Here is a 72,089-nt window from a genome sequence, read left to right as displayed (position 1 = left end):
GATATGACGCGGATGCCAGGTAATGTTCACTTAGATTATAGCGTGGTACAGGATCACAAAGCAATGCGATGCATTGTGATTCTGTGCCCCTTGTTTATTCAGTACTACAGTAGGGATTGTGACTTTTCGATAGCTGAATACATTCGTGTGTGTTCACAGATTACTACTACAAGTGGGATAGAATTGAATGTTCACCTTTGTTACTTACAACGTGGTCACACGAACCATTTATCCGATATGGTCACGCGTAATGGTATGACAGTTTACGACATTGTAACATGTAAATGTAACCATGATGTTTTAAACGTGTCGCTGTCAGGTGGTAACAATTGTACTATTGTGTATGGCCATAGTCTTTGTTACGAGTTGTTACAGTTTCGAGGGGATCGGATGACGTAATCAAGTTATTCCAATCCCAGGTAGTTATTCATGCAGTTTTTGTATTTATTTGATGCAACCCATCAATGAGAAAAATATGGAGATACACAAGACGACATGTAATCGATAATTTCACATTTTCCAGTACACTTTCAGACTGTTGATAGTTTTAAAAGCCTTTGAACAGCCTCTCTGAACATTCATCTCTTCATTCTGATATTGGGAGAACATGAACTATAGTGATTTATAGTTGATTACAATGTGTTAATTTGAATAGAAATGCACATATGTATATGTATAAATTATGTATATGTATGTATGTATGTATGTATGTATGTATGTATGTATGTATGTATGTATGTATGCATGCATGCATGCATGCATGTATGTATGTATGTATGTATGTATGTATGTATGTATGTATGTATGTATGTATGCATGTATGTAATGCATGCATGCATGTATGTATGTATGTATGTATGAATGTATGTATGTGTGTGTGTGTGTATGTATGTATGTATGTATGTATGTATGTATGTATGTATGTCATCAACAGAAAAGTTATAATGAAAAAATGTTTCAAAATTGTATTTCTGAAAAAGGGTATAACCAACTAATACATTGTGCCTTCTAAGCCAATTTGATGTGCCACTGACACACACCATTTGACCCATCCACCAAAATTTTGTGTTCCCCTGCATGCATCTTTTACTATCATGTTGTGACTCACAAGAAAACACAGTTTTCATCATTTTGACCCATGAAATGTTATTCTCATAACCCATAATTAAGCATTTTACCTCATGCTAGAGGGTCAAAATAGAAGAAGATTGACTTATTCTCAGTACCTGTAATAGCATTTTACCTCATGCTAGAGGGTCAAAATAGAACAAGAAGGTTGACTTATTCTCAGTACCTGTAATAGCATTTTACCTCATGCTAGAGGGTCAAAATAGAACAAGAAGGTTGACTTATTCTCAGTACCTGTAATAGCATTTTACCTCATGCTAGAGAGTCAAAATAGAACAAGAAGGTTGACTTATTCTCATTAACCATAATTAAGCATTTTGCCTCATGTTATAGGGTCGAAATTGATAAAGAAGGTTGACTTTTCTCATGCACATGTACCTGTGGTACAGTAATACATTATGTGTAACATGGAGCAGAAGCCATGATATCGAGGAAGAAATCAAACGACTGTTATTTTCATGATGCACCTGGGTGAGAAAATTCTGCTTTGTTTATGTTGATACTTTAGGTTACAAAGCTGGTACAAGTGTAATTGCTGGTATAAAACGTAAAGCTGACTCAGATGAACCAGTTGTAGAAATCCCTCAAGAATTGATGGAACCACTCAACTGTAAACTCTGTGATATTATGCTGAATTCACCACCTCAAGCCCAAGCTCATTACCAAGGCAAGAATCACCAGAAGAAAATCCGACAATATATAGCACAGAGGAGTTTATCGGCCAAGATGCCAACATTGTCCCAGCCTCCTACAACTACACAGGTAAATATAGGATTATTGATGGTATTAGTAACTTTATTTCTTTTTGAGATAATTTAGCCTGAAATACAAAATCTTCCAATTATTTGGAAGTCAAAATATGCAAGCATACCAAAGGCTAGCACAAAGCACAACCCACAAAACAAAGAAAGAAAATATACCACACAATTGTGAAAGGGAACATTTGCATACAAATATATACAGTTGTAGTTTAGTGTAGTGTAGTGTAGTGTAGTGTAGTGTAGTGTAGTGTAGTGCAGTGCAGTGCAGTGCAGTGTAGTGTAGTGTAGTGCAGTGTAGTGTAGTGTAGTGTAGTGTAGTGTAGTGTACAGTTATATTCACTGCCCTCTTTATACTTTATCATGTATTTATTTATAAATTTTATGTACAGTGTCTAAGGAGACAGACTTGATTAGCAAGTAGCTATTTTTCTGGTCTCCTTTTACCTACCTCAAAACATGTATTATTTTATTTTGTCTACAAATGTAAAATTTAATAAGAAAGTAATAAAGAAGATATATACTATATACTATACTATAAGTGTTTCCAGTAATGAGCATACTGTATGCTGTTTCACATTTACTAGCACTGCACCAGTTACGTACATCAAATGGTGAGGAGTTCCATAGCATTGGGTCTACACATTCAAATGAATTCTTGTATAACTGTGTGAGTGTGCTCGGTATATACAGTTCGTTATTTGTGGCTACTGTAGTGTTTCTGCTGTGAGTGGCCAGATTTTCTTCAAGAAGTTTCTTACCTTTTACTATCCATTCTTTCAGGCTTCAGAAACGACTGATACCAATGCCGGCGGCACAGAATCAAATTCCTACGAGTACTGCCAACTGTGTAACATATCCTTTACGTCAGTGGTGCATGCGAAATCGCATTACGAGGGTAAAAACCACGCAAAACGGTTACGAAACCAAGCGCCAGTTTATTCCAAAAACGCCTACTACTGTTGTTTGTGCAATTTGTCTCTGAACTCTGAGAGTCAGTATGACCAACACATTTCTAGTAAGAAACATGCTACTGCACTCAAGAAGAAGGAATTTGGTACGGATATTCCAACACCGGAAGAAGCTGATTCACAGAACGGCCAGAATACACTGATAGTAGATGCTAGCAAAGATCAAGAGGAAAAAGTAGTTTCCCTTGATTCTGTCGTTTCTCCGACAGAGTAACATTTTATGCCGAGTCATTTTGTGTATGTTGAATGTTGTGCAAGTATGGTATGAACATAATTTAAAAGATAACTGAAAAGTATATTCACTCTCCAACAACGTAGATGAAGTTTTAGTCTAGCGCTATCTATGTCATTGACTTGCAAGATCTCTATTTACGTCTAGCACAATGAGGTCCTGAGATGAAATTTCAAATTCAACTGAAGCCATCCAAGCAGTCATTAACGTCATGTCCTTGTTAATCAATCTTTAATTCAGTCCAATAATAAGTTGGTGTTTGTTGGGGGCAGTTATGTAATGTCCAAATATAGTACATTTGTCAGCTCAGGATGCTACACTTTTTGCATCATTGTAGCAGTCTGGGCATTTACTCATTTGCATGAACTACTTTTGATTCATGATTTCTCATTGATTAAACAAAAGTTACACAGATTTTGTCCAGATTATGTCCATGTCCCTTCAGTAACGTAATTTTGACATTAATCCAATATTCATCTTTGTTGTTAGAGGGCGCTATATACGCACTGCTGTATTTTGTATGGCATACTTTAAAGTAGTTGAAATTTCCAAAACTTTATCTTTAACTTTGTCTTTTATTTAACATTGTGTGCTAAAAGTTTTGTGAGTGACAGTTGGAAAATTGCATCTTGTAGACTCTTTGAATGTATTTAAAATGCTAAAATCATTTTGAACTTTGAAAATATGAGAGGAATTTCAAATTTTAAGCATCTTGTTTAAGGAACTTATTTTATGTCATTTTTTCCATACTGCTAAACCTGCACTGACTGCAACTGGGACATTTTTTTTTCATCAAGCAACTAAAGATAATATTTGCTAAATATTGTTGTTATTTATATAAAAAAAACCTCCACTGTACCTTTTAATTAATGGTTGATTTTATACGTAGGTTAAATTAGTGAATATTGAACAAAAATTGGTTTTGAATCTGATGCCATGTTAGTTTGATTTGCTTCAACACCTAATATGGTAGTGCTCATTAGTTATTCATTATCATAGCACAAGGTAGGTCATGCACTGTTACTGACAGAGATCGCCTCTATTATTTCACTTTCATGAATGGTTATGTTTTATGTACATGTTCAACTTGTTCTGGTCGGTGGAGACATTGATTTTAGGATCGGTACTGTAAAATACAAATTCATGACACACAAGTTGACCTGTTTTACCTGTTTACCCTTGGTATAAAATATTGAGAAGTAAGTCATTATATATAACAAAATAGTTTCCAAACATGGTCCAATTGCAGCTAGTGCGGTATAACAGTGCATTGTACAACCTGACATACACATGTAACTACTACTAACCTGTTGATATCATTAACATCATTTTGTTCTGTGTCCAAACTTATGTGGTATGTTTTTCATGATTTGATGAAGGTTGATGCAAAGTCTCCAGAAAGACATACAATTTAGATGAAACTAAGTTATAGTTAGGACTATAAAATTCATCATTGTTGGCTCTCCTATCATCTCTTACTAAACTGGTACACATGCATATTGAGTAACTAAGGAAATGCTCACAATGTCAGATCTTTCATTTATTTGCAGTTCTGAAATTTTAATTTCTTATAATCACAGCTATTAACAGTTTACCAAAAGTGATTTAAATCCAATATACTGGCCAGTCATTTGTTCTGTAATTGCCGTTTGTATTATGGGTTCGCAGTTCAGTCTTGGTCACTGCCTCTATTATCTGACCATTCTCATTACAGCTGAGTAATGATCAAACATAGATGTTGGATGTCTCTCTCCATCGTATATGGCTCAAAAGAGACTGTTGTAGTTGCTCTATTGAACCAATGAATATACATCTTACTGCAGTTCATGTCTCAAATGCTCTATTGAACCAATGAATGTCCATCTTAGTGTTGTTCATTGGTTGTAATTGGCTATATATCATTGTACATGTAACTAATCATACCCGTATCAGTAATGAGAACGGGTAAGATGTTAGGGTGGTGATAAAAGAGGAAAACTTGAACATACCAAGCAAAACATCAGTGCAAGCAAAATCAAAGGTTATACATCACACAGAACAACTAATAATAGATGATAAAAATATTTGAAGTCTATATACATTGATGAGTATCTGACAATGCTAACATTATCATATTATATAACGTAAAACACAGAAAAGTCTTGTTTTATTATCTCTTCTTAACTTTTGTAGATTTTTAAAGATGTTGTCGTTAGGTGCTTTGCTGTGAATATAAAATGGTGCTTATTTGTTAACATGTAGATGATGGCAGTACATGTAAATAACCACAGTAGAAAAAAAACACTGAAGTTCTTTGAAACAGAAAAATAAACAAATTTAATTGAATCGGGGACAGCTGTGATTGAATTTTAGTAAAGATGTTGATTTAAAACTTTTAGATAGATAATATAAGTATATTGATTTGAATCAGGACAAGATAATGTTATTTCTTTTTTTTATTTTTATAAATGTTTTGTTTTTACGTAGATGTAGATATTTCAAACAAGTAGCTTCCTCTGTTGCATTGCTGTGTCTTAGGTTATTTATTAGTAATTGATCAATGTCATGGCATATATATGAAATACAATTTACTGTTTCATTTTTTTCACATTTTTACTTACAGTATGTAGTAGTTAGTGTTGAGCACAATTCTAGCTGTGTAGTCATTTTAATATATAGAAAAGAAAACACTAGAGGGCGCAATCTTCTGGAAAGGTCTGTTTAACAAACACTGCATGTACAACACCAGATGGTACAATCTTCTTGAAAGGTCTGTTTAACAAACACTGATTGTACAACACTAGAGGGCGCAATCTTCAAGGAAAGGTCTGTTTAAAAAAAAACATTCTTCATATAAAATGCTAGAGGGTTCAGTTTTCAATGAAAAAGTCTGCTTGACAAAAATTCTGCTTGTATAACACTAGAGGGCGCAATCTTCCAGAAAGGGCCTGTTTTCAGAAAGGTGTGTAAACAAAAAGTCTAACAGTAGATAGTATGCCATCTTACATAAAAGATTGTAAACAGTGTTGAGCGAGAGTGATGTTTCGGAAGAAGCATAATTTTATTTGTATAAGAAAAATTCAGTTTTTCATCTTAAGCAGTTCAATGAAGTTTGATGTGGTATGTCTAAGATGAGGTAGTAAATGGTGAGAGTGATGTTTTATAAGAGAGTTTGGTATGTCTTGAATATTTTTTTTTTATGAAACGAGTAACTTATTGTGACATTTTGTGTAATATTTGACTGAAATATCTCAACACTAGGATAAGTCTTGATAAAAGTACAGCTTGTATATAAAACCAGCAATTTCAATAGTTTGTAGGTATTATAATTATACCCTGTGTAAGCCAAGTTGTGTGTGTTCAAACAGAAAATACAGGAGTTGTATCCTGGTTGGTATTTGTATTGACAGAGTACATTTATGTTGTTGTTGTTGTTGTTGTTGTTGTTGTTGTTGCAGTTCCCCAGAATATGAATTAAAATTTTCAAAAATCATCAATTTTTTCCTCAGTTCTTCATACATTAATCTTGTGCAGGTATACCAGTATTATTCTTCAATATTTTTTTGTAGTACAGCCAGAAAATACTCATGACACAATAATACAAAAGTTATGTTATTGTTGTTCTATGGAATGTCAAGCCTAAGTGCTTATTAGTTCAGTTAAAACATCTCTCATGAATATTCATTGTTCCTCCATGAATAATTTGCGCTGACTACCATGAGGCATTGTGGCCCACAGCATGCAAAAATGCCCTATAAAAGCACAAGATCAACTTGATGTTTTCTGAAATAGCAAGTAATTATAGGTGATGTAAAATCATGAAATCACTATCCTTAACACATAGTTTATGAAAAAATATTTTAATGCCTCTATTTTCTGGAACTCTGTTCCCCTTTAAGTTTTATTTGACAAGTCATTTTTCATCAAAAGGCCAGTAAACGTTTATGTTATGCTCTGATCAAGAATAACTTTGCCTGGAAAATCAAACAAGTAGCCATATCAACAGAAGGGTGGAAGAACGAACAGAATTGGAATACAATGATGTAAGTTCTGTTTGATGAAAGAATCCTTAACTAGGATAGCATGAAGTCTTGAAGATTACAAATTTTGTGATGTAAACATTTGTATATTTGTTTCATGTATCAACTTTGTGTTGTAAAACTGCCTTGTTTTCATTTAACCATTACATCTACATTTTGAAATAGTAAAATTTTAATACAGTTTATTATGTAGTCATAATTAGGCAAAATGAAATAAAAAAGAATTTGTTTCCGATAACATGACTTCAGAAAAATAGGGTTGGTATGTTGGAATTTTATTTAATTTTACTTTGTATTTTTTTTAAAATACTTCAAACCCCCCCCCCCCCCCCAAGCTAAGATACTCGTCAGTCATACCTCCGAGAGAGTTTGATGAGGTGTAAAAGAAGTAAATGAAGACAATGATAACTTAAGTAGATGAACACGTTATGCAGTATGTACTGTTATAGTCTAATAAGACAATGTTTCTCTCTGGAATATGATTTTTTTTAAAGGTTACCACAGATGAGGCAAAGGCATGAAGGGTACCTGGAAACAGAAGTAAATTGTTACCATTTTACCTTTTTGCATGCCAAAGAAATGTTTAATGCCAGGGGCTTAAACTATAATAGGTCTGGTTATTGGAAACACTATTTTTTTATTTGGGTTTATCTACTTGTATGTACATATGATGTATATGATAGGTTACATGCTTGGTACAATATTATGTACTTGAATCAGTTTTTGTGAAAGTATCTACGGAATGATAAAGTCAGATATATGTCTTTGCCTTGTCTAGTTTCTTCTACACATTACAATCACTGTGATCCTCTCCACCATAAAATGTGACAGTTTGACATGGAGAGGATAGTGATTGTAGAAAATGTTGAAAGGTAAAAGGACTAGACTACTCATTGTCAGCAATGTTACAACTAAAACAGGCAGCATTTGCCAAAAGACTGTACATGACATATACATGTAATGATCGAGCCAATCATGATTTAGCGGGTTGTTTTTTTACTAACTCATTTACATACTGATCTGTGGCCTTGTTTGCAGAGACGTATACGTCCCTGGTTAGAGACAGCGAAGCAAATACACAGATCACGGTGCAAGCAATTGTTTCACTTGCGAGATAGAGTAATTTTACTGCTGATCTCAATAGTGTCGGATTGTTGTTGAAGAGAGTTTTGTTTACGTTCATTCATAGCCTGTTTACATCCTGATCCGTGACTTTGCTTCACAAGCTTGAGAGAGCGAAGCAAACACAGATCATGATGCAAACAGGCTATTGCTTTACTTGCGAGATAAAGAATAATTTTTATTGCTGAGTTCAACAGTGTTGGATTGTTATTAAAGAGTTGTTTATGTTCATTCAGTTTTTTAGACTCCTCTCAATAACAGTCATCATGGGTTAATCAGTAAACGTGATGTCATCTATCAACTCAAGTAAAACAACCTAAATATGAAGAAAAAAAAGATTATCAGCGTTGATCATCTACGCATATGTGAATTATAGTGTTCTGGCAAACACTCCTTGTTTTAGGTGTAATCAAAGTTACAGTGTCAAACCTTTGATAATTAAACTACATTTAATTTGCTTGATACGGTTTTCTACCGAGATTGTGATTGTGATTGTTATCTGCTACATATGCCCAAATATAGTATTTCAAATCTACTGCAAATTGTCCATTGTGATCACTACTTGTCATTCATACCCAAATAAAAGTTAAATAAAATTGTTTGATTTCCCTTGGCTGTTCACTTTCATCCCCGAATAGGGTAAAGAGATGTGTTGTAGGCAGTCTCTTATAGCCATAAACACATTGTCTTATACCACTCACTGATCATTATACCATGCACGAACCAAGTTGAACAACAAATGTGGAATATATACTCTGGTCGTTCTACGCACAGACAAGTTTCTTACTTGTCTGTGTTCTACGTCACGACAATGCGTCTCTGGTTCTGCTGTTTTCTAAATATGAGTAAAAAAATTGCCATTATTTTCCCAATTTTTCCTTGATACTACTGGCACGTTTCTATATGGTGTAAACCACGACAACCATATAGTGGTCACCACTACAGTCGATGCAATGTAAAAAAACATGATGTAATGTAAAAAACATGATGGTAAACAGGACGTTCTAACCTTGTGAACCTGTTTACTGAGACATACACCAAATATCATGACTACCGAAAACCCAGCAATGTATATGTATCTCACATTAGAAGTAAATTTTATCAACTTTCACATCCCAGTAATAAATGCAGAAGCTGTTAACATTGAAGGCGTGGTAGATAGACATACAGACACAGGGAGAAAGACAGGAGTGATACAGACACATACACAGACACCAGATAGATAGATAGATAGATAGATAGATAGATAGATAGATAGATAGATAGATAGATAGATAGATAGATAGATAGATAGATAGATAGATAGATAGACAGACAGACAGAGGGACAGGCAGATAGATATGCAGACAGGCAGGCATACCTACCTACCTACCTATCACAATTTACATACATACATACATACATACATACATACATGCATACGTACACACACATGCATGCATACATACATACATACATACATACATACATACATACATACATACATACATACATACATAAAGAGAGCCAGAATAATTTTCAAATACTCTGGATCTTTCTCTATAAGGGTTACTTTATTCTCGCAAACCAGAGCTGTTATTTCTTCCACGACACTGCGAAATAACGAGACAGCGCATTTTGGACGGTGCCGTAAAAGAGGCCTTGGTTTGCGACGATGGGGTTACTGAGGATGTGACTTCAAGAACAATGTAGCCTCTGTTGTAAGTTACCAAGCTAATACACAAACAAGTTTTTGCAACAAATGTACGTCTGCTTGACAACAATTTATTATTGTGAATGGGGATGTAGAATGTCAAGCGTTGTTCGTACCATCAGCATATATACCAGATAAATAATCAGAAAACACATTATAAAGTTAGAATAAACTTTAATCACTGATAAGGAATGGCGTTTACAATTACAGGTAACTTGTCTCAACATGAATAACACGAGTACTACTACAGATAAAGAATATGAGTTTGTGTTTAAATCATGGCGTAAAAGCCACCATGACTAAAACCGTTGTAATACTAACAATTGTAAAGTAATCATATCGAACCTTTCTCACATATTTATGAGTTCACAAGAGAATAGTTTTTGAATAGTGGATAGCTATCCGGTATGACATAGCTGTTTGCCTAATATTCTGCAGTGCCAGATAGCCAAGTGTCTGTGTTAAGTGGATTTAGATATATAACATGTCAAATTAATTTGCTCTCAACTCCTTATAGTAATCAATTGCACGACAGAATAGTCGTTATTCCATCTAAAAGGTGCATACGATTTCTTGTATGATTATCAGATAATATTCTACAGTAGGAAAATTTGCATTCTTACATGTCTGTGTTTCAATCAGTCACTCTACTACGGGCATTAATCACACAATGATTTAATTACTCAACGTTAATGTCAATTTCCATATATTCTCCATAATCTATAATGTTTGGTTTACATGAAAATTTGCATTACTTTTACGGAATCTATAGCATTTGGCTTTTTTTTTATTGCATATTGCATTATCTGGGATATTGTTTTTACAATCTCCACTGTCATAGATATATTAGCTAGTAGTACAACTTCAAGTACAAAAGAAAATAAATTCTGAAAATAACTAATATATAGATGCAACTTTTGGAATGCGTGTGTTAGTGTGCGAAATGTTTTTGTTTAAATCGAAACTTAGAGGTTCACTTCGGATAGTAGGATATTTAGTATGTATTTGAACTTCACTACAAACATTAATGGTGTATAACAATATATAAACACTCTAGATCTGAACACCTGAACTATTTTGGGTTTTTGTTTTCTTACACTTTTGACATTCTGCTGATACAAAATTCAACATTTCAAAAACCTTGGATAACAATTATTGTTTTTGCAGTATTTTCACTTGTAAAATATAAGTTTTGAAAGACATAACCAAAAGTCGAAGTTATTAATGTAATATGTATCACATTTGCTAAGAAAGTAAAACCAAAAATACCAGGGGGTGCCACACTGATATTTGAAACGGAGCTTGTTGACATCGATTAGAGAAATATATGCATGTAACTCTTTTGAACTCACTCCTATAACATTTTTTTTGGAATAGTTGAGGTATTTCTGAATAAATGCGGGATAACATCTTCCACTTTAAAATCGCGACAGCAGGATGAACATCTTCGTACAACAGTTACTTGTAGTACGATATAATGGAGTTCTCTCAGAACTAACACGGCCTTGTGTTCCAGATTTATGTAAAAGAAACCACAATAAACGACACAGAAAGACTAGATTAAACTAAAGTCTAAGAAATTACATGACTTAAAAGCAAACGCTATATAATAATAATCTTTATTTATACTGGATAGTTCTTTAAGCATAATATAAACACTTGTCTTTCACATACACATATCAATCTTAATCAGTACACACGTCACATGCATTCCCGAGTTCACCTAATCCACGACGTAAAGCCCCAAAACTATGTAAGTATTTATCATTGGCATCGAATATTATTACTGACGCGACACCTGTCACTATGACATTTATTACCCTTGTTGTCTACTTTGATGCCATTAGTGAACACTGGTAAAATGTTTTGTTGCTTTGGGGAAATTAGTCATTCAGATCACAGGGGCCGGGGGCAAATGCGGCCATATATTCTAAATAATTGTTATCTCTACCTCTACGTGGATCATATTCTAAAGCATTCCTCCCATATAAAGCAGCACCCATAATCTCGTTCATCCTAGAACCCCATCTCCTGAAATTATATACTAACCCCTTGGACTTGTCAATGACTTCCACTTCCAATGGTGAGCCTTGAATTGGTTTGTCATTCACATAAACATCCATCCTGTAACCCCCCTCCTCATCCCCTCTGCCAACCAATGAAATACTTCCATCTAGATTGTCCATTATGTCCACTTTCCTTGTTTCAGAGCGAGGTGTTAACATTTCACCTTTGACACAGTTTTTGTCAGTTTCACTCTTGTATCTTTACTTGTCAGGGTTACTCGTATCTCTTCGCCAATCCTCACAAACTTTGAAACTGGTATTTCATATGACGATAAGTCTAGCCGTCCTAATTTTTCAGCTTGGCAGTAATTCTGATATTTATGGAATTCCACACAATCACTCTCCAATGGTGTCTGATCTGTGTTTGCCGTCATTAGTTCTTGTATTTGTGATGTCATTCTATTTTTATCCGACATCAACTGTGCATCACTTCTATATCTTAGTATTTTCTCGGCATCTTCACAAGCACTCGTCAAACTTTGTTCAATGTTGTTAACGTCTTTGAGCTGTGACTGCAGCTTGCTTTTTCTATCGTCCCATTCTCGCCTCAGCTCCTTCAACAGGTTATGGCCCTCATCCCGTATTTCTTGGGTCAAATCTTCAATCGTCTTGTTCATGTGGTCGTTGATTATTTCTTCATTTGTCTGGAAGTTCCGATCAAGTGAGTTCTCCATCTCCTGTACCATATCCTTACTGTTGTATGCTTCTCTTTGTTTCACTTTCATCTTTTTGACCATCTCTGTCAGGTATTTCCTGTAATCTTCTGCTGCTAATTTCAGGGGTCTGTATGTGTGTTCATAATGTGTGTTATGACGTGCAGCGCATTCATTACAGATACCTTCGTTACAAGGATCACAGTAGTATTTGACCTGGTTGTCTTGGTGACTGGTACAGTAGATGGGAGGTTGTACAGCTGCTGGGTTCTCGACCTTTGTCTTCTCATACTGTGTGATTGACATCAGGCGATGAGTACGTGTCAATGGAATGTTACTGTGTGCATCTGTACAAGCTTGGCAAAGACTCATTGCACAGTCGATACACCTGTGTGAAGCTGAACTTTTCCTACAACCACCACATTTGCTCGCCTCAAGTAGTTCACCATCTCGTCTGCTGTCAGTTTCCCCCAAAAATTTCGACTCTGAAGTTGCCATGATGTGATATCGCTATTGTTTGTCACCGAGTAAAAGGCTCCGCAAACTCGGGAGCGATTGAGTGATAGAATTCAATCTACGTGGTCTTCTATGAATGTTGACTAGTTGAAAAAGAAAGAAAGCAAAATAAATACTTATTAATAAAAAAGCAAGATTTATGACTTATTAAATGTTTTCATTCAGTTGTCAGATACATTTATTAAAGCTTGTCAACTGCACGAATTGCATAAGTCTGGTGAACATTTGAAATATAGACGATATTTTACCTTCAAGTTGTAGGAAACCGTGCATGAACAGGTAGTGGGTGTCCGTCCTCAGATGACCGATGATGCCATGATCATGACAGAATGTATACATGCGCAATTACGTGCGCTATTGTCTCTTTGTATAAACTATTGGCAGGCTGCCAAATGTCTAGAACTGTTTTATCAGTTTTTAAAAACCTTATACTACTTATTACATGAATTATTGTGCTCGATCGATTATGTATTATAACAATGGTCGATATAAAGACAGGAACTTCTAGTATATGACCTTGGTCCGTTACGTTTCGGAATGCTTTTGAATTCTTTTATCATCGAGTCGCTTGATTCTTCATCAAATAATTGCCTTTTTGTGTTATTAGATTAATATCATACTCTACGGCTCAGTCCATAAGCTCACGCCAGTTAGAATTCGGAATTCGAATGTAGCATTACAATTTGTGTAAACATTAACTTAAATATATATTACACTCCTTACCAGAGGCGACTGGTCTTGCTACCATCGCCTTCAGGTTTGCATTTTGACCATCATTTTACACGTATGGTACACGCACATTGCATCTCCACAGGTGTTCATAGTCATAATTATAGTAGAATCGTGATTATGGGTCAGTAATCATTCAAACTTTATAAAGGAATGGTTGAAAACATAAACTAGCTCATCGTGGTTACGTTTTCCTTCCTAAAGGAAAAGCTGTAATGATCGCATCAAGCATATGGCAAAATCTCATTCGGGTGCGTTCGATTTGCACAATCATAATCATGATTCATCGATTACGACGACTAATCGTGATCCATTAATTGCGCTGGTGCTCGCTATTAATTGCATTAACTTTCTATATATCTAAATAAAAATGACAATAGAAAAATTAAAATTATATATGTAGTGCAGACTAAAAATCAAAAAGGAGCCTAGAAATCATTCCACGACAGTTAAGAAATAATTTGTCTCCACTGTCTATTTTCACATTGAGGTGTTTTAATTACTTGTGTACTGATTTTCCTGTAAACTGGGGTTCTGATCTGTATAAAGGTGATTGAGATGTTACTTCCAGAACAATGTACTCCCTGTTGTAAGTTACCGACATGAAACAGACTTGTACTGGTTGCTTGGCCTGGTCCCTTTGATAAATAGAATGTTATGGGTCTGTACATCCATCAGAGATGTTACACTGGTGTTTACACTAGACGCATTTATAACAGAAATACACACAAAGCACTCCTCACCATGTTTACACTCTAAAGAACCTTTAATTGCTGATAATTGATGATTACAAGTACATGTACACAGGTAACTTGTCACAATTTGGAATACTTAATTATTAAACCGCAACCGGGATATTTTTTCGAGTAAATAAAGATAAACTCACTAAAAATTGATAAGATTACTTATTGTATAAAGACATTGTATCTGTTAATAATAGTGGTCAATATTATCTGTAGGTAGTGCAGTAGACTGTCGACAGTCGCTCGCGCCTTTTTTTTTTGCTACTTTTAAAGTCGTCACATACTGCCTTCGCTATCAGTATGTAATTATAGTATTGCTCCGGATCGAAGCGAGGCGACGACTTTAGTTTTGGGTAAAACGTAGCAAAAAAGGCGCCAGCGACCGTCGACAGTCTAGTAGTTCAGTGACAAGCTTATTTTTTTGAGCGAAAGCTTGGCTTGGAATCTTTCACCGTGTTACAACTGCACTATTTGTTACTGTGTTATTTGTTTCGATCAGACAACCACAATATATTTACTGAAAAGTGTTAAAACAGAAATAATTAGACAGTGTACATGCTAATCAGTGGTCGCTCTTATCATATCCACAAGCATTGCAACACTGAGTAACAAATTGAAATTGTGATAGCCATTGAGGGCGCTGATTTTCGGGTTCAAAATATACGATCACTCAAAGGTGATTGGATAATGTCCACGGTGTAAGATATTACTGGTATGTTACTGTACCTAACAAGAAACCAACAACGCAATGTTCACCTACAGCTCGTGCAGTGATACACATTAACATTATCAAAATGTTACTATTTGATATAAAATACATGCCAAATTACTTCAATTCGCGCCAACTATCTATATAATTTGTTCATTACAATATATTCATAATGTTTGGCTTACATGAAAGAAACAATTACTGTCAAATAATGCATGGAAGAGGTAGTTCAAAAAATTACCATTACATGTAAAGATTGATTCTTTGAATGGTCACTACCATAGCATTGTCCTGGTGTACATAGCAAGAGTAGCTAGTGTTGAAACTGTCGCATAAACTTACAATCAAATCTAAAACAACCACATATAAAAAACTTTTGGAATGACATGTATAGTACGAGTTCACAAAATACTAAATTGGCGACATATTTAAGTTTGTATAATAGGATTAGAGAAATAATACTTGAGTATACTGATGGTATATAATAGCAACACGATTTTGAGATATGCTGGTAACTTCTTCTGGCGTTGGTTTTGACAGAATGACTGGCTGTATACCTACATAAAAACGCCTATGTGTAAAGTCTATTACGGCTAAACGATAACGCATTTTATAACATAACAGTGTGCAAAAACCTTGTACGGAATACATGTATTTAAATCAAATGGAACAAATCTGAATGGCTAGATTGACGTTAATAACTAATTTTAGAGGATCACTGTAACTGCCTATGTATCAGCACAATATTAATCTGATTAAAATCTGATGTAGTGAACTTGGTGCAATTTCTTTATTTACATCTGTTTCTTATGTGAACTTTCTTTTTGTTCCTTGAGTGAGCGTTCCAAGGCACTCACTCACGTAACAAAAAAAACAACAAACAACAAGAAATTAAACATAGGAAACAATGCATTTAAATAAAGAAATTGCGCCAAGTTCACTCACTATATCAGACTTAAATCAGATTGGTATCAGCGTAACTCTAAAATGTATAAATCCCCTGTGCATGACAAATCATGCTGGACTTAAGAAATTACACAACTTAAATCACGTTTTCATTTTGCCAAAGACCCTTTCAATACTGACATCTCTGTAAGATCATGAAGATAGGTCGTGTCACTCTCCTCTCACTGGCTGTGAAATGGGTTGACCGATGTGTGAGGGTGTATGTCCCGTCACGACGTACCGTACACTTATAGACGAACATTTCTAGAGAACGATATGTTTCCATGACTCTCCATAACACCCGACGATACAATTGAGATTAAGCTCATGAATCTAACTTTAATTTGTTCACACATCAAAACTGTATTTTAATCATTAAAACGTTTCTCGTGTGTGGAATAATGTCATAGGTTTTGTTTAAGTGTACTGACAGGATCATGTTCATTGACTATAAGTTTCTACAAACGCATCCCTACGCAACAAATAAATCTTCTTCATTCATTATAAAGACTTCGATGCAGTGGTTGTAACTATCTGCCACTACTATTTTACATGCCTCATCATCAGTCACACACATTCCATATTCGCCACCCACATTCATGGCATTTTCTATGCAATTAAGAAAACCGCCAGTTTTAGCGTCATACTTGTTTATACTTCGCGTATAAACGTCGCACACATACACATTTCCATTCTTATCAGTAGTCACAGCAGATATTTCCCGATCTGGGGTCATATTTCCATAATCTACGAAACTCCTGTCTACCCCACAACAATGCAAGTACTTGCCTATTGCATTAAACACTTTGACTGCTACACTATCCGATACTATGATATTGCCATTACTCCCCACTGTGACATATCCTGGGGATATCAGCCAATCCTTGCCGAATGAATTCAAATACTTACCATCTTGTGTATAAACTATCACACAGCCTCTTTCCCTATCAGCCACATACACTCTGCCATTCAAGGGACTGATTGCAATGCCGTCCAACCTCTTGCACTCATTCTCTCCAAAGCATCTAATCAACTTCCCATTCTCATCACACACAAAAACTTGATTTCTATTATCTTCGGCTGTGAGAAAGATATGACCCTTCTCTGACACTGCTACAAACAAAGGCACAAAAGGGGTAGGGAAATCAGTGAAGTAGATCACTCTCAAATGCTGGCCATGTAATGTGAATAATTGTAATCTGCCATTATCACTATCACTAACTAACACATTCTCTTTATACAAACTAACATCAATAGGGTAACGTACCCGACCAACCCCAACACCAAAATCACTGATTTCACACAGCAAACCCATGGATTCTGGTGAAATGACTTCGACTTTTAGTGGTGACCACTCAACTGGTTTTTCATTAACAGATACATCAAAGTCATAATACCCTTCTTCTCTGCCTGTAGTTACAAATGACACGCTACCATCTTCGTTGTCTGTCATCTTAATTTCGTTAGGTTCGTCGTCAGGTGAGGAAACATCACACTTGACCATTTCCTTCGTCAGTTTCACTCTGCTATCCTTGCTTGCCAGTGTTACTTTAATCTCTTCTCCAACCTTTGGAAACTTTGAATAACTAGTTATCATACAAGGTGATAAGTAAAGTTCTCCTAAAGTTTCAGTATAAAGGTAATCCGGGTATGGACGGAAGTCTACACAATCACTCTCCAATGGTGTCTGATCTGTGTTTGCCGCCATCAGTTCTTGTATTTGTGACGTCATTCCGTTCTTGGCCAACAGTAATTGTGCATCATTCCCACAATGCACCAGGTTCTCTGCAACGTCACCAGCACTTGACAAAACGTCTTCAGTGTTGTTGAGCTCTTTAATCTGTGCCTGTAGCTTGCTTTTCCTATCATCATATTCATCTTTCAGCTTCTGCAACAGGCCATCACCCTCTTTCTGTATACTTCGAGTAATTTCTTCAATCACCCCTTTCATGTGTTCCTTGATTATTTCCTCATTTTTCTGGAAGTTGTGGTCAACTGAGTTCACCATCTCTTGTACCATATTCTTACTGTTGTGTGCTTCTCTTTGTTTCACTTTCATCTTTTCAACCATCTCTGTCAGGTATTTCGTGTACTCTTCTGCCGCTGATTTCAAGTATCTGTATGTGTGTTCAGGTCGTGGGTGATCAAGAACAGTGCATTCATGACAGATGCCAACATCACAAGTATCACAGTAGAATTTGACCTGGTTGTCTTGGTGACTGGTACAGTAGATGGGAGGTTGTACCGCTGCTGGGTTCTCGGCCTTTGTCTTCTCATACTGTGTGATTGACATCAGGTGATGTCTACGTGCCAACGGAATGTTACTGTGAACATCTGTACAAGTTTGGCAAAGACTCATTGCACAGTCGATACACCTATGTGAAGCTGAACTCTTCCTACAACCACCACATTTCCTCGCCTCAAGTACTTCCTCATCCCGTCTGTTGAACTGGTCCACCAACTGATTCATGAAAAAGTTATCTGCTATCGCAGGAACACCACCATCAGTCATCGTTTGAGAACGTCTACACACCGGGCAAAGAAGTTCACCAGTTTTCTTAACCAACGTCTCCAGACAGTGCCCACAATAAGTATGTAAACACGACAAAAGCTTTGCACTTTTGTACCGCTCCATGCAGATCGTACAGATGAGGAATTTGTCGTCAATCTCCTCTATAAATTTCGACTCTGAAGTTGCCATGATGAGATATCGCTAGTGCTTGGTCTGGGTTCGCTATACTTACGAGCTTCCTGGAAATTTGAATGCAACCTAATTGTGTTGTGTGGACGAGGTCTTCTACGAATGTTGACAAGTTGAAAAAGAAAGAAAGCAAAATAAATACTTAAAATAAGATTTACATTGCAAATTGTGTACTCCAGTTACCGCATACACGTATTAATGCAAATGATTGCATGCATTACAGTCAGTTTGTTGAAAAATTCAAATATAGACATAGTTTTACCTGGTAGGATTCCTATAAGGAAGTAGTCTGTAGCTAGGTATAGAATCTGTCCTCATATGACCTGTCACACGATCACCAGTCTGAGAATGTACGCATGCGCAGCTATCTCTGTTATTAACATGGTATAAGTGTTGGCATGCTGCCCGAGAGTCTTTCCACACCCTTTGTAGTTAGGCCAACAACAACAAAAAGAATTGTTTCTGGTCAGGACAGTTTGTCTAAAGTGGTGCGACGACTCGATTTTTTTTTAAATTCTCAACAAACCTGTCACTCAATCTACTATTTGTGGTAGTTATTGTTCTTTTTATTTAGTACTTTAGAGCAAGTGTGTATGTGGGGCAGATGTCATTTGCTTGTTCATGATTGGCTCTTAGTAGAGAGGGTTATTTTTTGTGTTTCCCCGTATATTGATACGAGTAACACCTCTGGTAACTACTCGGACAGAACCGTTGAACTCGTTTAATTCATGAATTCCACGTGTTTGTTTAAAACTGAATGGCTGCTACTAGGAGCCTTTTTTTTTAAATCACTGGCTATACCGCTGGAGAATAGACAAATCATTTAAGTTCTTTTTCAAGGCGTTCACTTTTGGTTTTCGTCGTATTTCCAATTTAGATTATGAATTTTATAATATACTGCACAGTTATCTATCTTCATATTATTAGTAGGATAGATTAATTTAATTCGTAGTTGCAGAAACTATGAATTACACCAAAAGATGTGATGAAGAGGGACATTTCTTCAGATAAAAGTGGACAAGTTTAGAATGACGACCTTCATCAGCTTGAGTTGAAAATGTTCCCTTAGTTTAGGATTTAATAGTGAAAGTAAGTCAGATCAACTCCTCACCTTTACAGTTTCGATAAATTTTGAAAACATTATGTAGTTAGTCATCATTGATTATTGCACGACCGGGCATGGCATTTATTTGAATCGCTGTAGGTAATTATAATGCACTTTAACGTAAGGCCAGTCGTTAAATCTGTATCATGGAAGTTAGGTTTCTCTTTTCTAATAGGGATAATGGATATTTCTTACTAGTAGTTTCTTAGTAGTGTTGTTAGTTATCGATACAAGCAAAACAAATTACATTTTTTTTCAAATGTTATACGGCTGATTCACACCAATTTATTTTGAGTAGGGATGTAGAATGTTAAGGATCTATATAATTTATACCAGACGTCCTACTGTTGTTATCACTATAAACACATATAATACATCATAGAAATAATCAGATAACACATTATATAAAGTCAGAATAAACTTTAATCACTGATAATGATTGGTAAGTAATGGTAAGTAATGGCTTTTACGAGTACAGATAACTTGTCTCAACATGAATGAAAGAATATATTAAGTTTGTCATTAAATCAACAGGGAGTGTGTACAAAAATGACATGAAACTTTGCGATTAAATCATGACTCAAAAGCCAATACTAAAACTGTTCGATACTAACAACTTTAAAAGTAACTAAGTTCAACTTTTCTCACATAATATTAATAAGTTCACAAGAGAATCATTTCCAAATTGAGGATTATAACCAGAGACTTTAAGTTAGCCTGGGGACTTGGCTATCCAGCTTCACAATGTCGTTGGCCAGAAATCCAGTATGTTAAGTCAGATAGCCAAGTCTCTGCGCTAAGTGGATTTAGATAAATTAAGATTTATATCAAGTTCATGACAGATTTCTCTGTCAAGTGGCATTATTTTTAAATGTACACAGGAATATTAAATAGTATTTCAATTAAACTTACTCATAAATAATTTCAATAATTCTAATCTGAATATGTACATGCCAAATTACTCTGAAATTCTTATAGTTTTATGGAAGTACATGAGAGATTTCTCTTTCTAGAAAGAATCGTTCTTTTATTACAGCTACGTTCTATGTTTGGTTTGTGTGAAAAATTGTATTATAGAAATATATAGTTTTTTTTGACAGAATGCAAGGCATTCCATAGTCATTCTGGTATTGTTTTTGAAGTTTTCAATATAGTTACACGGATATATTAACTAGTGTTAAAATTAAACTTGGCCAAAGAAAAATTTCAAATCTAAAAACTGTAGGGCCAAAAGCTACAACTTTAGGAATAAGTTTAAAATTGCGATACCTTGATAAGATATACAGAAATAAAATTAATCAATGTTAATTGAAATATAAACACTAATGATAAGTTTCTAATTATTGTAACACAAATACTCTAACAAAAGGGATTAATAACTTCTGCCGCTTTAATAATGACAGGCATGGTGAACATCTTCACCTAAAAGTATGCAAGTGTTCAGTCCAGCACACAGGTCCAACGACAGCTGCATTTTAGCACTGGCTAACAGAACTTGTACAAAACCTTGATGTGCTTCACATATAAGTAAGGGAAATCAAAATATTAACGAAACTTTATTTAAGAAACTACATTCGATGAAAACCATGTAATATACAAAATATCACATCATACTCAAAATTAAGTCTTTAGGCTGAAGTAATAAAAAGGGACACCATACAGTTGTTTCTCATCCATAGAAAGGAAAAGTCTTTGTACATCCTTGACATCTTAAATGATACAAACATTACACCTTGGCCATTGTTTAACTTAATCCTATTGTATAGTGGGGTAACCCAATACAGTCTCTTATGATATTATATGGTTGACAATCAAACACATCAATTCAGAGAAACATCTTGTATTTTCTTAAACAGGTATTCATACTCAATTAGATACGTTAACAACACTTCAGTCATTGAAGACTTTGATACAGTTGCCATCATGATCAGACAACACTATTTTACACGGGTTGTCATCAGTAACACATATTGCCCCTAAAGAATTCCCATCCGTGACATTGTGAATGCATGAAATGAACTGGCCTGATTTAGGGTCGTACTTATTAATATTGCCCGCCATAAAGTCATACACATACATATATCCATACTTATCAGTACTCACGTCATATGCCGCCGATCTCACCTTACCTAACCCACCACCAGAAGCCCCAAAACGATGCGAATACTTACCATTGCCATCGAATACTTTAACAGACGTGACATCTGTAACTATGACATTACCATTGCTGTCTACTGTGATGCCATTTGGTTTGAGGATACTGTCCTGACTAGTAAACGATGTAACATAGTTACCATTCTGAGTGTAAACCCTCACACATTTACCCTCACTATCGGCCACATACACTCTGCCATTCAAGGGACTGATAGCAATGCCTTTTAACTTCTTGCACTCATTCTCACCAAAGATTCCAATCAGCTTTCCATTCACATCACACACAAACACTTGATTACTATCTTCGGCTGTGAGAAAGATATGACCTTTCACTGACACGGCTACACATGCAGGCTGAATAGGAGTAGGGAAGTTTGTTAAGTAGATCACCTTCAAGTGTTGGCCATGTAAAGTGAACAATTGTAATCTCGTATTCAATTGATCACATACTAAAACATTTCCCTTATATAAAGTAACACCTATGGGAAAACAGACCTCATCAACTTTCGAGCCCCATCTACTGAATTTACAAAGCAGCCCTTTTGATTTTTGTGGAATGACTTTCAAGGTCAAGGGTGAACCTTGAACTGGTTTGTCATATACGTGCACTCTAAGGCTATAATCCCCCTCCTCATCCCCTCTAGCATTCAATGAAATACTTCCATCTGAATTATCTGTCATGGTCACCTTCATTGTTTCATAGCAAGGTGTCAACATATAACCGTTGACATCGCATTTTCTCAATTTCACTCTTTGGTCTTTACTTGTCAGAGTTACTCGTATCTCTTCGCCAACCTTTGGAAACTTTGAATAATGAGTTATCCCATATGATGATAAATGCAACTGTCCTAAGCTTTCAGTTTGGCAGTAATCATGATATGGATTGAATTCTACACAATCACTCTCCAATGGTGTCTGGTCTGTGTTCGCCGTCGTTAATAGTTCTTGTATTTGTGACGTCATTCCACTCTTAGCTGACATTAACTTCGCATCACTTCTGTGTTGGCGCATTTCCCCAGCAACCTTGCAAGCGCTCGTCAAAATGTTTTCAATGTTGTTGAAGTATATTAGTTGTGCGTGTAGTTTGCCTTTCCTATCGTTATGTTCTTGATACAAACTATTTAGCAGCTTTTTCCCATCCTCCATCATTTTCATGGTCGCTTCTTCAATCGCCTTTGTGACATGTTCCTTGATTATTTCTTCATTTTTCTGGAAGTTGTTGTCAACTGAGTTCACCATCTCTTGTACCACGTTCTTACTGTCGTGTACTTCTCTTTCTTTCACTTTCATCTTTTTGACCATCTTTGTCAGGAATATCTTGTACTCTATCGCTGCAGCTTTCAGGTATCTATACTTGTGTTGAGGTCGAGGGTGATCAAGAATGGTGCATTCATGACAGATACCAATGTCACAAGTATCGCAGTAGAATTTAACCTGGTTGTCTTGGTGACTGGTACAGTAGATGGGAGGCTGTACAGCTGCTGGGTTCTCGACCTTTGTCTTCTCATACTGTGTTATTGACATCAGGCGATGAGTACGTGTCAATGGAATGTTACTGTGGACATGTGAGCAAGTTTGGCAGAGACTCATTGCACAGTCGATACACCTATGTGAAGCTGAACTCTTCCTACAACCACCACATTTCCTCGCCTCAAGTAAATCCTCATTTCGTTCGTTGAACTGTTCAACCAATTGATTCATAAAAAAGTTATCTGCTATCGCACGAACGCCACCATCAGCGATTGTTTGAGGACGTCTGCAAACCGGGCAAAGAAGTTCGCCAGCTTTCTTAACCAACGTCTCCAGACAATGTCCACAAAACGTATGTAAACATGGCAAAAGTTTGGCATTTTGGTAACGCTCCAGACAAATCATACAGATGAGGAATTGATCGTCAACTTCCTCTAGAAATTTCGACTCTGCAGTTGCCATGATGTGATATCACTATTGTTTTATTCAAAGGATACAAAGTGCCAGAGTGCAAAGTGCGTTAAACTCGTGAGCAATCGGGTAATAGAATTCAGTCTACGTGGTCATCTATGAATGTTGACTAGTTGAAAAAGAAAGAAAGAAAGCATAATAAATACTTGAAACAAAGTTTATGTGGTAAAGTGTTGTTCTTCAATTCCCATATACATTTATAAATGCAAGTCAATTGCACGACTGTTTGAGAAAAAACATGATGATAGTTTACCTTGTAGTAATCCGTGCATCACCAGGTAGTAGGTGTCCGTCCCCATCGATCAGTTGACCGGTTATATGATCAACAGAATATATACATGTGCAGTTACGTGCGTTATTACGTCTTTGTATTGGCAGGCTGCCCAAATGTCTAGAACTATGTCCTTTGTACTTATGGACCGGTTAATTTCTCCGGCCGAAGGGGGATGGAGTGGGGTGGTGGTCAATGGATTTTTAAAAATAACACCTGTTTGCTGGTGATATACCAGATGAAAAATGTACTGGTGAATGGTGAGATACAGTAAACGACATACATATATTCCTCCAAAATATCATCTTCTCTTTAAAAAAAAGAAGAAGAAGAATTTCAAAAGTTTTGACTCCTCACAGTGGTCTTCTTCAGTGAACAGATAGTGTAAGTTTCCCTAATCCGACTGAGAGGAACTCAAACTTATATAATCACATTCCTAAAATATGTGACGTGCTGAAAAATTGAAATTATTGTGATGTTTAGATACACGGTCCCAAGAGGGTAAACTGGAAATTACAAGTACAAATGTTTACATATAGAATAGATACCAAGACATTGTCAGATTTAGTGATTTTTTCTCTGTCATCATATTTAGTCACGTCAGAAGTAATGAAATGACATCATTTGCAAAAAGTCATTCACACTACATACACAATCATCAAAAAGTCATCAAATATGCAAAATAGACAAAATCCACAAACAGACAAAAATGATGGTTTAAATTTAAAAATATATATATATATATTCTGTTTATTTATTTTCAGTAATCGTCAGAGAAGCTCTGAAGGATATCTTGTAACTCGTCTCTGACGGTCTGGGCACTGGGTCTTTGAGAGGGAGCCATGGTGCAGCAACGTGTGCACAACTCTCTAATTGGCCCCCTCTCCAGTAGCTTGATGTTTTTAGGCAGTATAGACTTGCCTCCTTTCACCCTTTTTCTTACGGTTTTGACTAGTTTGGTCATGTCCATATTGTAAAAGGGCGATCGAAGACAGACTACCTCTGCCATGCTGCAACCCAGTGCCCACACATCCCTCGGGGTGTCTGTGGTTGCCGGTGGGTCAGTTAATACTTCTGGTGATGAGAATTCTACCGCCCCACCTTGTGGATATTTAGCATTTGCTGTTGTAGTCGAAAACGAAAAGTCTGATAATTTCGGGATTTTCTGGGGCAATTGCACCTGAAAAAAACATAAAGATAATTGCAAGAAGTTACAAGAGGATATACCACGGGTTTACAGATCACACAACGTGTCCTGATAAGATTCACAAAATCACAAAATGACATAATATTTGTTATTTTGCCATCATTTCAACTGAAATATAAAAATATATATATTTTGTCGACAGTTTTAAAAGAATTAGTAAATTTTTCGACAACATAGGTGGTCTTTTTCTGGGGAAAAAGCTGGTCAGTTACATTTTTTTGGTAAACAATGTGTCTTTTATCAAATGGGATCCCATTTTCTTATTGAGGTGAAAAGTATGATGTGCTGAGTACATGAACACAGATATTTTTTGTGTGATGATCATGAGTTACTCAGACTTGACAAAGTAGAATCATATCTGAGTAAAAAATATTAAACTTTACAGACAAAAGAATCAAAAGATCGATTCTGAAGTAATAGTTCTGTATCTTCAAGAAGTACATGTGTATAACATGTCATTTTTTGTCGTAAACTATTTGATAAATGTATTCTGTATTGGATACATACCAAGACATTATCTGGTTTGATGTCGTTGTGAACTATTCCAAACTCATGTAGAGCTGAAACGCCATTAGCAAATCCTAACAACAGTTCAAGTTTCTCAATTAATGACATCTACAAAACAACAACAACAACAACATTATTATTATGTAAGTAACAAAGAACATGTAGCAGTTTTTAATATGCATTAGTGACGTTATCATTACAACCATTTCAAGAGAACTGTACTGTTACATACTCACCCACCCACCCCTTTCAGACCATCAGAATTTCCATAACTCCTCCCTTTATAACCCCATTTTTCCTGCCCCCCCCCCCCCGTTTCTCCTCAGCCTACTGTCGTAAATTCGTTCATTCCCTTAGATTATGATAGATGATCTGATATTCCACAGACTTCATTGACTCAGGAAATCATGCACAATACCTTCGTAGTCATTCAGTACCCAACGTTCACAGTTGCGTAATCCCCCCCCCCCCAAAAAAAAAGATGAAGGAAAGAAAAGTTATCACAACTTACATGATGTCTTGCTCGGTATACCAATTTCTCCAGATCCATTCCATTTACAAGTTCCAGCACTAGAGTCGGACCAAAGATGTGTTCATAGCAAATGCCATAGCCCTTGACAATGTTCTCACACTCCAGATATCGAAGTTTACTAGAAAAAGAATGGTCATATAAATGTGACATGATCAACGAAAGACCCATGTAACTGAGAGCGAGGAATACAGACTAAGCTACACATTTAAAACACACACACACACACACACACACACCGTACACACGTAGAACACTATTTGCAAGATTTTAGCAATATTTTGAAAGTATTTGCATCATGCCAATTACATACAGCGAATTTAAAAAAAAAACGTTTGATACAACCACGCAAAAACCAACAAGAAACTGCGCACGAGTGCTACACTTTAAGACAGCAAGATTGAATGAATACAGTTTCTTGCTACATTTTGTCTAAGTGATATGAACTAACATACCACTATAAAGATATCAAATTGATACTAAGAAAAACATTGGCACCCGAATGTCTGCATGGGTTTGAAATATATTTAAATGGTTTATTTCATTTAGACTAAATATAGCAAAAAATGCGATCTTGCTATTGAAGTGCTACATGCATTACTTTATTGTTTCTGAGTGGTTTTATCTAACAGAGAAACTGAACGGTATTGTGAAATTCGCTGTATATATTCTTAATCTTATTATGTTCCATAAACCCTGAAATTGTGTAGAAATGTGTACGTTTACGTTCACACTTAACTATCTAAATATATCTCGTTTGGAAAGTAGAAAACGGGTTTGGTTTTTCAAACTCTTTTCCTACTCATTTTGTTGAAGATAAATAAAATTGAAAAGTCACCTCATGATCATTATTTCATTGTCAATTAACTCTTCATACATGCCATCTGGGAAGGTTTCTGTGCTATTGAAACATTTCATGGCGAATTTAGTTCTTATTCCTGTCATTTCTCCGATAAACACTGTACCAAAAGCTCCGGCGCCGAGTTTGTCCCATGGGTCAAAGAACACGTCCTTTGCTTCAAATTCTGTGGTTCAATCGAAAGAAAGGGTTTAATCTTTTAAAACTACAATAATTTAACAACTGTATTAAAACTAAAAGTTTCAAGATTGAATAATTAAGTTTGAAATGAACAGAGATATATAGGTAACATTTGGGTCATGGCATATGTTCTAGGTAACTCCAATTTCTAAGCTAATTCTCGTAAAAGCCTGTACTCCAACGGGAAGAGGACCGCTACCGATAATGTACGTCTGCACTTATCTACACTCTGCAGTTCGGAGTTAATATACGTATAAGTTCACATAAGTAGTACAATACGATACAAGCAAATTTAAAGTTAACTTGTTTTCGTATTCTCAAAATGTATTCCACCACATTAAGTTCCCCTTCCCGTTGTAGTTAAATCTAGCCTTCAAAGATTCCACATAAACATTTACCGAAAATCGAGACGTCATCGTCCTCGGCATCATCTTCAGATTCACATGGTACTTCCAGTTGTGGGTCAAAATCGTCATCAGTTCCAATTTGTTCTTGAGAAACCTCATCGTTCACATCAGCTGGGCAGATCGTTGCATTTGATTGATTCTCAATAGTCACATCAGCTGTGTCAACAATATTCGAGGGGTCATCATTTGGGCCATGGTCATTGTCAATGTTACTAGTATTCTCAATGTGGGTTTGGGTCTGGAAGATAGAATAAACATTCAATATTCATGTATTCTTGGTCATAGATGAGAATTTTTCTCGCTTTTCCGACTTCACTACATTCTTTAAAAAGTTAAACAATTACGTCATACTACTGAGCAATGATGACGACCTGTCAAAACTTAATACATATTTGGTAAATATTCACAAACTGACGCAATGTCACCTCTACAAAGATCGGTCAAACCACCAATTAGGGTAATATTGTTGTAAATACTCACTTCATTATTGGGTTCGTCGTCATGGATACATCCGTCACTATCCTCTTCTACTTTCTTTTTATGTTTTGATTTTCGTCCAAATATCCGACGCAATCCTTTACTAATCCGACGAAAAAATCTACGGAATGGACCTTTACGTTTTGTACTTCTACCCTCTGGTTCCTTCTCCTCGGTGTCAACAACATCGGCTGAGCTAAAAATAAATAACAGAACATTTAGTATAGAAACGTTTGAAAAGTGTAATATTTATGCATGAAATTTACAAGTTGATTGTAGAAAAAAGGGCAGGATATCGATGATTTAATGTCACATATATTGAAAGGTATTTGTGGTGTTTTTCAGAAGAATTTATGAAAAGTTTGCAAAGTTATTTGATAATAAGAATAGGTCTAATTTCAGTCTAAATTATACAAACACTTATGTATTCAATTTTTTTTTTAATTAATTAACTTACCTTGGATCAACGACAATGTCCTGTGTAGATGGAGTATCAGCTACAACGGCACCATTGTTAAATACATCTGAGAGAGAGAGAGAGAGAGAGAGAGAGAGAGAGAGAGAGAGAGAGAGAGAGAGAGAGAGAGAGAGAGAGAGAGAGAGAGAGAGAGAGAGAGAGAGAGAGAGAGAACTTTAAATGATTTCGTTCGATTGTTCAATATATACGTATACGTAGAACTATTTCCAACTTCACAAAGTTTTCACCGTTAATTATACTTTAAATGTGCTCTGGATGAAAATATTTCATGTACTTACCAACACCAACTGTAATAACACAAATGAGTATCAAAACAATCAGCATACGATTCATATTTACAAGTAGGCTAGCACAGAAATTATTCTGAGTGAATACAAACACAGCGTTACGCTCGGTTGCAAAACCTGCTCTAAACAAAGAATGTATTTGTTTACCTGAACTTGTAATCTTCCATTATTCTATTGTGACGTCAAGAATAATTCTTCTTTTTTGCGCGCTTTATGTCGCATCGCCGATGAGGGCGGCGTGTGTGGCGCGTATATGTATATATGTTATTTGCCAAATACCGCTCCATATCTTGCTGCTCCGGCTCTCCGTTATATACCAGAAAAATTACCTCGAGCAGTAAGATGTGGAAAAGTATTTGGCAAATAACATACTTATACGTCACCTGCGACTATGAATTCATTTTTGAATGTCTAAGCATTCTGCTTCATTTTAAAATAAAACCATTTCCGCGTTATACTGTTGAGCGTAGTATCATGCTCCTCTCTGATTACTGCAATGTGGTTGCTTACGTGTCAGCCTTAACTTTATCATCCAATCAGAGTGCGCGTTTGCTCAGTAGTATGACGTAATGTTTACTATTTGGATATCACTCAGCGATATATTCAAACTTATAACCATCAGCTGAAAAATGAGTGCGTCTTTGTTTTGCGTACTGTATTCCATTAAATGTACAGAAATGTTCGTGATATGCTTTGTTGTTCTAGTTAAACAAAAACTGCACCCTCTGTGGTGGTAATTTTCATATCTTTCATAAATGTAGGAATTCATGTTTACGATCACGTGACGACCGTGAGTTTGCCGTCACTGGACTTTCACGGTTGTGTGTGGAATTTTTGACTATTTCCCTGTGACATGAAAAGTACAGTTCAAAGACTTGTTACAATGTATACAACGGTGATATTTTGTTCGATTGACAACAAATTTGGCATTGGAAATGCTGGTTATAGCTCGATTTTTAGTTGTCTGCTAGATTTGTTTACAAGGGGACGTGCAGTGATCACGTGATACAACAAGCAAAAATACGGCTGTTGGTGAAAAATGCGCCTGTGTATCTGCAGGGCTCTCGACCAATCAGAATGCGAGATTGGTGACAGGTGACGTATAAATAACATTTTTAATCATTCCATTTCTGGTCTTATACCCCAAATAACAAATATGTGTAGACGGGTATAATGAGTTTATTAAAATATACTATAAATAAAGAAGTAAGTATGTAAATGTGACTCATAGCTAACTTGGGCCTTTATTACCTGTATCACATCATTATCACTTTCGAGTTTCACCAGAATTGTTGCTTCATGCCCCTGGTTTAAGCAAGGAATACGTTTGAGCTCGAGCGCGCCAAGCAGCGGAGCGCATCAGCTGTCGGGAGCGCACTAAGCGTCGATTTTGCACCATGTCTATCCGTATGCTTTCTTTTTTCTTATTCTTTTTTTGAGTCTTCCATATTTATATAAACTTTTTTCTGCGATTATCAAAATGTTTCATTTTTTTAAAAGACCAGAACGTGTACAAGTACATACATATAATATTTTTAATCATTTCATTTCTGGCCTTATACCCAAAATAACAAATATGTGTAGACGTGTATAATGAGTTTATTAATATATACTATAAATAAAGAAGTAAGTATGTAAATGTGACTAATAGCTAACTTGGGCCTTTATTACCTGTATCACATCATTATCATTTTCATTTCATTATCATTTTCGGGTTTCACCAGAATTGTTGCCTCATGCCCCTGTTCAATGTTGAACTGTTTGCGTGCGTGGCACTGCGCGCTTGTTTGTTTGTTTGTTTGTTTGTTTGTTTGTTTGTTTGTTTGTTTGTTTGTTTGTTTGTTTGTTTTGTTTGTTTGTTTTTTTTGGTTTGGCTTGGTTTTGGTTTGGTTTGGTTTTGTGGTTAGCATAATCTAAGCCTGGGCTCCCTGTGATGTGATCATTAAAAACTTCTCCATGTTGTCTAGATCTGCTACTCTAGTATGTGAACATCCAAGCTAATAAATTACCGCTAATACTGCATGAGTTCAGTTTATAGAGGTCATTAAGTTATCAAAAATAAACAGAACTTTTTCAATGCCATAACCCCATCTGTAAAAGGGTTAGACTGTAAGATACGTCGTGTCGTTCCACCCTCACCAGCATCCTCTCTCCAAGAAGGCCAAGGGGCGTTGACCGATGTGTGAGGGCGCCCCGTCATGGCGTACCGTACACACTATTAAAGGGTGTGACCGTTAGAATATGTGTCAATGCTGTCAGTTACCGATTAGTGCAAACTGTTGTTGTATGGCTGCTTCACACCACTTTATGATTGACCAGTTATTTAATAAGGGTCTATATATTTCATGTAAGAAGTCATACTGTTATTAGCTATAAACACAGATAACACATTATATAAAGTCATAATAAACTTTAATCACTGATAAGTAATGGTAAGTAATGGTAAGTAATGGCTTTACGATTACAGGTAACAACTTGTCTGAACATGAATAACACGAGAACAGATTATGAGTTGTGATTAAATCGTGACGTAGTACAAGATATGGCTAAAACTCTCGTAATACTAACAATTTTAAAGAAACCAAATCAAACTATGTGCTACGTAATAATAACGATACTCAAAATAAAGTGTATTGAAATGCATGAAATAGGCAAAATGAGGTCCAACATATTCTGTAGTCTCAAGTCCATATATTTGATTAAAGGCCCATGTTCTCTCTTCACATGTTAATTGATGCAAGAACTGAACTTTTAATTCAACTTCATGACAAAGTTAGTTGAGCAGTCCAATACAATCGTTTATGGTCATTATTAAATGACCGACAATCAAACTACAAATATGTATGCACAGAAACTGGAAATACTGTATATCATAATACGATTGAAGATATAAAAATATTGAACATCGCAAACAAAATAATACAATAGATAAAAGTAAGGCATTTTACATGTCATTTCTCTGCTTTTCATATCACACTCTTGGGAACGGGTCCCTTTTTGCGTGTAAGTATTGGAAACTCTATAAGCAAGAAGCCATATAGTGGTCTCCAAGTACGTGACATATGGAATATCATCGTTTCGACTGAGGTGGACTAAATTTGTCACGGATTGTGTAGCTCCCGCTCGATCAATATATCTGAAATAACATATATTTCTAGATAGCGATTTCAGAATGTCACAATTATCATTCACTAATCTATCTCATAGTCTTTATTCTACCATGATTAATGGAAGTGGTGCATGATTTCTTTTTAGTTGTGTACACATTAAATTCACGTTAGCCTTGAATGAGAACATAGTCATATTCTTGTGTGCAGCAAGTATTCCTAAAATGCCAGAGTAACTTATTTTAGATTTCATAATTTGCCACATGTTGCATTCTCAACCCAGCATTCCCAATGTTCAAATATTGTAAGAATTATTATTTACATAATCCTGTTCGTTTTCAATATCTGGTGATCATTATCAACGAGTGTCATTTCTAAATGGATATACCCTCCTCCCCATCCTAAGACAAAATAAGTACATTCTCATTTTGCAAACTGAATGTAATTTATATGAATTATTATGTAAACAGCCTCTTTTCGACTTACTTCTGTAATTCATTAAAACCATACAATATCGACCAATTCAAATTAAAGGAATTATATATCAAGGCGGACATTTCAATAACATTTTGCATTCATTACACAGAGTGTGAACACTGTCCATACTTGAATCAATATATCAATGACACTTCATTCAGTGAAGACTTTGATACAGTTACCTTCGCTGTCTGACACCACTATCTTACATGACTCATCATCAGTAACACATATTCCTCCTCTAGAAAATTCCCTATCCATAACATTGTGAATGGTTGAAACGAATTTGCCTGATTTAGGTTCATATTTATTGATCGTTCTCTTCTGCATATCATACACATACACATATCCATTCTTATCAGTACTCACATCATATGCGTATTCGAGCTTACCTAACCCACTATACCCAAACCTATACAAGTATTCGCCGTTGGATTCAAATACTGTAACACAGATAACATTTGTCACTATGACACTACCCTTACTGTCTACTGTAATGCCATTTGGGTACATTGGCAGGGCTGTGGTTGTCTGGTCACTAAACGACTTAACATATTTACCATCTTGCGTGTAAACTCTAACACACCTTCCCCCAAAATCAGCCACATACACTCTGCCATTAACGGGACTGATAGCAATGCCATTCAACTTCTTGCACTCATTCTCTCCAAAGATTCTAAACAGCTTCCCATTCTCATCACAAACAAACACTTGATTAATCTTATCATCTGTGAGAAACATATGACCTTTCTCTGACACTGCTACAAATAAAGGCTCAATAGGAGTAGGGAAGTTGGTTAAGTAGATCACTCTCAAATGTTGGCCATGTAAAGAGAACAATTGTAATCTCTTATTTAAATGATCACATATAAAAAGTCTGCCATTATGGAAAATAATACCCATTGGTCCCCTGACCTCACTGACTCTAGATTCGTTGCTACTAAATTTATACAGTAACCCTTTGGATTTTGGTGAAATGACCTTGATGGTCACTGGTGATCCCCCAACGGGCTTTCCGTTCAAAGATACTTTCATTCTGTAATCCCCCTCCTTCCCCCCTCTATAACTCAAACAAATGCTGCCATCTGGATATTGTGATGTGTTTAATTTCTTTGTTTCATTGTCAGGTGTAAGCATCTCACCTTTTACTTTGCATTTTGACAAATTCACTCTCCTATCTTTGCTGGTCACAGTTGCTCGTATTTCTTCGCCAATCTTTGGAAACTTTGAATAATCTGTTATCTCATATGATGACAAATCCAACTGTCCTAAGCTTTCAATTTGGCAGTAATCATGATATGGATGGAAGTCTACACAATCACTCTCCACAGGTGTCTGATCAGTGTTTGCCGCCATTAGTTCTTTTATTTGTGACGTTATTCCATGCTTAGCCGACATTAACTGTGCATCACTTCCATTTTGCAGCATTTCCCCAGCAACTTCACATGCGCTCGTCAAAACGTGCTCAGTGTTGTTGAGGTCTTTGAGCTGTGCTTGTAACTTGAATTTCCTATCGTTATGTTCTTTATTCAACCTATTCAACAGCTTCTTTCCATCCTCCTCTATTTTGTTGGTCATTTTGTCAATCGTCTTTTTCACGTGTTCTTTGATTATCTTTTCATTTTCTTGGAAGTTGTTGTCAATTGAGTTCACCACCTCTTGTACCGTCTTCTTACTGTCGTGTGCTTCTCTTTCTTTCAGTTTCATCTTTTTTACCATCTCTGTCAGGTATTTCTTGTACTCTTTTGCCACTGACTTCAAGTATCTGTAGTTGTGCTCAGGTCGTGGGTGATCAAGGGCGGTGCATTCATGACAGATTCCAACATCGCAAGAATCGCAGTAGAATTTGACCTGGTTGTCTTGGTGACTGGTACAGTAGATGGGAGGCTGTACAGCTGCTGGGTTCTCGACCTTTGTCTTCTCATACTGTGTGATTGACATCAGGCGATGAGTACGTGTCAATGGAATGTTTCTGTGAGCACCTGAGCAAGTTTGGCAAAGACTCATTGCACAGTCGATACACCTGTGTAAAGCCGAATTCTTCCTACAACCACCACATTTCCTGGCCTCACGTAGTTCCCCATCTCGTCTGTTGAACTTTTCCACCAATTGATTCATAAAAAAGTTATCTGCTATCTCAGGAACGCCACCATTGGGGATTGTTTGAGGACGTCTGCAAACCGGGCACAGAAGTTCACCTGTTTTCTTAACCAACGTCTTCAGACAGTGGCCACAATAAGTATGTAAACACGACAAAAGCTTGGCTTTTTTGTACCGCTCCATGCAGATGGTACAGATGAGGAATTGGTCGTCAATTTCCTCTAGAAATTTCGACTCTGAAGTTGCCATGATGTGATATCGCTATTGTTTTGTCTGGGATGCAAAGCTCGCTAAACTTATGACAGGTCTAGCAATTGGATTCAACCTACTTGTGTTGTGTGGACGAGGTCTTCTACGAATGTTGACAAGTTGAAAAAGAAAGAAAGCAAAATAAATACTCGACATAACATATACATTGTAAATTATTGTACTTCTGCTACCTTATACATATATTAATATGAGTGATTGCACAAAATACAGTCAGTTTGTTGAAAACTTCAAATATAGTAATAGTTTTACCTGGTAGGATTCCTATAAGGAAGTAGTCTGTAGCTAGGTATAGAATATGTCCTCATATGACCTGTCACCAGATCAACAGTCTGAGAATGACGCATGCGCAGCCACCTGTGTTATTAACATGATATAAGTGTTGGCACGCTGCCCGAGAATCTTTCCACGCCCTTTGTACTTAGGCCAACAACAACAAAACGAATTGTTTCTGGTCAGGACAGTTTGTCTAAAGTGTTACGACGACGCGATTTGTTTTAATTCTCAACAAACCTGTCATACAATCTACTATTATATTTATGGCGGTTACTGTTCTTTTTATTTAGTACTTTAGAGCAAGTGTGTATGTGGGGCAGATGTCATTCTCTTGTTCATGATTGGCTCTGCAGTTGTCTTCACTGAAGTAGAGAGGGTTACTTTTTGTGTTTCCCCGTATATTTATACTAGTAAAACCTCTGGTAACTACTCGGAAGAACCGTTGAACGCGTTTAATTCATGAAATCCGCGACACTTTTGTGCTTTCCTTTGTTTAATCACTGAATGAACTAGCTGCTACTGGGACCTTTTTTTGAAAGCACACAGTGAAAGAAGGATTTTCCAAAAAATAGTCGGTTCCTTAAAAAAAGACATTGTGCAAGTTAATTAGAAATCAATATTATCTGTAGAGAGTGTAGTGGCAAGTTTAAATCTTGGTTTTGAATCTGTCGCCATGTTATAACTGTTCTAGCTGTAACTGCAGTATCAATTTTCGATCTATGTCTGGATATATACGCTTCAATAACTCCGTCTCCCCAGCTATGGTTATTCCTGTAATAAGGGAAACGCGAGACTACACACATATTTCTCGGATTTTGGATATAAAAACCACCCATACCCTTGAGATGACTAAAAATCAAAATACAGAAATAAATTTAAGATCACTAAATTCAACCTACGTCTTGTCTATTCTGTCATTTTTTGTCTAAAATTCGCTCTCGAGTCCTGGTGCAAAATGGACAACGGTAAGCCATATGCAAACAGACTAGCTCAATATATGAGCCGTGTACGTACCTTGTGCATGTTCACGCTGTGGTCATATCGTCCATTTTTCAGCTCGAGTAAATGTGTATGTATGTATGTATGTATGTATGTATGTATGTATGTATGTATGTATGTATGTATGTAATAATGTATGTATGTATGTATGTATGTATGTATGTATGTATGTATGTATGTGTATGTGTGTATGTATGTATGTATATATGTATGTATGTATGTATGTATGTATGTACTTATTTATTTAATTCATGAAAAAAAAATGTATTTGAAGACTTTGAGGAAAACTACAAAATTATACAATTAGAAAAAATACCAACAAATAAAGAAATTAGAGACCACACTTTATAAATCAATAAACCCCTCGCTTGTCGTCGGGCAAACAAAGGCCTAGCAACCTGATCTATGCCAAATCAATTCATCATACATTCGCAATGCAATCACTTCTTAATAATAACACTGAGTCTTATAAAGTAAGTACCTCTATCCACTGCGAACATGTACAACAGCTCCCTCAGTGGTGAAATGTATAACTATTCACAAAGCTGGGATATAGGATTCCGTTTCTAGCATCCCCAACAGTGTGAAGAGTACATTGTATGGAAACTTTATTGTGATAGTGCTTAATAATTCATTCTAAAACAGCCTTTGATTCATATCTATACTGTGGTAACCAGTATAAATGTGTGGCAAAGTAAACACAATTGTTTGTCGCGCAAATTCACGAATGCACCGAGTCATTATTATTGTGTGAAGTCAGAAGTAAAAATGTGGTTAGTACAATAAAATGTCGGACGTAGCCAAATTGTAATTTTGGGAAGCAGAAAACACAAAGCAGTGTAAAAAATAACATTTCAAGAAATTGCACAGAAACAATTGTGGTCGTGGGGAGAAGAGAGTATCTTGGTAACACATTTGTACTTGGTCGACTGGGGTATACCCATGATAAGAAGCCAGACACGACTATTTCGTCATTGCGTCATGCGTATATTACCCACAATCAGTTGTTGTTGTTGTTGTTGTTGTTGTTGTTGTTGTTGTTGTTGTTGTTGTTGTTGTTGTTGTTGTTGTTGGCAAAAAGTATATACTTCATTCATACGAAAAACAACCAATCATTACATCAGTTTTCTTTACAGTTTAAATGTTTAAATCATTTATTAATCAATCAATCAATCAATCAATCAATCAATCAATCAATCAACCAATCAGTGAATTCATAAAACACCAGTTTCCACTACAATGTACAGTTCAGAGGCACTGCACAGTTAGAATATTCTGGAGAATAGACAAATCTTTTAAGTTCTTTTTCAAGGCATTCACTTTTGGTTTTTGTCGTATTTCCAATTTAGATTATGAATTTTATATTATACTGCACAGTTATCTATCTTTATATTATTGGCAGGAAAGGTTAATTTAATGAGTAGTCACTTACCTCGCTGTAAAGATTAGCCATACTACAGTTTATTTTGTAAAGCACTTTCTCTCTGAAATTACAAGATATTTAGACAAACTGTATATTACTTTTTAAGTTCATAATTGCAGAAACTATATGATGTACTCCAAAAGATGTGATCAAGAGGGACATTTCTACAGATAGAAGTGGACAAGTTTAGAATGACGACCTTCATCAGCTTGAGTTGAAAATGTTCCCTTAGTTTATGATTTAATAGTGAAAGTAAGTCAGATCAACTCCTCACCTTTACAGTTTCGTTAAATCTTGAAAGCATTATGTAGTTAGTCATTGATTATTACAACACTACATGACAGGGCATGGCATTTCTTTGAATCACTGTAGGTAATAAGGCACTTTAATGCATTATAGTAGTGTTGTATTCTTAATAGTGTTGTTAGTTACCGATGCGAGCAAAACAAATGATATATTTTCAAATGTAGCTGGTTGACACCAATTTATATTGACTGGGGATGTAGAATGTTAAGTGTCTATATATTTTATACCAGACGTCTTACTGTTGTTATCACTATAAACACATATAATACACCATAGAAATATTCAGATAATAGAATAAACTTTAATCACTGATAAGGACTGGTAAGTAATGGTAAGTAATGTCTTTTACAAGTCCAGGTAACTTATCCCAACATTAATGAAAGAATACAGATAAAGAATATATTAAGTTTGTCATTACATCAGCAGCATTTGCGATTAAATCATGACTCAAAAGCCAATACTAAAACTGTTTAATACTAAAGTAACTAAGTCCAACTTTTTTCACATGATATTAATAAGTTCACAAGAGAATCATTTCTAAATGTGAATTATACACAGAGACTTTAAGTTTAGCCTGGGGGACTTGGCTATCCAACATCACATTGACAGCTTTCTCTTTCGAGTGGCATTATTGTTAAACTTCTCAATGTACACAGTAACTAGTATTACAGTTAAACTTACTCACAAATAATTCAAATCTGGATTGTACATGCCAAATTACTCTCAAATTGTTGTAGTTTTATGGCTGTACATGAGAGACTTCTCTTTCTAGAAAGAATCGTTCTTTATGGTGACAAAATGTATTATAAAATTATATAGTATTACAGGGTTTTTATAAACAGAATGCACGGCATTCCATAGTCATTCTGGCATCGTTTTTAAAGTTTTCAATATAGTTACACGGATATATGAACTAGTATTAAAATTAAACTTGGCTCAGAAAAATTTCAAATCTAAAAACTATAGGGCCAAAAGCTACAACTTTAGGAATAAGTTTAAAATGCGATACCTTCGTATGATATACAGAAATAAAATCAATCAATGTTAACTGAAATATAAACGCTAATGATATAAGTTTATAATTATAGTAACAAAAATATAACAAAAGCGATTAAGAACTTCTTCCGCTTTAATAATGACAACATTTTCACATAAAACTATGCAAGTGTTCAGTCCAGCTCACTGGTCCAACGACAGCTGAATTTTAGCACTAGACTGGCTAACAGAAATGATACAAAACCACTGTTGTGTTACAAATATAAGTAAGAGAAATCAAAATAAGAACTAAACTTTAAGAAACTACATTCGCTGAAAACCATGTAATATACAAAATACCACATCATACTCAAAATTAAGTCTATAGGCTGAAGTAATAGAAAGGGACACCATACAGTTGTTTCTCATCCATAGAAAGGAAAAGTCTTTGTACATCCTTGTCATCTTAAATAGTACAAACATTACACCTGGGCCATTGTTTAACTTAATTTTATTGTATAGTGGGGTGACCCAATACAGTCTCTTATGATATTATATGGTTGACAATCAAACACATCAATTCAGAGAAACATCTCGTATTTTCTTAAACAGGTATTCATACTCGATTAGATACGTTAACGACACTTCATTCATTCATTCATTCATTGAAGACTTTGATACAGTTGCCATCATGATCAGACACCACTATTGTACACGGGTTGTCATCAGTAACACATATTGCCCCTAAAGAATTCCCATCCGTGACATTGTGAATGCATGAAATGAACTGGCCTGATTTAGGGTTGTACTTATTAATATTGCCAGCCATAAAGTCATACACATACACATATCCATACTTATCAGTACTCACGTCATATGCCGCCGATCTTAGCTTACCTAACCCACTACCAGAAGCCCTAAAACGATGCGAATATCTACCATTGCCATCGAATACTTTAACAGACGTGACATCTGTAACTATGACATTACCATTGCTGTCTACTGTGATGCCATTTGGTTTCAGGATACTGTCCTGACTAGTAAACGAAGTAACATAGTCACCATTCTGAGTGTAAACCCTCACACATTTACCCTCACTATCGGCCACATACACTCTACCATTAACGGGACTGATAGCAATGCCTTTTACCTTCTTGCACTCATTCTCACCAAACATTCGAATCAGTTTCCCATTCTCATCACACACAAACACTTGATTACTCCCATCAGCTGTGAGAAAGATGTAACCCTTCTGTGACACGGCTACAAATAAAGGCTCAATAGGAGTAGGGAAGTTGGTTAAGTAGAACACCCTCAAATGTTGGCCATGTAAAGTGAACAATTGTAATCTCTTATTCAATTGATCACATACTAAAACATTTCCCTTATATAAAGTGACACCTATGGGAAAACGGACCTCATCAACTTTCGAGCCCCATCTACTGAATTTACAAAGCAGCCCTTTTGATTTCTGTGGAATGACTTTCAAGGTCAAGGGTGAACCTTGAACTGGTTTGTCATACACGTGCACTCTAAGGCTATAATCCCCCTCCTCATCCCCTCTAGCATTCAATGAAATACTTCCATCTGAATTATCTGTCATGGTCACCTTCATTGTTTCATAGCAAGGCGTCAACATATAACCGTTGACGTCGCATTTTCTCAATTTCACTCTTTGGTCTTTACTTGTCAGAGTTACTCGTATCTCTTCGCCAACCTTTGGAAACTTTGAATAATGAGTTATCCCATATGATGATAAATGCAACTGTCCTAAGCTTTCAGTTTGACAGTAATCATGATATGGATGGAATTCTACACAATCACTCTCCAATGGTGTCTGGTCTGTGTTCGCCGTCGTTAATAGTTCTTGTATTTGTGACGTCATTCCACTCTTAGCTGACATTAACTTCGCATCACTTCTGTGTTGGCGCATTTCCCCAGCAACCTTGCAAGCGCTCGTCAAAATGTTTTCAATGTTGTTGAAGTATATTAGTTGTGCGTGTAGTTTACCTTTCCTATCGTTATGTTCTTGATACAAACTATTTAGCAGCTTTTTCCCATCCTCCATCATTTTCATGGTCGCTTCTTCAATCGCCTTTGTGACATGTTCCTTGATTATTTCTTCATTTTTCTGGAAGTTGTTGTCAACTGAGTTCACCATCTCTTGCACCACGTTCTTACTGTCGTGTACTTCTCTTTCTTTCACTTTCATCTTTTTGACCATCTTTGTCAGGTATATCTTGTACTCTATCGCTGCAGCTTTCAGGTATCTATACTTGTGTTGAGGTCGAGGGTGATCAAGAATGGTGCATTCATGACAGATACCAATGTCACAAGTATCGCAGTAGAATTTAACCTGGTTGTCTTGGTGACTGGTACAGTAGATGGGAGGCTGTACAGCTGCTGGGTTCTCGACCTTTGTCTTCTCATACTGTGTGATTGACATCAGACGATGAGTACGTGTCAATGGAATGTTACTGTGTGTATTTGAACAAGTTTGGCAGAGACTCATTGCACAGTCGATACACCTATGTGAAGCTGAACTCTTCCTACAACCACCACATTTCCTCGCCTCAAGTAAATCCTCATCTCGTCTGTTGAACTGTTCAACCAATTGATTCATAAAAAAGTTATCTGCTATCGCACGAACGCCACCATCAGCGATTGTTTGAGGACGTCTGCAAACCGGGCAAAGAAGTTCGCCAGCTTTCTTAACCAACGTCTCCAGACAATGTCCACAAAACGTATGTAAACATGGCAAAAGTTTGGCATTTTGGTAACGCTTCAGACAAATCATACATATGAGAAATTGGTCGTCAACTTCCTCTTGAAATTTCGACTCTGCAGTTGCCATGATGTGATATCACTATTGTTTTATTCAAAGGATACAAAGTGCCAGAGAGTGTAAAGTGCGTTAACCTCGTGAGCAATCGGGTGATAGAATTCAGTCTACGTGGTCTTCTATGAATGTTGACTAGTTGAAAAAGAAAGAAAGCAAAAATAAATACTTGAAACAAGGTTTATGTGGTAAATTGTTGTTCTTCATTTCCCATATACATTTATTAATGCCAGTCAATTGCACGACTGTTTGAGAAAAACATTATGATAGTTTACCTTGTAGTAATCCGTGCATCACCAGGGTGTAGGTGTCCGTCCCCATCGATCAGTTGACCGGTTATATGATCAACAGAATGTATGCATGCGCAGTTACGTGCGTTATTACGTCTATGTATTGGCAGGCTGCCCAAATGTCTAGAACTATGTCCTTTGTACTTATGGACCGGTTAATTTCTCCGGCCAAAGGCGGATGGAGTGGGGTGGTGATCAATGGATTTTTCCATCAGGGCAACGAAAAGTCACTGGTCGAAAACGGAAAACAGGCTGACCCCCCCCCCCCCCCCCATCAATTAATTCTAAAACATAATGACCCCCCCCCCCCCATATAGATATAATATTTATGGGTATTTGATCATGACGTAGAGTGGACTTTTTGACTAAACAGAATGCAACATACTAAATCAGCGACTACACAGGGTAAATATTTGCAAAAAGGCGTTTAATTATAGCATCTTTACAGTGTAGGGTAGGGGGAAGCCCTTCAGATGCGGATATGACTACCTCTCATGGCGGTTAAAGGGGGTCTCCCCATAGAAGCTCTGGATGTATATTGATATTTAAAGCAAATCTTTAGGCTACTTAGACCGTTTTTGGCAAACAATCGATTTTTTAAAAAGTTTTACAGAGTAAGAAGTAAGAGGAAGAGTGTTAGACCGGGATTTGTTTACCTCTAGGGAGAGGTCCTTGGCGGTCTTCCCCTGGAAGCTCTGGATGTTTCTCCTCTTAAAGACAACTTTTAGGCTATTTAGAGCATTTCAGACAATAATTCCAAGCTTTACAAGACATCACCAGTATCAGAAAAAAAACTTTAAAAAACCAACTTAAACGGCATTATAGTAAAGGTCAGTGCATCTGATGGTTGTATCATTGGTAGGGTGGTGGAGAGTTGGGGGGGGGGCTTCTTTCTTTGACTGTCATGGCAATAATTTCACATCTCTAGAAGAGGGTAAATCTAAAATTAGCAATTAATCTTTATACATAGGGTTAAAATATTTAAGAAAAGTTTAATACCATTATGACAGTAAAAGGTTGGTGCATCTGATTGTTGGTTTCATTGTTTGAGGGATCTCTTGGAATGAGGGAGTCCTTCTCCCCAAGCAGATTTGAAGGTTATTTGGCTCTGTTAAGGCAATATTTAAGTTATTCATACCTTTACGGTAATATTTCACAGCTTCGTAAAGCTTACGTTAATGTAAGCTTTAAATGAGATTCGCATTGCACATAACAATGGGTCAGGTTACAGGTAGTATCCGTAACATTGGTATGGTGGGATTACTATTGCAGATATAGGGAAGTCGCTGGTATATTAGAGAACTTTAGGTGCTCATACCTACTGTGTATAATAGAAACTGGAGTCTGATGAGATGTGGTGATTCAGTGGTATCTATATAACATGTATACTTTTAGCACCAGATTCGAAAGAATCCTGTGATTATGGACCCACTCCATCGTTTAAACTCTAGACAATCTATACATATTCAAGATTATCTGAGTAGAACAAAAACCGTTAAACCACTTTTGTAGTTCTTGAATATTCCTAAACAGAGCTTTCCAGATTTTTGCTGATTTTATCTTATAAAGTTCAAGTCTAATACAATATCGATTTTGTACACATATTGACGATAACTAATTTAGCGAACGAGACCTTTAAACATTATTCCAATCTCGAAAACCCGAACGATTAAGTTCTGCAACACTGCGAAATAAAGCCAGTTGACTGTGTGTCTTTGATGGTGCCGTAAAAGAGGCTGTGGTTTACGACGATGGTATTATTCAGATGTAGCGGGTTTTTGTAAAGTGGTCTTATGAATGTCAAATTGATAGTTATTTTGTTTTGTTTTTTTATCCTTAAAACACTTTTGTGTGTTTTCCTACTTGAAAAACAATGTCAATGTGAAACAACATATACCAAGTCCATGTTTGTAACTCAATAAATTGCAAAACAAGTTAGAAAGGCTGTGAAGCACCTCTTTAATTGCGGATACTTTTGGTTGTAAACTTGCGTGTAAAACGGAAACTTGGACAATTTCGGCACCATTTCAGGAAAACTAACCTTCAAAATAAACTCTGTTTGCTGGTGATATACCAAATAAAAAATGTACTGGTGAATGGTGTGATGCAGTAAACAACATACATATATTCCTCCAAAATATAATTTTTTTTTTATAAAAATAAAAAGAATTTCAAAAGTTTTGACTAATCACAGGGATGAGAACAGATAGTGAACAGATAGTGTAAGTTTCCCTAATCCGACTGAGAGGAACTCAAACGTATGTACATTTCTAAAATATGTGACGTGCTGAAAAATTGAAATGATTATGATGTTTAGATACACGGTCCTAAGAGAGTAAACTGAAAATTACTAGTACAAATGTTTACATACAGAATAGATACCAAGACATTGTCAGATTTAAGTGACTTTTTCTCTGTCATCATATTTAGTCACGTCAGAAGTAATGTAATGACGTCATTTGCAAAAGGTCATTCACACTACATACACAATCATCAAAAAGTCATCACATATGCAAAATGGACAAAATGCACAAACAGACAAAAATGATGGTTTAAATTAAAAATATATATATATTCTGTTTATTTATTTTCAGTAATCGTCAGAGAAGCTCTGAAGGATATCTTGTAACTCGTCTCTGGCGGTCTGGGCACTGGGTCTTTGAGAGGGAGCCATGGTGCAGCAACGAGTGCACAACTCTCTAATTGGCCCACTCTCCAACAGCTTGATGTTTTTAGGCAGTATAGACTTGCCTCCTTTCACCTTTTTTCTTATGGTTTTGACTAGTTTGGTCATGTCCATATTGTAAAAGGGCGATCGAAGACAGACTACCTCTGCCATGCTGCAACCCAGTGCCCATACATCCCTCGGGGTGTCTGTGGTTGCCGGTGGGTCAGTTAGTACTTCTGGTGATGAGAATTCTACCGCCCCACCTTGTGGATATTTAGCATTTGCTGTTGTAGTCGAAAATGAAAAGTCTGATAATTTCGGGATTTTCTGGGGCAATTGCACCTGAGAAAACAAACATAATTGCAAGAAGTTACAATAGGATATACCACGGGTTTACAGATCACACAACGTGTTCTGATAAGATTCACCAAATGACATAATATTTGTCATTTTGCCATCATTTCAACCGAAATATAAAAATATATGTATTTTGTCGACAGTTTTAAAAGAATTAGTAAATTTTTCGACAATATAGGTGGTCTTTTTCTGGGGAAAAAGCTTGTCAGTTACATTTTTTTTTGAAAACAATGTGTCTTTTATTAAATGTGATCCCATTTTCTTACTGAGGTGAAAAGTATGATGTGCTGAGTACATGAACACAGTTATTTTTTGTGTGATGATCATGAATTATTCAGACTTGAGAAAGTAGAATTAGAATCATATCTGAGTAAAAAATATTAAACTTTACAGAAAAAAGAATCAAAAGATCGATTCTGAAGTAATAGTTCTGTATCTTCAAGAAGTACATGTGTATAACATGTCATTTTTTGTCATAAACTATTTGATAAATGTATTCTGTATTGGGTACATACCAAGACATTATCTGGTTTGATGTCGTTGTGAACTATTCCAAACTCATGTAGAGCTGAAACGCCATTAGCAAATCCTAACAACAGTTCAAGTTTCTCAATTAATGACATCTACAAAACAACAAAAATAACAACAACATTATTATTATGTAAGTAACAAAGAACATGTAGCAGTATTTAATATGCATTAGTGATGTTATCATTACAACCATTTAAGAGAACTGTACTGTTACATACCAACCCATCAACCCACATCCCCTTTCAGACCATCAGAATTTCCATGCCCCCTCCCTTCATAACCCCATTTTTCCCGCCCCCCCCCCTTTTCTCCTCAGCCTCCTGTCGTAAATTCGTTCATTCCCTATATTATGATAGATGATCTGATGTTCCACAGACTTCATTGACTCAGGAAATCATGCACAATACCTTGGTAGTAATGCAGTACCGAACGTTCACAGTTGCGTAACGCCCCCCCCCCCAAAAAAAAAGAAGAAAGAAAGAAAAGTTATCACAACTTACATGATGTCTTGCTCGGTATACCAATTTCTCCAGATCCATTCCATTTACAAGTTCCAGCACTAGAGTCGGACCAAAGATGTGTTCATAGCAAATGCCATAGCCCTTGACAATGTTTTCACACTCCAGATATCGAAGTTTACTAGAAAAAGAATGGTCATATAAATGTGACATGATCAATGAAAGACCCATGTAACTGAGAGCGAGGAATACAGACTAAGCTACACATTTAAAAAAACCCATAAACACACACACACACACACACACACACACACACACACATACACACAAACACACACACACACACACACAACGTACACACGTAGAACACTATTTGCAAGATTTTAGCAATGTTTTGAAGTATTTGCATCATGCCAAATACATACAGCGAATTTTAAAAAACCGTTTGATACAACCACGCAAAAACCAACAAGAAACTGCGCACGAGTGCTACACTTTAAGACAGCAAGATTGAATGAATACAGTTTCTTGCTACATTTTGTCTAAGTGATATGAACTAACATGCCACTATAAAGATATCAAATTGATACTAAGAAAAACATTGGCACCCGAATGTCTGCATGGGGTTGAAATATATTTAAATGGTTTATTTCATTTAGACTAAATATAGCAAAAAATGCGATCTTGTTATTGAAGTGCCACATGCATTACTTTATTGTTTCTGAGTGGATGTATCTAACAGAGAAACTGAACGGTATTGTGAAATTCCCTGTATATATTCTTAATCTTATTACTATATTAGTATGTTCCCATAAACCCTGAAATTGTGTAGAAATGTGTACGTTTACGTTCACACTCAACTACTCAACTATCTAAATATATCTCGTTTGGAAAGTAGAAAACGGGTTTGGTTTTTCAAACTCTTTTCATACTCGTTTTGTTGAAGATAAATAAAATTGAAAATTCACCTCATGATCATTATTTCATTGTCAATTAACTCTTCATACATGCCATCTGGGAAGGTTTCTGTGCTGTTGAAACATTTCATGGCGAATTTAGTTCTTATTCCTGTCATTTCTCCGATAAACACTGTACCAAAAGCTCCGGCGCCGAGTTTGTCCCATGGGTCAAAGAACACGTCCTTTGCTTCAAATTCTGTGGTTCAATCGAAAGAAAGGGTTTAATCTTTTAAAACTGTATTAAAATAATCTAACAACTAAAACTAAAAGTTTCAAGATTGAATAATTAAGTTTGAAATGAACATAGATATATAGGTAACATTTGGGTCATGGCATATGTTCTAGGTAACTCCAATTTCTAAGCTAATTCTCGTAAAAGCCTGTACTCCAACGGGAAGAGGACCGCTACCGATAATGTACGTCTGCACTTATCTACACTCTGCAGTTTGGAGTTAATATACGTATAAGTTCACATAAGTAGTAAAATACGATACAAGCAAATTTAAAGTTAACTTGATTTCGTATTCTGAAAATGTATTCCACCACATTATGTTCTCCTTCCCGTCGTAGTTAAATCTAGCCTTCAGAGATTTCATATAAACATTTACCGAAAATCGAGACGTCATCGTCCTCCGTATCATCTTCAGATTCACATGGTACTTCAAGTTCAAAATTGTCATCAGTTCCAATGTGTTCTTGAGAAACGTTATCGTTCACGTCAGTGGGGTAGATGTTTGCATTTGATTGACTCTCAATAGTTACACCGGCCGTGTCAACAATATTCGAGGGGTCACCATTGGTACCATGGTCATTGTCAAGGTTACTAGTATTCTCAATGTGGGTTGGGGTCTGGAAAATAGAATAAACATTCAATATTCATGTATGTTTGTCATAGACGAGAATTTTTCTCGCTTTTCCGACTTCCCTACATTTTTAAAAAAAGTTAAAGAATTGAGATGACTTTAAAAAACTGCATATTTTCGCAATGATGACAAAGACCTGTTAATATTCACACACTGACGCAATGTCACCTCTACAAAGATCGGTCAAACCACCAATTAGGGTAATATTGTTGTAAATACTCACTTCATTTTTGGGTTCGTCGTCATGGATACATTCCTCATTATCCTCTTCTACTTTCTTTTTATGTTTTGATTTTCGTCCAAAAATCCGACGCAATCCTTTACCAATCCGACGAAAAAATCGACGGATTCGACCTTTATGTTTTGTACTTCTACCCTCTGGTTCCTTCTCCTCGGTGTCAACAACATTGGCTGAGCTAAAAAAAATAAATAACAGAACATTTAGTATAGAAACGTTTGAAAATGGTAATATTAATGCATGAAATTTACAAGTTGATTGTAGAAAAAGGGCAGGATATCGACGATTTAATGTAATATATATCGAAAGGTATTTGTGGTGTTTGTTAGAAGAATTTCATGAAATATCCATGAATTTATGAAAAGTTTGTAAAGTTATCTGATAATAAGAATAGATCTAATTTCAGTCTAAATTATACAAACACTTGAGTATTCATAATTATTTGTAAATTAATTAACTTACCTTGGATCGATGACAATGTCCTGTGTAGATGGAGTATCAGCTACAACGGCACCATTGTTAAATACATCTGAGAGAGAGAGAGAGAGAGAGAGAGAGAGAGAGAGAGAGAGAGAGAGAGAGAGAGAGAGAGAGAGAGAGAGAGAGAGAGAGAGAGAGAGAGAGAGAGAGAGAGAGAGAGAGAGAGAGAGTGGAGAGAGAATATTTTATTGCATTATTCAATAGTTCTAGCATTTTAATTATATCAATTTCAACTGGTTTTCTAGTATTCATTAAATGATCTCTTCATAAGAATATTTCAGTTACTCACCAACACCACCTGTAACAGATCTAGTTGGAGTATCATCTCCAACTATACCATCACCAAATGCATCTAAGAGAGAGAGAGAGAGAGAGAGAGAGAGAGAGAGAGAGAGAGAGAGAGAGAGAGAGAGAGAGAGAGAGAGAGAGAGAGAGAGAGAGAGAGAGAGAGAGAGAGAGAGAGAGAGAGAGAGAGAGAGAGAGAGAGAGCGCTTTAAATGATTCGTTCGGTTGCTCAATATATATACGTATACGTAGAACTATTTCCAACTTCACAAAGTTTTCTCCGTTAATTATACTTTAAATGTGCTCTGGATGAAAATATTTCATGTACTTACCAACACCAACTGTAATAACACAAAAGAGTATCACAATAATCAGCATACGATTCATATTTACAAGTAGGCTAGCACAGAAATCATTCTGAGTGAATACAAACACAGCGTTACGCTCGGTTGCAAAACCTGCTCTAAACAAAGAATGTATTTGTTTACCTGAATTTGTAATCTTCCATTATTCTATTGTGACGTCAATAATAATTCTTCTTTTTTGCGCGCTTTATGTCGCATCGCCGATGAGGGCGGCGTGTGTGGCGCGTATATGTATATATGTTATTTGCCAAATACCGTTCCATATCTTGCTGCTCCGGCTCTCCGTTATACCAGAAAAATTACCTCGAGCAGTAAGATGTGGAAAAGTATTTGGCAAATAACATACTTATACGTCACCTGCGACTATGAATTCATTTTTGAATGTCTAAACATTCTGTTTCATTTTAAAATAAAACCATTTCCGCGTTATACTGTTGAGCGTAGTATCATGCTCCTCTCTGATAACTGCAATGTGGTTGCTTACATGTCAGCCTTAACTTTATCATCCAATCAGAGTGCGCGTTTGCTCAGTAGTATGACGTAATGTTTACGATTTGCATATCACTCAATGATATATTCAAACTTATAACCATCAGCTGAAAAATGAGTGCGTCTTTGTTTTGCGTACTGCATTCCATTAAATGTACAGAAATGTTCGTGATATACTTTGTTGTTCTAGTTAAGCAAAAACTGCACCCTCTGTGGTGGTACTTTTCATATCCTTCATGAATTTAGGAATTCTTGTTTATGATCACGTGACGACCGTGAGTTTACCGTCACTGGACTTTCACGGTTGTGTGTGGAATTTTTGACTATTTCCCTGTGACATGAAAAGTACAGTTCAAAGACTTGTTACAATGTATACAACGGTGATATTTTGTTCGATTGACAACAAATTTGGCATTGGAAATGCTGGTTATAGTTCGATCTTTAGTTGTCTGCTAGATTTGTTTACAAGGGGACGTGCAGTGATCACGTGATACAACAAGCAAAAATACGGCTGTTGGTGAAAAATACGCCTGTGTATCTGCAGGGCTCTCGACCAATCATAATGCGAGATTGGTGACAGGTGACGTATAAATAACATTTTTAATCATTGCATTTCTGGTCTTATACCCCAAATAACAAATATGTATAGACGGGTATAATGAGTTTATTAAAATATACTATAAATAAAGAAGTAAGTATGTAAATGTGACTCATAGCTAACTTGGGCCTTTATTACCTGTATGACATCATTATCATTTTCGAGTTTCACCAGAATTGTCAAGTTGCCTCATGTCCCTGGTTTAAGCAAGGAATACGTTTGAGCTCGAGCACGCTAAGCAGCGGAGCGCATCAGCTGTCGGGAGCGCACTAAGCGTCGATTTTGCACCATGTCTATCCGTATGCTTTCTTTTTTCTTATTCTTTTTTTGAGCCTTCCATATTTATATAAACTTTTTCTGTGATTATCATTTATTAAAAAGACCAGAACGTGTACAAGTACATACATATAATATTTTTAATCATTCCATTTCTGGCCTTATACCCAAAATAACAAATATGTGTAGACGTGTATAATGAGTTTATTAAAATATACTATAAATAAAGAAGTAAGTATGTAAATGTGACTAATAGCTAACTTGGGCCTTTATTACCTGTATCACATCATTATCATTTTCATATCATTATCATTTTCGGGTTTCACCAGAATTGTTGCCTCATGCCCCTGTTCAATGTTGAACTGTTTGCGTGCGTGGCACTGCGCGCTTGATTGTTTGTTTGTTTGTTTGTTTGTTTGGTTGGTTGGTTTGGCTTGGTTTTGGTTTGGTTTGGTTTTGTGGTTAGCATAATTTACTAAGCCTGGGCTCCCTGTGTTGTGATCATTAAAAATTTCTCCATGTTGTCTAGATCTGCTACTCTAGTATGTGAACATCCAATCTAATAAATTACCACTGATACTGCATGAGTACAGTTTATAGAGGTCATTAAGTTATCAAAAATAAACAGAACTTTTTCAATGCCATAACCCCATCTGTAAAAGGGTTAGACTGTAAGATACGTCGTGTCGTTCCACCCTCACCGGCATCCTCTCACCAAGAAGGCCAAGGGGGTTGACCGAAGTGTTAGGGCGCCCCGTCATGGCGTACCGTACACACTATAAAAGGGTGTGACCGTTAGAATATGTGTCAATGCTGTCAGTTACCGATTAGTGCAAACTGTTGTTGTGTGTCTGCTTCACACCACTTTATGATTGACCAGTTATTTAATAAGGGTCTATATATTTCATGCAAGATGTCATACTGTCATTAGCTATAAACACATATAACACATCATAGAAATAATCAGATAACACATTATATAAAGTCAGAATAAACTTTAATCACTGATAAGTAATGGTAAGTAATGGTAAGTAATGGCATTACGATTACAGGTAATAACTTGTCTGAACATGAATAACACGAGAACAGATTATAAGTTGTGATTAAATCGTGACGTAGTACAAACCATGGCTAAAACTCTCGTAATACCAACACTTGTAAAGAAACCAAATCAAACTATGTGCTACGTAATAATAACGATACTCAAGATAAAGTTTATTGGTTGAAATACATGAAATAGGCAAAATGAGGTCCTACATATTCTGTTGTCTCAAGTCCATATATTTGATTAAAGGCCCATGTTCTCTCTTCACATCTTAAGTGATGCAAGAACTGAACTTTTAATTCAACTTCATGACAAAGTTAGTTGACCAGTCCAATACAATCGTTTATGGTCATTATTAAATGACCGACAATCAAACTACAAATATGTATGCACAGAAACTGGAAATACTGTATATCATAATACGATTGAAGCTATCAAAAAATTGAACATCACAAACAAAATAATACAATAGATATTTGTGTAGCTCCCGCTCGATCAATATATCTGAAATAACATATTTCTAGATAGCGATTTCACAATGTCACAATTATTATTCACTAATCTATCTTATAGTCTTTATTCTATCAAAATTAATGAATTTGTTTTTAGTTGTTTACACATTAAATTCATGTCAGCTTTGCATGAGAAAATTTCAATTTTCTTTTGTTCAGCAAGTATTCCTAAAATGCCAGAGTAACTTATTTTAGATTTCACAATGTGCCACAATAATCAAAGATTGTAAGAATTATTATTGAAACAATCCTGTTCGTTTTCAATATCTGGTGATCATTATCAACGATTGTCATTTCTAAATGGATATACCCTCCTCCCCATCCTAAGACAAAATAAGTACATTCTCAATTTGCAAACTGAATGTAATTTATATGAATTATTATTCAAACAACCTCTTTTCGAGTTACTGCAGTAATTCATTAAAACCCTACAATATTGAACAATTCAAATTAAAAGAATTATACATTATTCAATAACATTTTGCATTCATTACACAGGGTATGAACACTGTTGATACCTGAATCAATACATCAATGACACTTCATTCAGTGAAGACTTTGATACAGTCACCGCTTCTATCTGACACCACTATCTTACATGACTCATCATCAGTAACACACATTCCTCCCAAAGAATATTCCTCATCCGTAACATTGTGAATGGTTGAAATGAATTTGCCTGATTTAGGTTGATATTTATTGATCGTTCTCTTCTGTATATCATACACATACACGTATCCATTCTTATCAGTACTCACATCATATGCGTGTTCGATCTTACCTAACCCGCTATCCCCAAACCTATACAAGTATTCACCGTTGGATTCAAATACTATAACAGAGGTGAAACTTGTCACTATGACATTACCCTTACTGTCTACTGTAATGCCAGTTGGGAACATTAACACGTCTGTAGTTGTCCGGCTACTAAACGACTTAACATATTTACCATCCTGCGTGTAAACTCGAACACACCCTCCTTCACCATCAGCCACATACACTCTGCCATTAACGGGACTGATAGCAATACCCCACAATCCTTTGCACTCATTCTCTCCAAAGATTCTAATCAGCTTCCCGTTCTCATCACAAACAAACACTTGATTGCTCTTATCAGCTGTGAGAAAGATGTGGCCTTTCTCTGACACTGCTACACATTCAGGCTGAATAGGAGTAGGGAAGTTGGTTAAGTAGATCACTCTCAAATGTTGGCCATGTAAAGTGAACAATTGTAATCTCTTATTGAATTGATCACATACTAAAACTTTGCCATTATGGAAAATAATACCCCCTGGCCACCTGACTTCATTGACTCTAGATCCTTTGCTACTAAATTTACACAGCAACCCTTTGGAATTTGGTGAAATCACCTTGATGGTCATTGGTGATCCCCCAACGTGCTTTCCGTTCAAAGATACTTCCATTGTATAATCCCCCTCCTTCTCCCCTCTACAACTCAAACAAATGCTGCCATCTGGATTTTGTGATGTGTTTAATTTCTTTGTTGGTCACGTGATGGGTCACAGCTCGCTCACATACAAGTTCATACTGCTCTCCAACTTTTCAGTAATTTCTCGGCAAATCTGTCAAGTTAGCAACTGTGAGTACGTCAGTTACTTTTATAAACCATGGGAGTCAGCGTCCAAGCCTGGAGAACTAGGATTGGAACTTTCATTCCACCAAAAAACTGGAGAGATATTCAAGTTCATTTCTACAGCCCATACTCAAAATGGTCTCATGCAAATGAGCTTGGTTACCGGCTGACAGCATGCATTTTGGTATCTCTTTATACTGTGACTGCCACGTATTCATTACTGGTGGGACTAGAATCATTGGAAATATGGTTGCAAAGTAACGGAATGCTATTACTAGACGAGAAGGATATGGTTTCGAGTATGAAATGTGATAGTTTTGCAGATTCGTGTGTACGAAGCACCAATGGCATGTATACGCAGGTGTCATGTCATCAGTTCCCAGGCCGGCCATTTTTGACAAAACTTCTGTTATTATCAGGCGACGTCGAACTGAACCCAGGGCCACAAACTGAATCCGATATAATCAAAGCTATAGAAGCCGTAAAGAGCGACTTAATGCAACAAATCATAAGTGTTGGACAACAACTGAGTAATGAAATCGCGACTTTGAGTGAAAAGCAAACAAGCCTACAGAAGACATGTGACACTCTGAATAGTACGCTGCATGGTCTTGAACAGGTAACACACACGATGAGAAACGAAATCGACGAAATGAAAGAAGAAAGTCATGTTATTAAGCTCGATTTAGATGCCATTGATGACAAGGTATCAGATGTGATAGTACGTTTAGATACAATTGAACAAGATACTGACCAGTTAGAGTCATTTTCAAGAAGAGACAATGTAAGACTATATGGTATCAGGGAAGAAGACAATGAAACATTCGATGATTGTAAAGTCAAAGTTGTGTCAATCCTCAACGAAACTGCAACGGGTAAAGTTTGGGTCGCACGGGATATCGTCAGGGCTCATCGTGTCGGTGTTCGTCGGGGAAATAAACCACGGGCAATTATTGTTAAATTTCACCATGGTGACGATAAAGTTACCGCTCTTGCAGCAAGAGAACAATTAAAGACACGAAATATTGGTATAGGTAGTGATCTAACAAGAAGACAACAGAACACACTTGGAAATCTGAGAAGACAGGGGAAAAAAGCATATTACAAGAGAGGTAAACTGATAATTGAAGACTCGAACACAGTTGCTGGAAACGCGAGCGACGATATTACTGTCAACCTCATGGCGGAAGCGAACTCTGGGATTTCTTATAATCGGAATCGTGGCTTGCATTCTTCGACAGTTTCCCAGCGTCCATGGTCAAGGGCCACAACTGACAAATAATGGTTAGGCCAAGGCCCAAAACTAGTTAAAATAATTTATTGGAATGTCAGGGGTCTTAAATCTAAGATTTGTGATTTTGATTTTGGTAATTACCTTTTATCTCATGACATAATAATTCTTGTGGAAACTTGGGCAGACAGTGATGAAGAATTCAAAAACTGTTTCCCTGGTTTCAATGTATTTACTAAACATCGACCGAGAAAATCGGCCAGAGGAAGATTTGTAGGTGGTGTATGTATCTTAGTTAGAGAAAATATTTCCCGAATGATCAAACCTGTGGACTCCAACCTTAAAGACTGTATTTTCATCCTTATTGATGGCAATTTGGTTGGAAATATTAGAGATATTTTACTTTGTGGAGTATACATTCCGCCAGAACATTCCACATTCTACAATGACCTGAATTCAGATAACGGAGTTGAACTTTTTGAAGGTCAACTAGTTGAAGTTATTTCTAAGTTACCTGATGTTGATGTTATAGTAACAGGTGATTTCAACGCACGCACTGGTTGTGAATCTGATTATATCATTGACGACGATCCCAAGTATGTAATTGATAACAATTGTGATTATGATGCAGATAGCTTTTGTGTTAGAAGGGCCTCAAAGGACAAAATTGTAAATACCTTTGGTCGCACCTTGCTGTCATTATGTGCTACTTTTAATTTGCATATTGTGAATGGGAGGTCTGGGTCAGATGTAAATAACGGAGACTTCACTTGTATTTCAAATAACGGTGCAAGTGTAGTTGACTATGTTTTGGTGTCAACTTCACTCTTTAATTTGATAAGTGATTTTTGTATTGATTTGCGTACTGAATCTGACCATTTCCCTCTGAAGTTTAATTTGTTTACTATGAGTAAAACGTACGAAACAACAAAGCCACACATTGGTGAGATTAAATATGTATGGAAAAATGATCAAAGTGAGCGTTTTGTTAGTTTCCTCCACTCTGAACCAGTAATTAGTCGCTTAAATACTATAGTGAGAAATGTAAATTTTGATGTAAACGATTTTATTGTTGTCTGGCAAGATATTTTTGATTGTGCTGTTTCAAAGTGTGGTCTGAGCAGAAAGATATTGGTAAATCCAAAATGCAGAGTACAACCAGAGTGGTTTGACTCAGAATGTAAACGTTTGAAATTGGAGAAGTATAGATGCCTTAGACAATTCAGACGGGACGGTCAGACACGGACTCTCGATCGTTACAATCAGCTAAAGGGGGATTTTAAGAACAAGTGTCGTGATAAAAAGCGGAAGTGTATGGAAACTTATAGAAATGAATTGTCCATATGTATTGAAGATCCCAAACGTTTTTGGCACACTCTCCGTAGACTTACTATTTCTAAACCACATATACCTTGTATACAACCCGAGGCTTGGTACAAATATTTTAGTAGTCTCTACAAAGAGCAAAGTGATAATGTTCCTTTCCATATGTCAGAAGAATATACACATCTATTTCAGTCAGCTGTTGATGATGTTATACCAGCAGCAGTCGAAGATATAGATTATGATATACTTAATTGTCCAATAACAGATGAAGAAATACTTGCTAGTATCTCAAGTCTTAAAATGGGAAGTCAGCTGGTCCAGACAACATCTTGGGAGAATTTTTTAAATCATCACCACAAGTTTTACTTCCATATCTGAAAGCTTTATTCAATAGAATTATGGATACGGGTATTTTTCCAACAGAGTGGGCAAAAGCGGTAATTGTTCCAATTCATAAAAAGGGTGCCACCAATGTACCAGACAATTACAGAGGAATCTCATTGTTAAGTATCTTCAGTAAAATATTCACAGGTATCCTCAACCGTAGACTTACATTTTGGGCAGATGCTTTCACAAAGATTGACGAAGCCCAGGCTGGTTTTAGGAGAGGTTACTCAACAGTTGACAACATTTTCATCTTACAGTCCATAATCCAAAAATACTTGACATTGAATAAGGGAAAATTTTATTGCGTTTTTGTTGACTTTTCAAAAGCATTTGACACTGTGGAACGACAACGACTTTGGTATATTCTTTTAAAGGGTGGCGTCAAGGGAAAAATGTTCCGCATACTTCATAGTATGTACTGTGGTGTCAAATCGTGTGTGAGAACTGACAAGGGAAAAACCGAGTATTTCGAGTGTCCGATTGGAGTGAGACAAGGTTGCATGCTTAGCCCTTTCCTCTTTTCATTTTTCATCAACGAGCTAGTAAGGGAAGTGCAACGTACTGGCCAAAGGGGGGTTCAACTTGCACCTGACCTAATAGAAATTTTATGCTTGTTATTTGCTGACGACATTGTTATGTTTTCTGACAGTATCTTTGGTCTGCAGAATTTATTACACACTTTGAGTAACTATTGTGAAAGGTGGAACATGAAAGTAAATCTGTCAAAGACGAAAGTAATGGTTTTTAAAAACGGCGGATGTATATCGAAAAAAGAAAAATGGTTTTTCAGAGGGCAGAGACTTGATGTTGTATCGTATTACAAGTATTTAGGGGTTCTTTTCTCCTGTCGTTTGAAGTGGTCTTATGCGACAAAAATACTTTCACAACAAGGTAGAAAATCATTTATGTACATGTGGCGTAAGTGTGGAAAAGTAGGAACATTGTCATGTAAAACATTCTTTAAAATTTTTGACACTTTCATTGTACCAATTTTAACATATGGTTCTGAAATCTGGGGTTTCCAGAGTTATGTATTATTGGAAAGGGTGCAGCTGTTGGCATGTAGAATGTTTCTTGGCGTATCAAAAAGTGCCCCGAACTGCGCTGTACTAGGGGATTGTGGAAGATACCCTATTTATTTGTTAACAGCAAAAAGATGTATCAAATACTGGGCGAAACTTTTAAACATGCCAAGTCAAAGATATCCCAGGAAATGTTACGACATGCTCCTTCAGATAGAGAACTCTGGTGTACGTACTAGGGGTACTTGGGTTAGAGAAATTAAAAGTTTACTAGAAATCTGTAACCTGGAAGATGTTTGGAATGCGCAACATGTTGAAAACATTGATTTATTTGTAAATACTTTTGTAAGTAGATTTAAAATATTTTTATTTTTGAAATGGCAGAGTGATGTATCAACTTTTGATAAACTTTTACATTACAGAAATTTTAAATTGTCATTACACCGCGAAAAGTACTTGTCTGAAATCAAGTTTGGCCAACATCGCATGATGGTTGCACGCTTTAGGTGTTCAGCACATTGGCTACAAATTGAATTGGGGAGGAGAAATAATGTACACCGTGATGACAGAATATGTACTCTCTGTGACCTTCATGAGGTCGAGGACGAATTTCATTTCCTACTTAAATGTGCATTTTTCAATCAATACCGGAATAAGTACATACCACATTACTTTTACTCTCCTCCTTCCTATACAAAATTCATTGAAATCATGCGTTCTGAAGACAGTGATACAATCCAAAAACTTGCTCTTTTTCTTTATCATGCACTATCTTTGAGAAAAGAAGCAAACACTATTTGCTGAGATTGTGACGTTTTTGTCTGACTATGTACTAATTTTCTTTGTATTTTGGGCCGATGGCCATTAAGTACAATAAAGTGACCAGAATGAATTTCTTTGTTTCATAGTCAGGTGTAAGCATCCCACCTTTGACTTTGCATTTTGACAATTTCACTCTCCTATCTTTGCTGGTCACAGTTGCTCGTATTTCTTCGCCAATCTTCGGAAACTTTGAATAATCTGTTATCTCATATGATGTCAAATCCAGCTGTCCTAAGCTTTCAGTTTGGCAGTAATCATGATATGGATTGAATTCTACACAATCACTCTCCAATGGTGTCTGATCTGTGTTTGCAGCCATCAGTTCTTGTATTTGTGATGTCATTCCATTCTTAGCCGACATCAACTGTGCATCACTTCTATGTTGCAGCATTTCCCCAGCAACTTCACATGCGCTCGTCAAAACGTGCTCAGTGTTGTTGAGTTCTTTGAGCTGTGCTTGTAACTTGCATTTCCTATCGTTATGTTCTTCATTCAACCTATTCAACAGCTTTTTTCCATCCTCCTCTATTTTGTTGGTCATTTCGTCAATCGTCTTTTTGACGTGTTCTTTGATTATCTTTTCATTTTTTTGGAAGTTGTTGTCAACTGAGTTCACCACCTCTTGTACCATCTTCTTACTGTCGTGTGCTTCTCTTTCTTTCACTTTCATCTTTTTAACCATCTCTGTCAGGTATTTCTTGTACTCTTCTGCCACTGACTTCAAGTATCTGTAGTTGTGCTCAGGTCGTGGGTGATCAAGGGCGGTGCATTCATGACAGATTCCCACATCACAAGAATCACAGTAGAATTTGACCTGGTTGTCTTGGTGACTAGTACAGTAGATGGGAGGCTGTACAGCTGCTGGGTTCTCGACCTTTGTCTTCTCACTGTGTGATTGACATCAGGCGATGAGTACGTGTCAATGGAATGTTACTGTGGGCATCTGAGCAAGTTTGGCAGAGACTCATTGCACATTCGATACACCTATGTGAAGCTGAACTCTTCCTACAACCACCACATTTCCTCGCCTCAAGTAGTTCCCCATCTCGTCTGTTGAACTGTTCCACCAACTGATTCATAAAAAAGTTGTCCGCTATCTTACGAACGCCTCCATCAGGGATCGTTTGAGGACGTCTGCAAACCGGGCAAAGAAGTTCACCTGTTTTCTTAACCAACGTCTCCAGACAGTGTCCACAATAAGTATGTAAACACGACAAAAGCTTGGCTTTTTTGTACCGCTCCATGCAGATCGTACAGATGAGGAATTTGTCGTCAATTTCCTCTAGAAATTTCGACTCTGCAGTTGCCATGATGTGATATCGCTATTGTTTGGTCTGGGGTACAAAGTTCGCTAAACTTATGACAGGTCTAGCAATTGGATTCAACCTTAACCTACTTGTGTTGTGTGGACGAGGTCTTCTACGAATGTTGAGTTCGTCTAGTTGAAACAGAAAGAAAGCAAAATAAATACTTAAAATAAGATTTACATTGTAAATTATTGTACTTCAGTTACTGTATACATCTATTAACGCGAGTGATTCCAGAAATTACAGTCAATTCGTTGAAAAATTCCAATGTAGAGATAGTTTTACCTTGTAGGATTCCAACAAGGAAGTCATATGTAGCCTGGTAGAATCTGTCCTCATATGACCTTCCACCCGATAAACAGTCTGAGGTTGTACGCATGCTCAATAACCTGTGTTTTGAAATGCTATAAATTGTTGCCCGAGAGTCTTTCCATGTCATTTGTACTTACATTAGCTCTGAATTTAAATTACGCTTTATTTATTACTTAATATTTTGAAACAAATAAATGTAGATATTGGTAACACCCATGCCAAACACTCGAAAAGAACCGTTGAAAGCATTTAATTTATAAAATGCACGTCACGTTTGTGCTTGTTGACCACTGAACTAGCTGCTACTAGGAACCATTTTTGAAATCAAACAACCAAAGATATATTCACTAAAATTGCTCAGTTACTAAAAAAAGACATTATAGTATCTATTAATTAGTAGTCAATATTATCTGTAGGTAGTGTAGTGGTGAGCTTAAATTTTGAGCGAAAGCTCGGCTTTGAATCTGTCACCATGTTAAAACTGTACGAGCTCGTTGTAACTGGCGTATCATTTTCCGATCTATCTCTGGATATATACGCTTCGTTAACGCCAATACACCTCCGTGTTTCCGTTATGGTTCCTCCTATAACGAAAACGCGAGACTGCATAGATTTCATGCACACGGATTTTCGGTAAAAAAACATACACCCATATCTTTGGTAATAACTGTAAACATATAGAAATAAACTTTAAATCACTAAATTCAACCTAAGTCTTGTCTATTTTGTCATTTCTTGTCTGACGTTCGTTCGAGTCGAGCCCCCGCTCAAGCCGAAAAAAAAACGGGTAATGGTAAGTTATATGCAAACAGACTAGCTCAAAGTCGGACCTGCGCAAAACCGTGTGCATGTTTACGCTGCGGTCATATCGTCCGTTTTGCGACTCGAGCGAGTGTTTATTTATGTATTCATTTATATTTATTTTTTAATTAATTTATGTATTTATCTATTTATTTATTTAATTCATGAAAAGTAGATGTTTTTGAAGGCTTTGGGGAAAACCATAAAATTACAAAATTGGAAAAAATACCAACAAATGAAAAAAAAAATTGGCGACCACACTTCATTCGCACGACATCCACACAATATAACTCCTCGCCTCTTGTAAACTATAACACCTCTATGCACTGAGAACATGTACAACAGCTCCCTCAGTGGTGAAATGTGTAAATATTCACACACCTGGTATGTAGGATTCCGTTTCTAGCATCTACAACGGTATAAACAACAACAGTTTAAACCGTGCACCTTATGAAAACTTTCTTTGTTATAGAATTTAACAATTGATTAGAAAATGCACTTCGTTCATATCCATACTATGGTCAACAAATATAAATATGGGGCAAAGTAAATACAATTTAGTGTATATATATACTAAATTGTATTTACTTTGCCTCACGATTATATATATATATAGTTTTGGTAGTACTGGAACTCTTTCTTGGGTGTAACTCGGAGTTTCACGCATATTGCGATCATCAGACAATCAGGTATATATATATATATATTTATATATAATCCCACGAAATCAATGTTAGTTTTACGTCATAATGCCCCGAGTATGATTCCGCGGACTAATACAAATTCGAGCCGGTAGGCGAGAATTTGTAGTCCGCGGAATCATACGAGGGGCATTATGACGTAAAACTAACATTGATTTCGTGGGATTATATATTTATCATATAAAAATAAATTAGTGTATTTTGTTATGGTTGACACGGAATTAAATTCAGACTACATTGTTACGCGGCGGTAATCAGACTGTGGTCATATGATCATATGCAAATCGTGCCGACCCCATTATATTGTTACTTGTTGCACTCCGACCTCAAACTATTGTTTGTATGTTCAACTTCACTCATTCATAAAACCGTAGTTTGCAACATTCTCGCAGTTTTCATCCACAACAGGTCACACCAAAGGTCTCTGTTCATGATGGAAACACACTTGTTAGAATACATTACATCATTCTGTATTTCTACATGTTCCCATGCATAGAGTGAGACTTTCAACATGTTACCCCCCCCCAAAAAAAAAAAAAAATTCACACTGCACACAGAGATCAACGTACTCTCACTATCAATCGTACCGTGAGGTGGATCATACAAGAATACACTTGAACTCGGACAAATAACTTGGCAATTGAAATTCAACTCTTTAATATATTTACGACGTGATAAACGAAAGCGAGAACACTAAATTACAAATTTTTTCAACAGTAGAACTTCGCGACAGTCCAAAATCATTTCATTGCGATTGTGAACTAGAATCGCTACTATCGTAGATGACGGCAATTCGACGGCGTTTAGGTGGACGATAGGGCGAGGTTTCAGCGTTGACGTTTACCTTTACATTTATTGTGCAATTATTCAAAGTTGCACCTCCAAAAACACCTCCAGTAGCTGTGGAGACGGGGTTATCTGCATTAGCTGTAGCTACGACCGTACTATTATTGAAACTAGTCACTGTATTCGAAGTAGAAATGACTCTCGACTGACTAGTGGTAGCGACTGCTTCTGGCGTTTTGAACGGTGATTGCTGTTGTATAGGAGTTGAAGCTACTTGGTTGGCACGACTACTTGAACCCGATAATAACTCAGACATTCGTTGTTGGTCTTCCATCGAATTAATAGCATAATGATTGATGCTTTGGACATTTCGGTGACCAGACAACTGCATTAACTTCGTTGGGGGTATCCCACTGTCGTGAAGGCGGCGTATCATCGATCGTCGTACGCTATGGTTTGTCTTCCTTCCTTCAATGCCGGCTTGTTTGCACATTGTGCTGAGGAGAGAGTCAAGTTTATTCACACCCATTGGCTGACGCTTGTACCAAATGATTGTATCTGGTTTGTAGTTAATCGCAAGGTAGAATGCAGAATCGCTAGCGAGATGTGTAGAGGGGCGGTGGAATTTGTATCGCTTATACGCGTACACAGGACATCGGTTGAGGTCGGTGCTAACAGCGAAAGCTTTCGGTGGGTAGGCCCGCGGTTGTTCGCTCACTTTTCCCGACGATCTCGTTTTGTTTTCTTTCTCGTTGAATTCCAAATACTCTGTACCATCTACAGTACACTTCAGTGTGACATCTCCCCATGTCATCTGCCTACTCTCCTGGCAACCACGGAAGCCGAAGTGCTTTTGGTTGTTTAACCACACGACAAACAGCAATGCTTCTGGTGAATGGTGCCCGATAACACCTGACTCGTAGAGACGATTTTCTTCGCGCTCGGTCAATTCTTCGGCGGCATTTGGTTTGTTGCCTCGTCCCTCTTTTCTTAGTTGTGACCGCTTTGCTTTTAGGATCTTCTGTGAACTGGTAAATTCTTTGTCTCGGACGATTGATAACTTGTAGCCCTGCTCGTTCAGGTAACGATCGATACCTCGTTGATAAGTTGTGATAGTGCCTGGTTCGTATTCGGACCCATCCTTTTGTCTTACACCGGCGAAAAAACTACCTAGATATTCGTTTAGCTCCTCTGCTGGAATGTCATGGATTTGCCTTATTTCTGATGGTCTCATTGCTCTCATCCATTTGTAGAATTGATTTACTGCGGAATTTGTCGATCGCACCGTGTTCTTCTTTCGCTGTTGCTCAATGAGCTCCTGTTTTTCGGCCTCGCTATAGTCTCTATAGCGTGTGGTTTGCAAGGGCACGGGCGGTGCCAGAACGGCGTTCGGTAAGGGGTCGGCTAGAACGTCTGAAAAATCGTCCATACCCGTTACTCCCAACTCAGCAGCTAATCTGAATAGTTCGTTAATGTCTTCATCCATGCTTTCTCCTGATGCCTCAGCCATCTTCGAATGTTGACAGTAAAACAATTCAAAAACAAGCAAGAACTACAGTACGACCACGTATTGTTCAAGTTTTGAACTAGGCAAAAGGCAGACGACAATTTAGTTTTCCCGCCCGTGAGATCGGCACGTACATTGGTACAAATGCATTGAGTCTTCAGAAATAAAATTTATGTAGAATGAACATAGCCCCATTTTTATTTTTAACCCATATATCCACATGTACTTTATTTGTAAATATATACCCCAATATTTCCCTGTCTTCAAAACCCTCACCACTATTGATTTACGCAAAAAATTTATTGCCGAAAGGCCATTGTTTACGGAAGTAAATCAGCTGATGAGCGCGCGATCGTTTAGGTCACGGTTTCTATGGTTTCTACGGCGAAAAAAGTTCCGGTTAAACAGGGGTGATATGCTCTGAAATCACCCCCTGTTTGACGTCACACAGTAGAAGATATGCACGTATTTATATGATAATATATATATATATATATATATATATATATATATATATATATATATATATACATACATAATCAAAGTAAGTTGGTTGGAACTTGAGGTGCTTAGTTGTTACTCCGAGTTTCACGCTCAATGTATATATATATATATATATATATATATATATATATATATATATATATATATATATATATATTCATTGTGTACAAAGGGGCCAATGGAGTAATGCATTGAATAAACTACACAAACTATTGTATTGAGCACTGTTTACTCCAGCATAGACATTCATATATATATATATATATATATATATATATATATATATATATATATATATATATATATATATATATATATATATATATATATATATGTCACACGACTACTTCATCACGTGTTCATTACCAACAATCATCTTGTTGTTGTTGTTGTTGTTGTTGTTGTTGTTGTTGTTGTTGTTGTTGTTGTTGTTGTTGTTGTTGTTGTTGATGATGATGATGATGAGGAGGAGGAGGAGGAGGAGGAGGAGGATCTTCATATTATTGGTAGGATGTAGTTACGCACCTCGCTGTATTTTCTATACTTACAGGTTGGCCATAGTGAAGTTCATTTTATAAATCACATTGTCTGAAAATACAAGAAGGCATGTAAACAAACTGTACATTGGGTTTAAATTCATAATTGCAGAAAATATAATGTACCCCGAAAGATGTAACCAAGAGGGATATTTGTACAGATAGCAATGAGCAATGTTAAAATACCGACCTTCATCTGACGTTAAAAATGTTCCCTTAGCTTATGATCGAATAGTCGAAGTAAGTCACAACAATTCTCCTCGAGGACTTTAATTTGTAAAATTATGGTTAAATATTGACAACATTATGTAGGTGGCTCTTGATGGTTACCCTACTACACGACAAGGAATAACGAAGTGACTTTTACGAAGATGTTGTCGGTTTTGTTAGTTACCGACATGAGCAAATGTTGTTTGACTACTTCGCACCAATATATTGTATACTGAATAGGGATGTAGAATGTTAAGGGTATAATATTTTATACCAGACGTCTTACTGTTGTTATCACTATAAGCACATATAATACATCATAAAATAATCAGATAACACATTATCTAAAGTCAGAATAAAATTTTATCACTATAAGGAATGGCGTCTACAAGTACAGGTAAGTTGTATGGCAAGCCACTAAATTTGATGGAGTACTTCTTGAACGGTTAGAATGTGGCATTCGGAATATGTTGTGTTTCATCGATACTGGCAAACCGTTCATATAAATCCAACAATAAATTTTTTATGTCAACGAAGTTGTCAATGAAGTTGAAGTTGTCACTGTTAAGATAATCGATGTCTATGCGGCGGAGGTAAAGCACAACATGTTCAAAGTTCCGAATTCAACATTCTAACCGTTCAAGAAAGTACTCCACCAAATAGATTTTTTTAGTGTTCCTGTGTGCACTGCATTCAGCTATGACAACATGGGTCGCATCTATAAATTGAGCCAGAGGCGTAGACGTTAACGTATCGATTGAGTGCAGAGGTCCTCTGCTGATGTCAGCCATGTTGGACCCGTAACCAGGATAAAATCAAAGTAGAGACTGCCCTCTACTTTAAAAAAAATCGTGAGAAAGATATATTTATTGCCACACAAACTAAAACAATCGTGAGAAAGATATAAACAATTATTAAAATGAAAATGAAAATGAAAAATAATGAAAACGAAAATGCAAAAAAGTGAAAATATGTATTTTAAAAAATCGTAGCATTGATATAAAAAAGTTTACATATAAAATAAAATTGTACAACTAATATCAAAATTTGGAAAATAAAATTGCTATTCAAAATGTTCGTTTTGGCCTACTCGGCTTGCCATAAAAGTTGTCCCAACATGAATAAATTGAGTACATGTGGAGATAAAGAATATAAGTTTGTCATTGAATTAGGACTTAGAAGCCAATGCTAAAACTGTCGTAATACTAACAATTTCAATATAACCAAATTCAATTTCTCTCGCAAGATATTCGTGAGTTTTGGAATAGTGGATAACAGCCCAAAGACTTGGCTGTCCGGTTTTACAATGTTGTTGGCCAGAAAAGCCAGTGTGTTGTGTCTAATAGCCGAGCCTGTGGACTAAGTAGAATTAGATAAATGAAATACATGTATGTATGCGCACGTACATAGACAAACAGACAGACAGACAGACAGACAGACAGACAGACAGACAGACACAGACACACACGCACACACATACATACATACATACATACATACATACATACATACATACATACATACATACATACACGTACATACATACATACAGCAGATATGAGTAACTTTACACTTTGATGTAAATGTATGAAGCAGCATTTATAGTTCAATAGTTGTACATTTGTATAATTACATGGATAATACTGTGCATCAATTTGAACTACAATATAAATGCTGATAAGTGCACACAAAAATAAACACTTCGAAAATATGGGTCACTTTTTCCATCTTAATAGTGACAGGTAGAATGAACATCTTCACATTGTGTTCACTCATTGGTGTAATGACAGCTCAATTTTAACACCATCTTAACAAAACTTGTACAAAACTCTGTGTTAGCTTACATATACAGTTGTAGAAGAAATCGCAATAAAAGACACAGAAAATTTGAAAGACTAAAGTTAACTTCAAGAAATTACATGATTCAAATCAGTGTGCTTTACAAAAATCATCCCATGCATACCTAACAAATTTGGTGATATAAGCCTTGAATGGCCCGGGATAATTTCTTATTATTTAGATAACTATTATGATACAAATATTCCATTGATGCCATTGTAAATAAGGGTGATAGATTTTTTATCGTGGGCCGCGTGTTTGTTCAATCCTTAATATCTGGTATACATAAATCACAATCAATTAATGTTCATTTATAAGTCGACATACAGATATATATGAAAATATATATTCTCAACGTATAGTAGAGGAAGCGTGCAAATTTATAATGTAATTTTTATAAAACAAATACTTGAATGAATATATCATCAACACTTCATTCAGTGAAGACTTTGATACAGTTATCCGTACTATCTGACACCACTATCTTACGTGACTCATCATCAGTAACACAAATTCCTGCTAAGGAATTCCCATCCACGACATTACGAATGCATGAAATAAACCTTCCTGATTGTGGGTCATATTTCTTGATATTTCTCTCCTCCCAATCATACACATACACGTATCTATTCTTATCAGTACTCACATCATATGCATTCTCGAGCTTACCTAGCTCACTATCAGATCTAGAAGCCCCTAAACTATGTAGGTATTTACCGTTGGCATCGAATACTATTGCAGACGTGACATCCGTCACTATGACATTACCCTTGTTGTCTACTGTGATACCATATGGAGACAGAGTATCTTCCTGACTACCTGTGAACGAAGTAACATATTCACCATTCTGAGTATAAATCCTCACACAACCTCCCATATTATCTGCCACATACACTCTACCATCCACGGGACTGATAGCAATACCCCATAATCCTTTGCACTCATTCTCTCCAAAGCATCTGATCAGCTTTCCTTTCTCATCACACACAAACACTTGATTGCACTTATGGACTGTGACAAAGATGTGACCTTTCGCTGACACAGCTACAAATAAAGGCTCAATAGGAGTAGGGAAGTTGGTGAAATAGATCACTCTCAGATGTTGGCCATGTAATGTGAATAATTGTAATCTCTTATTCCATCGATCACATACTAAAACACCAGCCTTATATAAAGTGACACCGCTGGGACCACTGACCTCTTTAAATCTAGAACCCGATCTACTGAACTTACACAACAACCCTGTCGACATAGCAACGGCTTTTAAGGTCAAGGGTGAGCCTCGAACTGGTTTGTCATTCACGTACACTCTCACACTATTATCACCCTCCTTCAGGATATCCCGTCTACCAATCAATGAGATACTTTCATCTTCATTGTCCGTTACTACGTCCATCTTCCTTAGTTCCTCGTCAGGTGATAACATCTCCCCTCTGACATGGCTTTTTCTCAATTTCACTCTTGTATCTTTACTTGTCACAGTTACTCGTATCTCTTCGCCAACTTTCGGAAACTTTGAATAATGAGTTATCTCACATGATGACAAATCCAGCTGTCCCAAGCTTTCAGTTTGGCAGTAATCGTGATATGGATTGAATTCTACACAATCACTCTCCAATGGTGTCTGATCTGTATTTGCCGCCATTAGCTCTTGTATTTGTGACGTCATTCCATTTTTGGACAACATCAACTTTGCATCACTTCCATGTTGTAGCATTTCCCCCGCAACTTCACAAGCAGTCGTCAAAACATGCTCAATGTTGTTGAGGTCTTTCAGCTGTGTCTGTAGTTTTCCTTTTCTGTCCTCATGTTCTTTAGTCAGCTGACTTATTAGCTCTTCGCCATCCTCCTCTATTTTGTTGGTCATTTCTTCAATCGTCTTTTTCACGTGTTCCTTGATTATCTTTTCATTTTTCTGGAAGTTGTTGTCAACTGAGTTCACCATCTGTTGTATCATATTATTACTGTTGTGTGCTTCTCTTTTTTTCTCTTTCATCTCTGTAAACATATCTGTCATGTATTTCTTGTACTCTTCTGCTGCAGATTCCAGGTATCTATACTTATGTTCAGGTCGAGGGTGATCAAGATCTGTGCATTCATCACAAATGCTAATATCACAAGAATCACAGTAGTATTTGACCTGGTTGTCTTGGTGACTAGTACAGTAGATGGGAGGCTGTAAAGATGCCGAGTTCTCAAACTTTGACTTTTCATACTGTGTGATTGACATCAGGTGATGGGTACGTGTCAATGGAATGTTACTGTGGACATCTGAGCAAGTTTGGCAAAGACTCATTGCGCAGTCGATACACCTATGTGAAGCTGAACTCTTCCTACAACCACCACATTTCCTCGCCTCGCGTAGTTCCTCATCTCGTTTGTTGAACTGTTCAACCAATTGATTCATAAAAAAGTTATCTGCTATGGCAGGAACGCCACCATCAGTGATCGTTTGAGAACGTCTGCAAACCGGGCAAAAAAGTTCGCCTGTTTTCTTAACCAACGTCTCCAGACAGTGTCCACAATAAGTATGTAAACACGACAAAAGCTTGGCATTTTTGTACCGCTCCATGCAGATCGTACAGATGAGGAATTTGTCGTCAATTTGCTGCAAAAATTTCGACTCTGAAGTTGCCATGGTGTACGTGTGAGATAGCTATTGTTTGGCCCGGGGTTCAAATTTGGCTTTAACTTATGAGCGGCCCGGCAATTTGACTGCAACCGTGTGGACGAGGTCTTCTACGAATGTTGACTAGTTGGAAAAGAAAGAAAACAAAATAAGTACTAGTACTTAAAATATAGATTTACAGTATCATTTGTTGTACTTCACTTACCGTGTATACGTAGTAATGCTCGTGATTGCACAAATTACAGTCAATTTCTTGAAAAATGCCAATGTAGAGATAGTTTTACCTGGTAGGATTCCTATAAGGAAGTAGTCTATAGCCTGGTAGAATATGTCCTCATATGACCTGTCACACGATCACTAGTTTGAGGTTGTACGCATGCGCAGTAACCTGTGTTATTTTTGTTTGTTTTTTGTTATTGAAATGATAATATAAACTGTTGGCAGGTTGCCCGTAAGTCTTTCCGTGACATTTGAACTTACATTGGCCCTGGATTTAAATTAGACTTCGTTTAAATTCATTACAGTATTCTATAACAAAAAATATTGGCAATCACTCGAAAAAAGTCACGTTAATAATAATAACCCTGAAACGCCGAAGTTTACTTCGCGAAATCTGAGCAATTTATAATATTGCAATAATATATAGAATCTCCTCGTCTTTCTTCATGTACATGTATATTTGTATGTATGACTACCATTTTGATTTTTTTTTTTACAAATCACGTTTTTCGATATTTTTTATTTTTATAATTTTTCCCATATTACCTTCCTGCCACACCGACTAAAGTGTCTGGGGCGCTGAATAAACTGTTAAACCCGCTTTTTATAAACTCTTTTTTTTTCTTTTTTGACCGAGACCATTTATTTTGGCTATTTATAACGACAAGACAGGCATACACGCACGCACGCACGCGCACGCACGCACACACGCACGCGCACACACACACACATTTGTTGTCATCGTTTTGACGTTAGGCGCGTCTGTTCTTTCTTTCCTCCACTTCGTCGCCGACGTCATAAGCGACAATGAACCTTGTTCCAACCACCGTCATGCCACAAACCGGATATATTGATTGGCGTACACATCGGGTTTACCAACTTTAGCGACAATAACTTTAACACTTACAGAGTAAACTTTCAAGAAAAATGTGCTATTGATGAGTAGAAAAATGTTTTATGATTGAGAAGATGAACCGAACCACCACAACACAGGTGACGGCAGCAGCGACGACAGCTTCCTCCTCCTCCTCGGATGACCCGGATGAGAGTAATGCCAAAAAAGAAAACAAAGGAGAAAAGGTAAAGCGGCGAAATACTCCTATGGTCAGAGTTTCACTGATTGAAGTATTTCTATCATAAATCATGAATGGCGTTAATTAACTTTTAGGAGAAAAGTTAAATAACTTGAAATAGTTCAGAAACAAACTAAGGATTTGCTCACTTTTAATACATAAACTGATATTTATTTATTTATTTATTTATTTATTTATTTATTTATCTATGTATCTGTAAGTTTATTTATTCACTTTTATTTATCATTTTATTTAATGTTGTATTCTCAACATATTTAATTTCCCCTTTTCGTTTATAAAGCATTTCAATTCAAACTGATTCTGAGAATCTAGGAGTCGGAAGTTATACTTTTTGGTGTGCTATCATTTTTGAAATCATTGTTCTATACTTTCTCTCAGTTATGAAACCTTTATGTGAGCAGTGTGTTCATGCATTGGTTAATAGACCAATTGCAATGAATTAGATTGAACCTTCTGATTGGTACAAAATATTATTATGTTTTTGTTATCAGCTTATTCACTTTATTAGCCCCCTGTATATTACATAGTATCATTTCTGTCAATATTTTATTTTTTGGGATATGTATATGATCATGTTGCGTACTTCATATTTCCTTCTGAATCTTACCTTCGGCACTTCACACGGTTTAATAGATTCTCAGTCTCTTAATTTTGTCCCCGTTGTATTTTTCTGTAACTTTCCTTCAGCAGGA

The 72,089-nt window shown here is 36.4% G+C and overlaps 8 protein-coding genes across 8 annotated transcripts in view; 2 read left to right on the top strand and 6 right to left on the bottom strand.

The window, feature by feature from the left end:
• The window catches only part of LOC144442079 (zinc finger matrin-type protein 3-like), a 3,179-nt gene extending 108 nt beyond the window's left edge, over positions 1-3,071 (top strand). Inside the window, exons 1-3 of the mRNA XM_078131349.1 lie at positions 1-19; positions 1,637-1,890; positions 2,670-3,071. The exon at positions 1-19 is cut by the window's left edge and continues 108 nt beyond it. Of these exons, the coding sequence (XP_077987475.1) occupies positions 4-19; positions 1,637-1,890; positions 2,670-3,071 (672 nt within the window). The 5' untranslated portion in view covers positions 1-3. The remainder of the gene's footprint in view (positions 20-1,636; positions 1,891-2,669) is intronic.
• Positions 3,072-21,980: 18,909 nt separating this feature from the next.
• On the bottom strand, positions 21,981-24,176 carry LOC144442078 (tripartite motif-containing protein 2-like). The gene has a single exon (XM_078131348.1). It carries the CDS (start codon positions 24,174-24,176, stop codon positions 21,981-21,983), a length of 2,196 nt encoding a protein of 731 aa, XP_077987474.1.
• An 8,948-nt stretch (positions 24,177-33,124) lies between these two features.
• Positions 33,125-35,320, bottom strand: LOC144442076 (tripartite motif-containing protein 2-like). Its single transcript, XM_078131347.1, has one exon. It carries the CDS (start codon positions 35,318-35,320, stop codon positions 33,125-33,127), a length of 2,196 nt encoding a protein of 731 aa, XP_077987473.1.
• A 4,655-nt stretch (positions 35,321-39,975) lies between these two features.
• LOC144442075 (tripartite motif-containing protein 2-like) lies at positions 39,976-42,171 on the bottom strand. The gene has a single exon (XM_078131346.1). It carries the CDS (start codon positions 42,169-42,171, stop codon positions 39,976-39,978), a length of 2,196 nt encoding a protein of 731 aa, XP_077987472.1.
• Positions 42,172-53,112: 10,941 nt separating this feature from the next.
• LOC144442074 (protein meiotic P26-like) lies at positions 53,113-53,994 on the bottom strand. The gene has a single exon (XM_078131345.1). It carries the CDS (start codon positions 53,992-53,994, stop codon positions 53,113-53,115), a length of 882 nt encoding a protein of 293 aa, XP_077987471.1.
• A 4,583-nt stretch (positions 53,995-58,577) lies between these two features.
• On the bottom strand, positions 58,578-60,589 carry LOC144442550 (uncharacterized). The gene is made up of 2 exons (XM_078131925.1): positions 60,545-60,589; positions 58,578-60,390 (listed from the first exon to the last, which is right to left on the bottom strand). Exon 2 carries the CDS (start codon positions 59,632-59,634, stop codon positions 58,963-58,965), a length of 672 nt encoding a protein of 223 aa, XP_077988051.1. The 5' UTR covers positions 59,635-60,390; positions 60,545-60,589; the 3' UTR covers positions 58,578-58,962.
• Positions 60,590-62,818: 2,229 nt separating this feature from the next.
• On the bottom strand, positions 62,819-64,369 carry LOC144442073 (uncharacterized protein KIAA1958-like). Its single transcript, XM_078131344.1, has one exon. The coding sequence runs from the start codon at positions 64,367-64,369 to the stop codon at positions 62,819-62,821; it is 1,551 nt and encodes a 516-aa protein (XP_077987470.1).
• A 6,903-nt stretch (positions 64,370-71,272) lies between these two features.
• Positions 71,273-72,089, top strand: part of LOC144442072 (uncharacterized) — a 4,858-nt gene continuing 4,041 nt past the window's right edge. The window contains exons 1-2 of the mRNA XM_078131343.1: positions 71,273-71,383; positions 72,088-72,089. The exon at positions 72,088-72,089 is cut by the window's right edge and continues 467 nt beyond it. Coding sequence (XP_077987469.1) covers positions 71,273-71,383; positions 72,088-72,089 — 113 coding nt within the window. The remainder of the gene's footprint in view (positions 71,384-72,087) is intronic.

Source organism: Glandiceps talaboti, chromosome 11, assembly GCF_964340395.1.
Source record: "Glandiceps talaboti chromosome 11, keGlaTala1.1, whole genome shotgun sequence".
Lineage (NCBI taxonomy): Eukaryota > Metazoa > Hemichordata > Enteropneusta > Spengelidae > Glandiceps > Glandiceps talaboti.
The sequence above is the reverse complement of the archived record's forward strand: the minus strand, read 5'-3'. Positions and strand labels throughout refer to the sequence as shown.

Coding starts and splice junctions, on each gene's coding strand:
- LOC144442076 (XM_078131347.1), bottom strand. CDS start 35,320: ATGGCAACTTCAGAGTCGAAATTTCTAGAGGAAATTGACGACCAATTC.
- LOC144442550 (XM_078131925.1), bottom strand. CDS start 59,634: ATGGTTAAAAAGATGAAAGTGAAAGAAAGAGAAGCACACGACAGTAAG.
- LOC144442074 (XM_078131345.1), bottom strand. CDS start 53,994: ATGGAAGTATCTTTGAACGGAAAGCACGTTGGGGGATCACCAATGACC.
- LOC144442073 (XM_078131344.1), bottom strand. CDS start 64,369: ATGGCTGAGGCATCAGGAGAAAGCATGGATGAAGACATTAACGAACTA.
- LOC144442078 (XM_078131348.1), bottom strand. CDS start 24,176: ATGGCAACTGCAGAGTCGAAATTTCTAGAGGAAGTTGACGATCAATTC.
- LOC144442075 (XM_078131346.1), bottom strand. CDS start 42,171: ATGGCAACTGCAGAGTCGAAATTTCAAGAGGAAGTTGACGACCAATTT.